The sequence below is a fragment of the Bidens hawaiensis genome, unplaced genomic scaffold (genome assembly GCF_021521415.1).
Source record: "Bidens hawaiensis isolate Kalapana, Puna unplaced genomic scaffold, B.hawaiensis_p1.1 tig00014518_1, whole genome shotgun sequence".
Classification (NCBI taxonomy): domain Eukaryota; kingdom Viridiplantae; phylum Streptophyta; class Magnoliopsida; order Asterales; family Asteraceae; genus Bidens; species Bidens hawaiensis.
In genome coordinates, this window is record NW_027492263.1 from 265,692 (window position 1) to 337,780 (window position 72,089).

General features: G+C 37.5%; 3 protein-coding genes and 1 pseudogene across 4 annotated transcripts; all 4 read left to right on the top strand.

Moving 5' to 3' along the window:
* The first annotated feature begins 15,511 nt into the window (after nt 1–15,511).
* Nucleotides 15,512–16,593, top strand: LOC143546924 (AT-hook motif nuclear-localized protein 23 pseudogene; annotated as a pseudogene).
* A 13,319-nt stretch (nt 16,594–29,912) lies between these two features.
* Nucleotides 29,913–32,073, top strand: LOC143546925 (uncharacterized). Of its 2 annotated transcripts, XM_077038470.1 has the most exons (4): nt 29,924–30,371; nt 30,476–31,058; nt 31,262–31,459; nt 31,546–32,073. In XM_077038470.1, the coding sequence occupies exons 2-4, from the start codon at nt 30,807–30,809 to the stop codon at nt 31,774–31,776; spliced, it is 681 nt and encodes a 226-aa protein (XP_076894585.1). In that variant the 5' UTR covers nt 29,924–30,371; nt 30,476–30,806; the 3' UTR covers nt 31,777–32,073. The 2 variants fall into 2 exon arrangements, 1 of the variants encoding a protein (XP_076894585.1); XR_013137678.1 differs by having other exon boundaries at nt 29,913–31,005; nt 31,262–32,073.
* A 6,195-nt stretch (nt 32,074–38,268) lies between these two features.
* Nucleotides 38,269–44,325, top strand: LOC143546926 (3-hydroxyisobutyryl-CoA hydrolase 1-like). The gene is made up of 13 exons (XM_077038472.1): nt 38,269–38,404; nt 39,792–39,872; nt 39,975–40,043; nt 40,122–40,185; nt 40,289–40,368; nt 40,488–40,571; nt 41,152–41,236; nt 41,399–41,484; nt 41,570–41,755; nt 41,852–41,950; nt 42,044–42,145; nt 42,755–42,796; nt 44,081–44,325. Exons 1-13 carry the CDS (start codon nt 38,387–38,389, stop codon nt 44,222–44,224), a joined length of 1,140 nt encoding a protein of 379 aa, XP_076894587.1. The 5' UTR covers nt 38,269–38,386; the 3' UTR covers nt 44,225–44,325.
* Nucleotides 44,326–62,029: 17,704 nt separating this feature from the next.
* Nucleotides 62,030–63,332, top strand: LOC143546927 (E3 ubiquitin-protein ligase PUB23-like). Its single transcript, XM_077038473.1, has one exon. It carries the CDS (start codon nt 62,030–62,032, stop codon nt 63,329–63,331), a length of 1,302 nt encoding a protein of 433 aa, XP_076894588.1. The 3' UTR covers nt 63,332.
* The last annotated feature ends 8,757 nt before the right edge of the window (nt 63,333–72,089 follow it).

Consider the following 72,089-nt stretch of genomic DNA (forward strand, 5'->3'; position numbering starts at 1 on the left):
TATATTTTTATTGTAATTCTATGTATAAAATAATATATATTATTTAGTTTATTTTTTCATAACATTAAATATATATTTTTAAAATATATAAATGAGAAGCTCATTAGGCTTGCGGGCATTTAGTTTCAGCGACACTAAGGTGATGATGGGAGACTAGGCGAGAAGGTGGCATTCATTAGTTTGATCTTGAGCTGAACATGTTTTATCTCACTGCAGTGTCGTGCATTCGGACGAGTGTTCATGGGCATTGCCCTTAGGTGAGGGTTTTAACCAGATCGAAATGCGAGTGTATCCCGATTTGGTGAGTTTAGCCAGCAATTCATTTGGAAGATTCTTTGGCCGCTAAAAAAAAGGCTCGCGAGCCGGCTCGAGCTCAATAAGTGAAGCTCATGCTCGGGCTCTATCGAACTTCTTAACGAGCCAATCTCAAGTAGCTCAGGAGCAGCTCGGCTCGCTTGCACCTGGACGTATGGTTCGGATGTTTGATCCCGCGCCTTGACCTTTATTTTATCTATTTGTACTTTGTTAGAATTCAATTGCAATGTTCAAACTATGTATGTATATTATGTGCATATTAATATTAATAAATTCATAATATTGTCATCAATAGTTTTTTTTTGAAAAAAAGACAAAATTCAAACTATTAAATATGAACATAACCAACAACAATATAATAATAATAATTTATATATATAACAAAAGGTTGTAATTAACCGTTTCTTAAAATTGAGTTGGATAGTTCCTACGCAATTCCAACGAAATCTATTACTTATATTTTTTTTGTTTTCTTTGTTACTTTTCTCACGAAAATGTTACATAAAAGCGTACAACTAATTTTTTGGTTGGAAATGTGTTGGAATATTTGCTACGCATTTCTAACACAATTTTTTTTGTCACTATCTTCTAAAATTCTAAAATAGCGTTTGTAAGAATTTTTGTAACACAATTTTTGGTTGGAAATGTGTTGAAATTCTAAAATGTGTAAGAATTTCGTTGGAAAGTGTTGGAAATAGCGTTTGTAAGAAATGTGTTACGAATTTTTTGTAGGAAACATTACTTTTTTCTAGTAGTACATCGAAATAATAAGTTAGATTTCATAACAGATTGTGAAGTAAGCAAAATGGAATGCCTGCCGGCTGAGCGCAATGTAACATGAAGAAATTGGAAGAAGATAGATGTATTGAACTCACCTTTTAAAGCTCAAAAACACGTCGTCATACGTTGATAGCTCCTTAGATGACGTTGAATAAGACGCCATTGAAGATTAGCTCGACATATCCTTATAAACCGCATTTTTAATTGAATCCGACTATAAAAAACAACAAACAACTATAGATCAGATTCATTTATTACTAGTAAAAACAGCTTATAACTTTTATATCTAAACTAGTCCGGTTTGAGGCCTTTAATTTAAATGTAAAGTACCCTAACATAATTAAAATAACCAATAAATTAAGTTGGAGGATTTTGGTGTAAATTAACAAAGTGTTTGTACTTTGTACCCTTATTGTTCATCAAAATTTGGTACGATGTTGACTCATTCTATCCGGATCTAGACCAGATTTTGTCCACTTAGGTCCGATTTTGACAGCTTTGACATATACATGTATGTATATTGTATACATATATATACATGTAGAATGATATATAGATACAAGATGGTTGAAATGAGAGAGAGTGACTTACAAGGTGTTGTTAATTTGTTGAGGACTTGAGGAAGTAGAGATTCAACAAGTAGCGAGTAAACGGATCAAGGTTAAAGAGATTCAACAAAGTACTTATGGTTCTTGTGCCGCTGAAAGCTTTAAAGAGTTTGTTTTTTTTTTCTTTTAACAAAAAATGCTTAAGATAATTGGAAGTGTTAGGACTTAAGATGGATGGATGGGTGAATTGCAAAGAGAGAAGATGGAGGGTGCAATGTTAGATGAAGATGTAGAGTGATAACAAAAATATTGTTAGGTGAAAATAATTCAGTAAGGCTTGAAAACGTATGGATGAAAGTGACTCCAGATATAAAAAGAATTTTTTTTTTTTTTAATATTCTAACACCTTAACTTAAACTAGAGAATATAAATCAAATACTCCAACTTTATTAGATGCAATGCATGTGTAAGATTTGAAACCAATTACTGTCCCATGCATTATTTGCAATTTAAAGTTTGATAGATAACAAACAAGTACAACAGGAAATAATGAAACTCCAATAGTTGAGTAATCAATATGAGATTAGAAATACAAATTAACTGTAGTATTTAACCATTTAAAGAACTAACTGAATTTAAGAACCTACTTAGCTATGAGTAAAATGCTTCTTAAATATTTAATGATTTGTTTTTGAAACTCACATCACATAGAATATACATAAATATGTACTAGCAACAACGCCAATAAACGAACATGCGAGTAAGATCGCCTGACTTTCGGCCGCACACATTGCAATAGGTCAATCAGAGTTGACTACAAAGATATATAGTTAATTATCATAAGATTATTTATAGGACTTGGTATTTCCACTGTTACAATATAACACTTTGCTATGTATATAAAAAAATATAGTCTTCAAGTATACATATATATGCACATGATCCGGATGTAGAAGGTAAAGTCTCATGAAGAAATATAACTACCTCCTCTGAATCCAAATTTGTTTATGCATCAATATTTGTTTTAAAGCCAAATTTGAAGAGGGCATAGATCAGTTATGTAAATTTGGTTACTCCGATACTAGCGTCACATGATATTATACACAATACTAAAAATGCCTTGAATATAAAATTCTAATGAACAATACAATACACATTCATGTGTATGAGCTTCATCTCATTCTAATTAGGTTTTGGGTTTAATATGGGTAATCAGTCAACATTCTAACCAATGTTTTAAAAATCGTTTTTTTAACCGTATCATGTCAGGCTTATACATGGTATAACCAGTTTTACCGGATGGTTCAACTTGGCTGACTAATTAACCTTATTATTTCATAAAAACACAAATCGAAACTAAACAAATGCCTTGTTAATGATCGACCAAAATAATTTATATTAACTCCTTCGACTTTAAAGATCAAACTTTGACCCTAGCTAGTTTGGGCCGGTATCACAGTTCATTAATTGAGGTGCGTGTGTACCCACAGCCCACAGATCCCACAGGCCCAATACGTTTATTATACTTAAGCAACTTAACCCACAACATGATTTTTCTTTTATTAGCAGCCCGCTAGTGAACAATAAATATTCAATTGTAATCAACTATCAAAAACATCAACATCGGATTAATTTTTTGTTGCTAAAAAAACATGTTTTAAACCAGCTTCAATCCTATTTTTTATTATATCCTTTAATTCTTAATTTTTAATTAAAAAAAGTAAGTGGAATTGATAGAATGTGTAGTATTGGGTGGCAGTACTCCCCTCCAAACTTTTAGTAGGTTTAGTCATCGCTATAGTATAAAATCAAATAAGTTTCAGAAACTTGTTATCTGTATCTGCCTATCGATATAGAAAGTAGGGACGAGCTTGATATCCAGACCCCTCTTTGAAGATATTGGTGAAATGGAGGCCTAGACACGGAAATAGAGTACCATGCGAAGAAATGGAGGCCTGGACGTAGAAATGAGGCCAAAACCCATAAATGGAATCCAAATGAAGAAATAGAGTCCAAAAATTAAGAAATGGAGGCCCAAACACAGAATTGAAGCCAAAACGCATAAATGGAATCCAAAATGAAGAAACGGAGTCCAAAAATGAAGAAATGGAGGCCCGGACGAAGAATTGGAGTTCCAAATGTAGAAACAAGGCCAAAACGCATAAAAATGAAGAAATGGAGTCCAAAAATGAAGAAATGTAGGCCCATGCGAAGAATTGAAGTTCCAGATATAGAAATGAGACCAAAACGCGTAAATGAATGTCAAAACACATAAATGAAAACCAAAATAAAAAAATGGAGTCCAAAAATGAAGAAATTGATGCCCAAATGGAATCCATATATATCATCACAACACATGAGGTCTTCTACTAGTTAATGTTGATATTCGGTATACTAGGATTAAAAAAAACATTAAATTTTTACATCTAAGCATGTGGAAACTTTGCAAGTGTTTATAACAAACTACTCATACTTGTGAAGAAATATACTAAATCTCCACACTTAACATAAGTATATGCCTAATTACTTATAAATTCAGATTTGATCATTTTATAGTTTTCATATGCATTTCATTTACTTTATTTATTTTTTCTTTAGGGGTGATCTGAATTTACTAAAACCCAACAAACTATTATAAAGCTATAAAATAATATTTTCAGCATTTTAATTAATGTTTGTCCAAGAATATGGCTCCAAGTCTCAAAAGAATTTATTCATCCTTCGTTAGAATGCTCACAACATTCAATAGCAAAAAAAAGAGGTGATTGCACTTTAGTCTTTATTCACATGTATGTATGTGATCTTGGAATACTTTTACCCAAAATCTACTATTGTCTCCTAAGTGAAAGTTGGCTTGATTTTGTTGTAAATCTTCAACTTACTTGGTGAATAACATAAACATCATTGTTACAAAATCCTAACATGACTCGTTGACAAGAATTACTACTTATCTATGCTTGATCATAAGCATCATTGTTTACGAAAACCTAACAGACAAGAATTACTACTGATCTATGCTTGATTAAACTGCTCTAACTCTAGGCATAAAACCAGTGGTGAAGTTTTGACTAAATCCATAAGAGTGGTAAAAAGTCATGGGCCTAATATTCAAGGATGACCGAACTCAATACCTATAAATATTTTCAGACGAAATCGTGAAATGTACACTACCAATCGAATAGTAGTGGTTTTAAAAAAGAAAAGCTTATATGTTTCATAATATGTATATACACATACGTACAAACATGTTGAGGTGCACAAAAAACCAAAAATAAAAACCCGGAACCGGTTTTTTTAATACTCGAATCCGTACCTGACCCTACCCGTAGGGTACGGATAGGGTATGCATTTCGGTAGAAAAACTCGAACCCGAACCGAACCCGATTTGTACCCGGTAATACCCGAAAACCCGTACCGGTTTCATACCCGGAACCGGGTTTTTCCGATACACGAAATCGGGTATTTCAAATACCCGTAAAATACCTCTTAAAAGTGCAACTTTTAAAAAATCCAATTTATACCCGGAAAAAAGCCCCCAAAAACCGGAAAATAAGGTTTTTTTCAATACCCGAATATAGGGTATTCAAATACCCGATTCTATACACGACCCGAACCCCAATGCATAGGGTATGGTTTTTAGAGACAATACCCGGACCCGAACCCGACCCGGGTTTACCAATACCTGATTTTCCAATACACGTCATACCCAAACCTGGTTCCATACCTGAACCCGAGTATTTGAAAAACCCTACAAGCATGTATGCTTGACCCGTTTTTTACCTCTACAAGCATGTATGCATACATATATATGCATGCATATATTGACATGGACATAGTAGGTTGTTGCCATACTTTGACCAACATCTTTTTTACTAATAAATAACTAACTCGAGTGTCTTATGGGATCTTACTAGGATATCACCTATTCCATATTGTGCATAATCAATTTCTTATTTCATTTAGGTACAATGCTTTTGTGCTTTGTTTTTTTTTCTCTTCTGTTATTGTTTGTTTAAATAAGTCAAATTAGATACATAGCCACATGATAGGTGTAACCAAATCTCTTTTATTTAAAGTTTTCGGTTCATGTTGACATCTCTTTTGACTTATTATATAAAATATTCCTATTATAATTCGTACTTTCAACTAGTTGGAACAATACCTTCTTCTAGCAAGGTTAAAACAAAAATATTATAGTAAAACCATCTAAAATAATAAATTTTAACAATAGTATAAAGTACTGATTAATATAAATTAAACTAGAAATAGTAATTCCATGAGAATGTCGATCATGTATAGCTAATGAGCTTTATCTCAACTGGTATTGGAGGAAAAGTGAATAATTGAGCTGGTAAGGTCTCAAGTTTGAATCCGATCACACTCGGGTTTTACGGCCGTGGGTTTTCCCGGAACAGGAGATGATAGGATTGGGCTATACAGCAATGTCTATGATTATGATCGTATTTGATCATTATATGTCATAATAGATTACACAAGATAACGGACTTTATTTGCTGCTCTTTATAAAAATATATATATCGTTTTCATAAAAATAACCACTCGCCCCAATATTTAATAGCAAGCATTGCCACATGCCCACATGTAGTTATAGGTGGGGACACCACTTTGCACTTTGAATTATTGTTTGTTTGTATATTTGGCTATTGTAATATTGATATCTCGTAATTTGTTGCATTGTATCTAGCCCATCTTGTTGTAAGTTAGTGTTCTAGATGTATGTGACACACGGGAACGTGTCTCCCGAGTATGGTTGTAAGTTAGATTCTCGACGAACTCTTTTATCTGGGTGAAGAACGGGGCGATATTTAATCTTTTAGAATGAATGGACAGTTGGTTTTCAATTTTTACTCTCTTGTACATAAAAAGTCTAGCTACTTGCTAGTGCATGTAGTATAACTTCAGGGTATATATAGGTTAAAAATCTTATAAAGTACGTTTTTTAGTAAGTTGCATCGTATTTTCAATTATACAAGCTATATAACCGAAATATATTATTTTTTTCGTGGCAATACCAAGTAACATTAGCATTGGTGTCCTTGTAGATTTATTTAAGGTTTGGAGAATAGATTGGCTTTAAAATGGGAAAAGTCTACACGTGTAGGGTAACACATAATGTGTGGAACTACTTGTACGTTTCGCACTTATGTGGAGAGTTAAGGACATACTAGACGAAAGATGTTTCAATGCTAAGTAATGTGTAGGCCATTATCCCCATTGTTGCGTTGAGAGGGCAAAAGAATAAAATGGCGTGATTTAAATGTGTAGACATGTGTCACGCGTGTTAAACCTACATAAATTTAGAACAAGTTTGTTTGGTGTAACAAATATTCAAATAGACTTGATGTCGCACGTGTCACGATCAAAACTTATGATTGTGCTTTGTGTCACTTTGAAGCTTATGCAAATATAATTATGCATGACAATTAAGATATTTTAAACATAAATAAGTTGAAATAATTTTGATCATTCAAACATAGTATTTGAGTAAAGTTGATACTGAATTGGTACCGACAATACCTAATTCAATAATAGTTCAGCACATATATATGCCCATTTGCTCATCCCCAAGCTAGGGTATTGTTAAAAGTTTAAATAACACATTGTAATGCATTGGAAGTTATATTTTCCCAAAATAAATAAAAATCTTTAAAGAAATGCATATAAATTAACTGATTATCTAACTAATAAAGTTTCTATGAAGTTAGACAAAATAAAAGTAACTAAATAATATAAGAAAAATGGAAAAGAAAAGAACAGTGACCAAACTACAGTTTATCGTTTAATGATAAGCGTAAAAGAGTCATTTTTACAAACTTTTAATTGAAAATCTAAAGTCAGAGAGTGATAAAGACCAAGCGCATGATAAATCTTAAACGTAATGTTGATTCGTAAAACTAATAAAGGTTAAAGAAAAATACTTACTATAGGTTTTTTATATACCTAAAAGACGAAAACTAATTTTATTTGAAAATGACAAAAGGTTTATCGAGTCGTTGTATTCGTTGGGATGCCTCACAAGTCACAAAGAGTACAATATATGAAATCAGTCAACATTCTAACACTAAAAAGTTTCACTGCTTATATTCTCGAGAGAATAAAACAAATGTAATAAACAAATTAGTTCCTAAGTGTGACCACCTATTTCTTTAGCACAGTATTCAAGGGACCAATTTTATGTTTGAGGATTAAGGTTAATATTTTTATATATGAGCCCCTAGTTTTTATCCCTCGTATTATGAGGAAAATGGAAAAGAAAAGAACAGTGACCAAACTACAGTTTATCGTTTAATGATAAGCGTAAAAGAGTCATTTTTACAAACTTTTAATTGAAAATCTAAAGTCAGAGAGTGATAAAGACCAAGCGCATGATAAATCTTAAACGTAATGTTGATTCGTAAAACTAATAAAGGTTAAAGAAAAATACTTACTATAGGTTTTTTATATACCTAAAAGACGAAAACTAATTTTATTTGAAAATGACAAAAGGTTTATCGAGTCGTTGTATTCGTTGGGATGCCTCACAAGTCACAAAGAGTACAATATATGAAATCAGTCAACATTCTAACACTAAAAAGTTTCACTGCTTATATTCTCGAGAGAATAAAACAAATGTAATAAACAAATTAGTTCCTAAGTGTGACCACCTATTTCTTTAGTACAGTATTCAAGGGACCAATTTTATGTTTGAGGATTAAGGTTAATATTTTTATATATGAGCCACTAGTTTTTATCCCTCGTATTATGAGGGCTGTTTTATATTGTTTGTTCTAATATTTATTTATTTATTGAATTTATATTTTTTTAATTGTACAAAAGTTAATAATATACTTATGGTTTGATGATAAATTGTTTCACAAATAAATGAGATGTTATAACCCGATTTAAAAGTTATATGGTTTTGATGAGACCCAAGACCCGTTTATTGTTTTTACTATAAAATTGGTTTTTTAATTATAAATAATATTTATGAAAATTAATAATATACTTATGGTTTGATGAGACACGAGACCCGTTATATTTTTTTTACTATCAAATTGGTTTTTTAATTTAAATAATATCTATATCTTTTTTAAAATAAATAAGATATTAATTGTTATTATATCATATTTTATAGGATTTTTACATCAATAATTTGGTGAGAATAATTTTTAATTTAATGAGATGTTATAACCCGTTTAAGGAATATTTGGGTTTGGTAAGACCCATACTCATGAATTCGGGTCAAATGCATGAGAAGCCACAATTTAAAAATCAAGCAAATCTGGTGAATCCAAAAAAATGGGGAGCGACCACATCGCGACACGTAGAATTTTTATATCTTCGTTTATATATATTATAGATATTCATGTTAAACATTTTAAATTTAATTAATACATGAATCTAATACGATTAACACTCTTAATCCTATATTTTAACTTGTTGTCAACATGGTATGATTAACACTCCTAATACTGTCTAATATCACGCTCACGATTGCATGCGGTCAAGAAAAAGCTATCTCTAATCAACCCGTGAAGATTTTAGAGTTTATACTCAAGTCCAACACTTTCGTGACATATATGGTATATCAAGCTTTCTGATCAATGGTTTTTGATGATTGTAAAATTCTCCAGACGTACCCGGTACCCTAATTAGTTCAAGTCCCAGTCGATATATACACAAAACACGAACAAAACGAATAAGTATCATTTATTAATCTAGAAGATTTTGATTAGGTTATATAAACGATCACTCGGTACAAACATTAGAGATTGACTCGAACTCCTAATTATTAAATAATAAATAAAACCTCCATGTTTATCTGCTAATCTAATTAACAATCATAAATTTAAATATAACTCATGTAATTTATCCCTAATTCGCCTTAACAAATTAACCCAATTCCATAACTCGAAACCAACGCAACTAGGACCACCCCATTACTCGAGATCGGCCCCCAACACCCGCCTGATCATTGACTCGAGGACGAAAATAAATCCAACATTAGTTACTTCTTAAATTCAAGCTTGTAAGGTTAAACCAACGACACAATCCAACAAATATTTCTCTATTCTTTGAGTTAATGGCAAAAAGAGTCTAAGATCAATGATCTTTTTTTTTGTTGTTTTAAGGCTGTCGTTTATTAATTCAATTAGATAAGAGTCATAGAGATTCGTTTTGGTATTTAGTTCTTCATGTTTGTTTGTTTTTGTTTTATCATTTTCCAGATTCATAGTTGCAGGGGCAAAGCTACGTGGGGACCGGGGTGGTCCCGGCCGCTGCCGTTTTCTCCGTTGGTATGGTAAATTTCGCTATTTTTCTCGAAAATTTTTATAGGTATTAAGCGCGGTCACCCCGATGTATTTTTCCAAAATGCTACCGGTCACTGTTGATTTTGTTTTTTAAATATAACACCCCATTGTTTGGTTTTTTATCTAAAACCCCGCAATATTTATAAACAAAAGTTACAAAATAGTAGTCGAATAGTAAAAGATTTGTTTTTATAAATATTTTAGGTCTTTGCAATTCTTCTTCTAGGTATTCACCCTTTGGGATGAGATTCGTACCAGTGCCAGTGCCGATAACAAAATATTCAGTTCGATACCGGTATTGAATGTAAAATTTGAGATATACCGGTACGAAAACTCAAAACTTTGTATCTATTCGGTACCGACGGTACCAAATCTGTATCGATTTCGGTACCGGTATCAATACCGAATATTCTTATCCCTACTCACCCTTCCTCTTGCATCATAAATATTTTAGGTCTTTGTTGGTTAAAGAATTATTTTGTTTTTTTAATGTAAGAACAGTTGTTTGAATAAATAAAGAAAAATTATACATATAGATGTCATATTGTTTGATCCGACCCGACCCGAATCGAATCACTGACCCAACCCGAATCACTAACACGAACTAAATCGTCTACCAGAAAATTTTTTAGTCTGTGACTTCGGTCACCCCCGTGACTAAGCCCAAGCTTCGTCACTACATGGTTGGTTGTTTTATGTCTTTGTTGCTCTCGTTTTAGGTTTGCTTTGCTTTGTTCCTCCTGTTTTGCTTTTGTTGTCACTATATATGCTCCTAACCGCATGATGGTTTGAATTTCTATGTAATTATTGAAATTATGTCCAATAATGGACTCTTTATTATAATGTATTGTTATGTATAAGTTATTTTGTAACGTCCTAAATTTCGTATTTAATAAAAGAAAGTCGCGTTTAGTTATTGGGCCTGAATAATAAATTAGTATTTATAAAGATCATGGACTTGGACTAATTAAGATGGATTTAAGGGAATGGGCCTTAGATCCATGGGCTTTAAGGGATATAAGTACCCCTTAAACCATCCTAAAACCCTAACTATCATTTCCATCTTTCATAAATCTCTACACACTCAAAATACACACACACCCTACACCACTATATTCGGCCGTGAGCTAGGGGAGAGGAACGAAGCCAAGCGAGCACTAGTTGGTGATTAGATCTTTAGCATACAAGATAAACACAAGGTCTAGAGTTCATAATCAAGCCAAACGAAACCAAACGAACCCGTTAAGGTATGTTTTGATCCTAAAGATTACGTTTTTATAGACGTTTAGTCTTGAAACTTAGAACGATTATAGATCGGATATAAATGAAACGTAAAGTTGCGAACTTGATGCTAAAAACGAACTCGTTAGACCTGTGAATATGTGCGGCTCGTGTAAAATGAATCCTAGATCTAGTATTAAACGTTTAAGCCTTAAAGTTTCATGCTTTATGCTATTACGGGTCAAGTTTTATCCGAAAATGAACATGAGAATGTTTACGGGTTTGGTTAAACTCGCATTCAAGGATTTCGCGATGAAACAATTATGATTAAGGGGTTTTAGAGCGAATAGTAACCCCTGCTGAGCAACTTCGCCTTCAAGCTAAGTTCGCCACTGCTAAACTTCGCCACCTTAAGTTCGCTAAGGTATAAGTTCGTCTGTTACCAAGTTCGCCCATGATAACTTCGCCTGGCATATGTTCGCTTAGGGTTAACTTCGCTGATCACTAATTTCGCCTATGCTTAAGTTCGCTAACGATATATTCGTTTAAAATTAAGTTTGCCAAAAGTCAAGTTCGCTGGCTAACTTCGCTTGATGTTAAGTTCGCTACAAACAAGTTCGCCTACCTTATCAACTTCGCTGAACCATATGTTCGCTGGACTCTAAGTTCGCCGAGTCTTAAGTTCGCCGAACCTTAAGTTCGCTTAAGTTAAGTTCGCTTAACATGCATTTTAAGGTAACGAATCGGGCTAACGAATGAGTAGGTGAATAAAATAGTAACTTAAAATCTTAATAGGAAATGCGTTAAGACAGTTAATGAAAATAAAATTTTTCCAAGCTGACCTGGCAGCTCGACCCCAGCCAGGGGCTCTGACCCTTGGACCCTGCTAGGGGCTACCGCCCCTAGACCCCGCTGCCCCCGGACCCCCGTTCGTTGTGGGTAGTAGCTAAGACTAGAAAGATGATATGAGTAGTGATAGTTAATTGATACGTGTACTTATTATACAGTCAGCCGTGCACAACTGAAGAAAGGGATTACGATTAACGGTGAACGTAACCGCATTCAAGTGAGTTTTTATCCCCATTTCTTTGTTATGTTTTCGGGGCTGTGTGCATACTCGATGTGATAGTTAATACACTTACCTTAACTGGTAAGTGTATGCCTTATATGGTTTATATGTTATGTATATATATCTTAAATGTGAATGAAAGCTTGTCGGCATATGAACGATCTTCGGATATTGCACGTGCTAACAAGGGATGTATGTTTATGATAAAGGAATGTGTACGATAGATATATGTACAGTATATGAATATGTATGAATGATTAAAGAAAGTATGCATGTTATGGTTATGTAAAGACAGTATGTACGAAGATGAAGAAAGAGGGACCAGACCCTAATAATATTTGAGATAGAGAAGGAGGGACCAGACCCTTTATAATATCTGAGATAGAGAAGTAAAAAGGGACCAGACCCTAATAATATCTGAGATAGACAAGAAAGAGACCAGACCCTAAAATATCTGAGATAGACAAAGGAAAGAGGGACCAGACCCTAATAATATCTGAGATAGAATGGACAGTAACTATATAGTATGAAAGTAATAAAGTATGAATGTACGTATGAAATAATGTAATGAAAGTAGTTATTAAAGTAATTATTATGTATCTTCGGATGCATGATTGAAGGTAAGTGTATGTAATGTATTATGCTTGATTAACTAGGACTCACTCAGCGTAGCTGACTTTTAGTATGCACGCAGGTGAGTAGGATGAGGCAGCTCGCTTGAGGGGACACGTGGCAGAAGAATAAGAGTCTGGCATCTGAAGACTTATGATGTTTTAATTTTAATTACTTTGCTTTCGAAAGACAAGTTGTTTGTAAGACAAGTTTTGGATTGTTATGAAATGTTTTATGAAAGCTTTTATGTTCCGCGTAAAGTTTTAATTAACTCAGATATTTGAACTGTGTTTATGAGTAAATCCAACATCCAAAGTAGGACTACCGGTAACGGGGTCTTACATATTTAAATGAATAAGTATCTAGTTACACAAAATATATACATTCGTTTACAACAAAAATATGTGCAAGTGCTGTTTAAAAATCACTCAATTGTTTAAATAAAGAATCTAGTTACGTATGTATCTATTTGCTTACAATTAAAATATGTGCAAGTATGAAAGTAAACCACTCAATTATTTTAATAAATAAGTTTCTAACTGCATAAGTCTCTATTAGCTAGTTACAACTAAAGTATGTGTAAGTATTGTTTAAATCACTCAATTATTTAATAAATATGTAATTTACTTTATCAACTGAAATGTGTTGGAATTAATTACTAAACTGTCTTTTAATTATATATGGCTTGTGGTGTAAAAAGGATCTTTAGACCACAAGTAAAGTAAGTTAAAGGGTTATATAGATAATTATCAAGTTTGGATTGATAATGATCTTAATTGATTTATTACAGTCATAGTTGAAATCTAAACGGATTTATGTTTAGGGTTAAAATAGTTAAATTTTTAAATGAGTTTATTTGATTATGATCTGATTTGTGGGTAAATAAGCATAATTATGTATTGAGTAATTGAATTTAAATATTAAAAACATATAAATTTACTTGAAAAAATACATATATATTTATTTTGTTTTAAACTTTGGCCAATTGGGGTGATTAGTCACTTTTAGATTCACTCAAGTATATAAACAAATATCTAAGTATACAAGTATCAAGTAAAATATGTGTTAACTATTGTTCAAAATCAGTGAACTATTTAAATAACCAAGTGTATATATAATGTGTATGGATTAGATATAAATGGCTTTTATCGTGAAAAGTGTACAAATAACTAAAGTAATTATGTTAACACTAGTGTAAGACTGTGTGCTGTCAATGAATTCATTATCTGAATTCATCCAATAATATTGTACTATGCAGTGTTGACTGGATACTGATTAGAAACTCGTTGAAGCCACTGCTGAAGCCACCTAAGCCTGTTGTGGTTCAGGTGAATGGTGGCTTCAGCGAATTTTATGATTTTTTTTTTAAATTTGTAAACTAACTAATATTACATTAGAATAAAAATATTAAAAGCAACAAATAACACTAGTCTAGTACAAGATCATATGGAAGCCTAGCCCACAAATACTCGACCAACTCATGACGAAGGTTACCAAGGACTTCACGCCTCTTGATATATATGACGTTTTGGAGTTTTTCATCATTAGTGATTGTCGATTCGGGTCGTAAACCCAACTCGATCATGAAGAATAGGTGATTATCTTGTTAGCCTTTGTTGCCCTTGAAACCGTTCAACCAACAAATTAACTGTTATCCTCTCTGCTTCAAAAATAAGATCGCCTTACTTCGAAGAGTCGTATGAAGAAAATGAATTTTATTGTATTTTTTGGTCAATAATTGGGTGTATTGAAGAAAAAATAGTAAAACTGGTGAGGTTTTTTTGGTAATTTTGTTGATACGTAAAGTATGTGTATTTTTTTTATTAATATAGGAAGTTAATTTTTTTTTAATTAAAGCCCAAACGGTCAAATTGCACGCCCCCGTGCAATACCGACTCTTTAGCTAGATATCCAGCTCGCGACCTCCACTTGCGATGAGAAGTGGTGGTGGTGCGTTGTGGTGTGCGCCAGCCACTTGGTTCGTGGCCTCGGCTCGCACCAGCCGTTAGATGGCCACATCACTTAGCCTAAGTATTATTACTCTATAACTTCTGAACTAGAGTAATTATTATTACAATATGTTATTTTTATAACATAATTAGAGCAAGCATAGTGAGCACTTTCTCATCCCATATAGCACTCATAACACCCTGGACATCCATCCGTCGGGCCTCCATGTTGATTTGAGGTAGGGGCGCTTCCCACATAGCACCGGATAGGAGGAAGAATCTGGTCAATAATTAGTGGGATGACTTTAATTATGTTTTATTCAATGTATTTTATCTGCTCTACTTTTGTTAAAAAAAATTAATAATAATAATCAGGTGATGATTATAAGAGTTTCATCCACTACATACACCCTTTAGTTGTATAAATCCCTTTTGCATACTCTATCCACTACATGCGATCTTAATCTAGTTCAAATTATAGTTATCCTAGTTATTATATGTTTAGAATTTTAATTTTATTTCTAACGAATCCCACCACATATTTATTTATCGAAGTATTATTTGTTTAAAACAAACATATGAAATCACTCAATTATTTTAAAAAAATAATAATAAGCATCCAATCACATAAGCTCAACTAAAATATAAGCAAGTATTGTTTAATCAAAATCACTCAATTATTAAACAAATATTTAAACAAAAAAAATATGGTATAATTTTCATGTAGGGTTACCCTCTCCTTTTCATGTAATAGAAAACAACCTTATCTTGTGTTCATGTGTTCTTTTTTAAAACCTAAATTTCCTCCACTCCATCATACTTTATTATTCTTCTTTGTACCATTACTTCCACTCATGGCTACCAACCCTAATTCATTCCAAGATCTCCACCTCCAAATCCCACAACACTCTGATGACCATGATCAAGACACCACCACCACACCTGGCTCCGGTGACACCTCCGGCCGCCGTCCACGTGGCCGCCCTCCCGGTTCCAAGAACAAGCCAAAACCACCGGTTATTATTACTAGAGAAAGTGCCAACACTTTACGAGCTCATATTTTGGAAATAAGCAATGGATGTGATGTGTTTGAGTCAGTTGCTGATTATGCTAGGAAAAGACAACGTGGGATTTGTATAGTTAGTGGTACTGGGACAGTTAATAATGTTAGTTTAAGACAACCTGCGTCTTCTGGCTCTGTGTTGACACTTCATGGGCGGTTTGAGATATTATCTTTGTCGGGTTCGTTTTTACCGCCCCCTGCGCCGCCTGGGGCGACTAGTTTAACTATTTATTTAGCGGGTGGTCAAGGGCAAGTTGTAGGTGGAAATGTTATTGGTGCACTTGTGGCTTCGGGTCCGGTTATTGTTATCGCGGCTTCGTTTACGAATGTTGCGTATGAGAGGTTGCCGTTGGATGAGGACGAAGCGGCGGGTAGTGGTGGTGGGGATGGGGATGGTGGGGGGCATGCGTTTCCTGACCCGAGTTCTATGGGGTTGCCTTTTTTTAATTTACCGCTTAATATGCCAAATGTTCAGTTGCCAGTGGACGGTAGTGGTGGTTGGTCTGGTAACGCAATTACCAGACCGCCTTTCTGATAAGGGTGGATGCAGTGGGTGTGGGATGGAATTTAGTCATTGGCTATGCTGATCGTATTGAGATTATCGTAACCCTAATAAAAAGGTAAGATAAAACCTATGGATATCGTCATTCAACAATTGTCATTTACCAATATTTATGATCAAGACATGATCAACTTATTGGCATTTTATTAGGGTTTTCATTTGTTGAATTACCAATTTGTAGCTTTTAGTTTTTTTATATTTTGTGAATTATGATTTAAGATTAGATAAATTATCTTTGTTTGTGTATTTGTGAAACTATTATGAACTTTTTAAAAAGCAAAGATTAGCAAATTGCAACAAGTGGTAGGGTGAAATGGTGAATACTAAATTAATTAATCATCTTTATTGGGTTTGATGAGTCTTTTGATTATAATATAAAATAAAATGTTTAAAGATGGTCACATATTCATAACACGACAATATTTTATTCTAAATCAACGTGAATATTAAAGTATTTAATCTTCTTTATCGGTTGTTGGCATCAAACATAATATATTGTATTGATTGATTAGAGTTTAATCAATCAATTTTGACTTTTAACGTTAACAACAATATAGTTTTAGTATCTATAATCTATGCATACAATACCAAAATTCAAAGAATTAGTATATTATTATATTATTTTTACATAATTATGACAACCGTTATAGATTTGATGTTTGATTAGTGATTTTATGTACCGTTGGTTAAAAATATTATATCTAACATTTTGGACTATATAAATGCAAACCCCATTAACTAATGATGTCCTGACTAACTAGTCGGAGGTGGAAAGGTTTACTAACTTATGTGTGGTTCTTGTCCGAGAGGTCCCAATTCGATTCCCGACTCATGTGCATGTTCTAGAATATGAGCAACACCTTTGTAAAAGGGATTCGAATTTGGTTTATACGGATTGTATGCTGGTGGTAAGTCTTTCAAAATCCCGACATCTAGTTGCACTTAGCCTCAAAATAATATATATATATATATATATATATATATATATATATATATATGTATATATGCCAACCCCATTCTAGGTTAGTAATTAGTTTGTTGCTGAATTCAATGGATAAACATGTTTATTTTGGGGATAATAATATTCTGGGCATGTGTAGATCTAGTCTTTTCCTGAATAGATACTCTGTCTTTTTATTTTTATATTTTAAAGGCTGAGTAAAGGTTAAATGCTTACAGTTTCCATTAAATGTGGTGAGTATATACATCACTATCTCCAATATCCGTTATGATTATAGGTGTAAACAAACCAAAAGTTGATCAACTTATTCATGAATAGTTTGATGGGAAACTCGTTTATATTCCTTCTTTAAATAAATAAATAAACAAGAAAAAGAAATTTTGTTTTATTAGTTAAACGAATAAACATGAACAAATGTCTCGTCCTTTAAATTGCGTTTGTGAACGTTCAGTAATATGTTCATGAACGTTCATTCATTTTCGTATGTCCTAGAACAAAATGAGAAGTAGCTAACCAACTTCTAGGAGACACATAATTGACTGCATTGATCTCGGTAACTACTTCACTCACGTAATTTAAAGAACCTAAAGGATTATAAGTCATATATTCTGCGGAACAATGTTCTTGCCAAGGTTGTATGTTTTTTTTCAGCCGACTCAAGTCCACCCCATTTGGACCCCTTAGAGGTTCTAACCAAGGAGCACGCAAATCCCAAAAACGCATAGTTTCTCCTCCAAAAATGACTTTTCGGTCGGGGAACGCATTAAATATTTACCTAAACCGGTAGGCCCTTGAGCGGATCCCACGTTAGCTCCAAGACGTTGGTCTTTAACTAGAAAAGTAAATGCTTGAGCTTGAGAAGCTTGTATATGTTGTTCATTAAAGTTTTGTGTACATTTATTTATTTTATCTAAACATTTTATATTATTAAATATATTACCCTCGAACATAAAATATGAGGTTATATTCTCACCTTGTTTTTGCAATGTTTCCATTTTCTTCCTCATTATATACATTGATGGATACATCGACTTCAATATCTAGGCTCCGTCAATTTTATTTGTGTTTGTAAACCGTTCGTGAACACGTTCATTTTCTTAATGAACGAACACGAACATAAAATATTGTTCGGTAAGAATTTTGAACAGTTCGTAACCACATTATTTCCTTAATGAATGGACATGAAATAGGCCTTATTCGTATTCGTTTGGCTAATAGCTCGACATAATTTTTAATTTTATGTGATGTTAACTCAAGCTCGGCTCAAAAGCTAGAAAGAGAGTCAAGATGGTCACCGGTTATGCTTGAAAAGATTGAATGTTATATAAACATAAGCTGGAAAAGCTTGAATATTATATATTTTTCACTGAACGGCTTGAGTATAATTATATACATAAAGTATTATTGCTAAGTGTACTAATATTAAAAATATGTACAAAATATTTATGATAAGAAGACAAAATATAAGTAGCACACTAGCACTACTAAATGAATGGTTATTACTTACTAGTTATTAGCAACAGCTAGTTATTGATGGTTAAATCTCGTCAGTAATTACCAACAAATCAGTTATTTTTGTTTGTTTTGTTCGGAACCCGATAATCCTTCGGTAATCCGTCAGTAACCGAGGCTTGAAATTCTAATAAGATTACTACTCATGCTTGTAACTATTTGTTAGAGTGAGACGTACTCATTGTTGGTAAACCGTCAGTAATAGTGTGATTTTCACTAGAGAAGAATTCTTGGGCATCGGAGGATACTTGCTGGCCACTAGTGAGATCCATTGTATGTGCGTGGTCTGTGCGATGCACAAAAGATGTCAAGAATTTCTTTTATGAAAAAACAAACATCACCTTAGCCATTACTAATTCCCATAATAATGTTCCTTGGTAAGTCACGTGGCATGGAAGTATTACTGACGGAGTATCACCGATAGATTCACTACTACACAAACAGGCATTTGCCACGGATTTTTGCTATGGGAAAAAATGGTAGCAATTTTGCTACGAACTAGCTACGGTTTTGCTAGAGAAAAATTTTGCTACAATTTTGCTACGAATAATCCATAGCAAAAAACAATTCGTAGTGAAATCCGTAGCAAACTAGGGAAAATAATAGCAAACTTGAGATAAAACGTATCATAAACATAATTTTAGAAATTGGTAGCAAAATCCGTAGCAAAACAAGTAGCGAAAAAAAATAATTTTATACTAATTTTCCAAAATCTATAGCAAGTTTGTAGCAAATAATATAGAGCTTTGTAAACAACGCTATTGGCAAACTTGTTTTAATTTGGCTTATCTTCAAATAAGATCTTCAGATACCATATTAAACACATAGGACTGGAAAATTCAAAATATGTATATCACTAGAGGTGGCAAATGGGTTGGGTTGGATCGAACGAGTCATGAGTTGAAACGAATAATGGGTCAAAACGAGTTTGAGTCAGAATGAGTTTGGGTCAGAACATGTCAATTAAAAAAAAGGTTGTTTTGGTTTGGGTTGGAGTAGGTTAGGGTTGGACCGGGTTTTGAGTTTTTTTTTTTATTTTTTATTTTTTTAATGAGAATAACGCAGAAACATTTTAGTTTTTTTGTTTTTTTATTTATATTTTAAGTTATGATTTTTTTATTATTATTTTTTTGAATTTTTTAGGGGTTTTCTATTAAGATAACCCTCTAAAAAATATTCAAAAATAACAATAAAAAATTATAACTCAAAATATAAATCATAAACAAAACCAGTAAAAACACAAAAATATTCTACGATGTCCCCGTTCCATAAAAAAAATAAAAAAACTCACCGAGAATCGACGAAAATGAAACAAAAAGTTAAAACCGGACCACATCAATCGAAATCGAAAAAATCAATTAAAACGAAATTAAAAGAATTCAAATCGAAAAAAACGAAACTGAAAAATCAGACAAAAACGAGCCGGGAATCGACCAAAAAGAAACCAAAACTCAACTCGTTAATACATTTTTTTATGAATGTAGGTTATCAATTGCCCGTGAAAAGAAAATTTGAGAGATATAGCACAAGGGCCTCTCGCTTATGTTCAATCACACAAGGGCTATTTGGTTAATGGTTATAAGTTTCACACACAAATATCTTATAATAGGCGGGTCACCCAAAATTCTGGTGTGTATGTGAAAAGGGCTTCTTATGACGAAAATGAAAGTGACTACTACGGTTTGTTAGATGAAATCCTAGAGGTGGAGTACCACAATAAGCTAGGAAGTTGTGTTGTTGTTTTATTTAAATGCACATGGTTTGATCCCGTGAAGGGTGTAAGGGTGGACCCAAAGACTAATATGGTTGATGTTAAACCCAAAGCAGTAGGATGTGTTGGCGATCCATTTATCCTAGCATCACAAGCACGACAAGTGTATTATACACCATATCCTTCAAAGGAAAAGGAGACTGGTGGGCTGTTGTGAAGAGGACGCCAGGGGGTTTATGCACTAGCCGAAGATGCTAGTGAAGTAGGTGATGAGGATGATGAAGACGAAGACAATTTCTTTCAAGAAAATGAAAGGTTAGTATGTATATCAACTGATGATTTGCTCCCTATTAATCATGTACAACGAAATACAATAGAAAAAGTTTGAGGATATAAGTGATAATAATAATAATATATGTGTTTATGTTGCAGAAATATGGCTCATGACTCAACATTAGGCGTCAGGATTAAAGGAAAGCATGGCAAATTTGAACGAGATAAAGTAGAGAAGCATTTAACGTTTTATAAAATGATTAAGATATGGGTATATGTTGGTATAAAAACCAGATTTGAATATTAATTATGTTAGCGTTTGATATTTTGGATGTTTATTGTGCTACATTTGATAGCTTGGATCTTTATTATGTTACATTTAATGTACCTATCATAGAACCAGATGTTCAACTTGTAAAACTTATAATAATTAAAATGAAATATTTTATATTAGCGTGAGCTTATTTTCAAAACAATAATAGTTAAATATTAAAGATAACCTCAAAATGAATTATGGTGGGTACTGGCTCTACGGGTCTAATATATTTTCTAATATTAAATAACTTATTTTTTTTCAAAACATAAACATTAAATTGAATATTTTAATTCAAAAGGATAACCATCAAACAAGATAGGAATTTCTTTATGAGCTTTTCCAATAACGGTGAGTCTGGTGACCGCCAAACAAAAAATATTTACTAGTGGTAAAAGCCGCTCAAATTGTATTTAGCCCGCTCATTTCTTCCCTAATAAAAGACCTAACCGCCCATTCTTCCTCTTGAATCACTCCTTAATCCTCCCACCACACACACAATCAATGATGATGAAGCTCTAACCTAGCCATAGTCGAACAAAGCAGATTCTTCTCCTCGATTGGACTTATTGGACCCTAATCGGACTCCCCATTTAAAGGTAATTTCACTCATCTTTTTATCATTTAATTGTATATGTTTTTAATATATGTTTATTCTAAAGTGGAAGAATCATTTGCGTTTGGAACAATTGCCGACTTCATCTTCATGCTTTTTTGTAGAATTGGAATTATTTTTAGTTGTTATTATGTTTAATAGAATATATGGTTTCATGGTTATGCTCAATAATGTTCCATAGAGATATTAACTATACTAAATCTTTTCATGGTTATGCCATTGGTTATTGATAAAGTTTGGTTTTTTATTATTAGGTGTATTTGTTGTAGCCATATTATTAAATTGATTATTGAAGAAACACCAGTCGAACCCCGACAGATTACGAGTAACCTGAGGGTTAGATAGACGTTTCCCACGAGGGGTTAATTCCGGCAAGATGGTTCTTCCGATAACCTGCAAAACAGACACCGTGAGCTCGTCACTAAGAAAGGGGGGGGTTCCTCCTTGTGACCACCCTCCGGCGTGAGAATCAGTCTATATTACTCTTTGAATATAAAAGTATATTATTAATACTAGAGCAGTTATCAGGTAAATTATACAAGATATTAGATGATGAAATGATAATACCATTTGATGTCTTTTATAGCCGAAGGTGGGTTTCCAAGGAGGTTTAGCCGGCCTACTACTCTGCCAACTGTGGCCTACACACGTGCTCTGCTGGTAATTGGTGGATAGGCAGCGGCTGACAGTGACCAGGCGTGCTGTTCATTTTTCCTTTTCCACCAACTACAGGCTAGGCACGTGACGATGCTCCTATTTGCTCTTTCCACCTCACCATTACCCTGCGGGTGTGCCACTGAGGTAAAGGTATGGGTGATTTGAAGTTCTTTAAGCCACCGTTGTAGGTTCTTGTCAGCAAAGTTGGTGCCGTTATCGCTCACCAAGTTTTGTGGAAGCCCGAAACGACAGATGATAAACTCCCAAATAAATTTTTTGATATGTTTCGCCGTCGTTTGGGCTAAGGGTTTTGCCTCTATCCACTTGGTGAAGTAATCGATGGCCACCACTAGGAATTGAACGTTTCCTGCTGCTGTAGGGAATGGGCATGTCACATCGATGGCCCACTTCTGAAATGGCCATGAAGAGGTGACTGGAACAAGATCATTCTTCGGGCGATGCGTGTTAGGTGCGTAGAGCTGACAAGATCTGCACCTTCTGATGTATGCCAGCGCATCCGTATGCATCCCCGGCCAAAAGTATCCCGCGTTGTTCAGTTTGGCTACAACTGCGCGTGGACCTGCATGTATCCCGCAGATGCCTTCGTGTACCTCCCTTAGGAGGTAGTTAGCATCTTGGTCGTCAACACATCTTAGGAGGGGGCCAAGAAAGTTACGTCTGTAAAGTATGTCATCGATGAGTTGATAATTCAGTGCTTTACAGCGTAGTTTTCTCGCCTGTGCTTTTGACTCTGGCAGTATACCCGCCGCAAGGTAATTTATTATTGGTGTCATCCATGTTTCTGTGCCGGTTTGGATGACACATACCTCTTTGTGCGGGACTAATGGTGCGCCAAGGAGTTCGATGCGGATATCTTTTCCCAGATGGGTGAAAGCCAGTGATGCGAGCTTACTTAACGCGTCTGCAGACTTGGATGACACATACCTGTTTCTGTGCCGGTTTGGATGACACATACCTCTTTGTGCGGGACTGATGGTGCGCCAAGGAGTTCGATGCGGATATCTTTTCCCAGATGGGTGAAAGCCAGTGATGCGAGCTTACTTAACGCGTCTGCAGACTTGTTTTCGCTACACTTGACGTGTATGACTTTACAACTGTTAAAATCGCGCATGAGGGTTTTTGCTTGAGCGAGGTACAGGGCCATTGTGTCGTTCACTGCCGTATACGTCCCGTTAATCTGATTGGCGACTAGCATGGAATCTACATGGGCTTCCAAGTTTTTCACTCCCATCTTACGCGCAATCCTTAACCCGGCCAAAAATGCCTCATATTCAGCTTCATTATACGGGCTTGGGAAGTCTAACCGAATAGCATAAGTGTACTCTTGGCCTGTTGAGTTGGTCAGCTTTAACCCTGCGCCTGAGCCCTCGCTGCTGGACGCTCCATCAGTGTAAAGTCGCCAGACCTCGTCGATGTCTTGTGCTGGAGAGGGCTGAGCCTCGTCCTGGCACTCCTTCTCTCGCGATGCGGGGACCTCGGCAATAAAGTCTGCCAAGACCTGGCCTTTTATGGCTGGTCGTGGCTTGTATTTTATTGCATATTCCCCCAATTCTATTGCCCACTTGGCTAGGCGTCCCGACAGTTCGGGTTTGCCCAAAACGTTTGCAAGTTTATAGTTGGTGAGAATAGTAATTGGGTGACCTTGGAAATATCGTCTTAGCCTGCGTGAAGCCTGCACCAGCGCTAAGACTAATTTCTCCAGGGTAGAATACCGAGTTTCAGCGTCCGTTAGGAGGCGGCTAACATAGTAGATTGGCATCTGGATGCCTTTTCGCTCGACTAACAGGACGGCTCCGGTCGCTCTGTCTGTTGCGGAGAGGTATAGGATTAACTCCTCTCCCGCTTCCGGTGCTGTGAGCGTTGGAAGTTCGATCAAGCGTGACCGAATTTCCTGAAAAGCTGCTTCCGCTTCTGGTGTCCAGCGGAAGTGCATTTTCTTTAAACAGTTTCTCAGGGTCGACACGAACGGGAACGCCCTTTCCGCATGATTTGCCAAGAAGCGGTTAAGCGCAACTAGGCGTCCGTTCAGTGTCTGAGCTTGCTTGATGGTAGTAGGTGATTCCATTTTGACAATGGCCTCGACCTTTTCAGGGTTCGCTCTGAAGCCATCTTTTGTAACGATGACTCCTAAGAACTTCCCTTCTTCCATCCCGAAAGAACATTTGCTCGGGTTAAGCTTCATGTTTATCCTCCTAAGAGTGTTGAATGTTTCTTCGATGTCTTTCAACATCGCTTCCGGGTCAAGACTTTTGATGACCAGATCATCCATGTATACTTCCAGGTTCCTTCCGATTTGGGCGTGAAACTCTTTGTCCATTAGGCGTTGATATGTGGACCCGGCATTCTTAAGTCCGAATGGCATCATTTGATAACAGAATGTGCCATCGGGCGTCCGAAATGCGGTCTTATCTTGATCGTCAACGGCCATGTGGATTTGATGGTATCCTTTATACGCATCAAGGAAGCATTTAAGGCGAAAAGGTGCTAACGAATCTACCTTGAGATCAATTTCGGGTAATGGGTAACAATCTTTGGGGCATGCTTTGTTCAGATCTTTGAAATCTATACACATGCGCCATTGTTTGTTAGCCTTCGGTACCATAACGGGATTTGCAACCCAAGTTTGATATCTGCTAACGCGTACGATGCCTGCGTCAAGGAGTTCCTTGACTTGGGTTCTACACGCGTTAGCTTGCTCTGCCCCCATTACTCTACGCTTTTGTATGACCGGCGTAAAAGCCGGGTCACATTTGAGCTTATGCTCCGCTTTATCTCGAGGTACACCAGTCATATCTGCTGGTTTCCATGCGAAGATATCAGCGTTCTTCTGTAGTAAGCGCTTGAGTAATGTGCGTGCGGGGTCAGTGATTGTTGGGCCAATGGTGACCGCCTGATCGGGGTATTTGCCATTGAAAGCCCATTCTTCTGGTTCGGTGAATGTGCGTTTGGCCATTTTTGGTTTGGGGTTGGAAGAAACAGATGCGATACATACCTGGGGAACGCCGGTGATCATTGCTACACCTGCCGCTGTTGGCCATCCCATCATGCCATGGACCGAAGATACAACGGCATTGAACCTTGCCATCCCATCTCTTCCGAAGAGGATGTCATATGTGTGATGTGGCTTTCTCATGACAACGAAATCCACATCTTCTGTGCGTGAGCGGTTCCCATCCGTAAGAGTGACGGGGAAAGATAAGATACCCAGGGGGTGTTCGTGCTGCCATCGAATCCTTCCATCGAGGCGTAGACCGTTTCTAACCGCCCCTTGTCTTCCTCATCTAGCTTGTCAAAGAACTGTCTGTACATAACCGTTGATGAAGCGCCGTTGTCAACGAGAGTGCGGGAAGTGATGTAATGCCCCAGCTGGGTTTTGATGATGATAGGGCCCTCTTTGCTGGGTCCTCCTGGCACTCGTGGGAAACGTACCTCGGCCTCTTTCCATGCACACGGTTCTGTCGCTCGTCTCTTCCTACCCATGATGTTACCCTGGACCATGTGGATACTGATGTCAACTGCCTTTCGCCCGTTGTTTCTGTATCGGTTGTCATTCTTCCCTCCGTTCTTGATTGATGCCACCAGGTGTCGGAGTCTGCCATTCTTGACAAATGTTTCGATAACATCTTTCAAGGAGGAACACGTTTCAGTATTGTGGCCTTTTATGCCGTGGAAGTCACAATACTTGCTTTGATCTGCATCCGGATGTTGTCGGATCTTCGGAGCTCTTGGCCATGGGAGAGTCTCCGTGGTGAATACCTCCGTGACACTTTTAGTGAGCGGCGTCCACCTGGGGTGTTGATCCAACAGCTGTGTATTACCTCTTTCGCCTGCGAAGGAGCGAGAGCTAGATGAGGTGTCAAAGTTTACCCTTGACTGCCACATGTGTAGCTTCCTCCTTTTGTTCCGCTGGGCGGTTTGGACATTTTCTCTAGTTCTTTGCGTATAGAAGTCTGTAGTCTTGGGCAGATCTCTACCCAGTTGCTTCTCTGTTTCGGCAAAGCGCTTGGCTGCCGTCATGATGGCATCCCATGTGGATGGCATGCCATCTTTACCCGTCAACGTGCGGATAAGCTCTGGGTAATCCGCGCCTTGAATGAAAGCTGCGCGAACAAGGTCTTCGCTTATAACACCCAGACTCAGCTTCTTTGAGTTAAAGCGAGTAATAAAATCTAGCAAAGGCTCGTTTTTATCTCTAACGCAGTTGAGTATTGTCCATTGTTCTTCAGTATATTTCCTCTGTTGACTGAAGTGTTGGCTGAACTTGTGTTGAAAGTCCGCCCAATCAAAGATGTGGTGGACCGGTAGACGGTCAAACCACGCTCTTGCTGCTCCAACCAGTGTCATCTAGAACATGTAATACCACGTGGGCTCCGTCCAGTTACTGACGGTTGCCCCCGCTATGAATCTGTTCAGATGATCATCCGGGTCGGATATGCCGTCGTAGGTGCCAATGTTGGGCATCTGTTTGGCGCCTTTTGTGGCGATTGCTTCCGCAATGTCCCTTGCAAACTTGGAAGTTCCTGCGTTTGCAACCGTAGGTCTAAAGGTTTTGGAAAAGTCACGAGACTTTGCCTCCGCGTTCCTTTGTTCGAAAGGCTCTACGAAATTTCTTGTTTGGAGGTCTGTTCTCTTACGCTTCCCTTTCACCCTAAGGCGAGGGTTTGCGTCGGAATCAGATTCCTCCCAATCTTCATCCGAGGATTCGCATTCACTGCTCATGTTGAGCTGGTGTGTGCCTCCGAATTCGTAAGCCCGTTGGACGGAACGTAGGCGTTCGTCCAGCTCGGCTTGGAACTTTTTCTGACGTGCCTCCGCCCACGCCTTAACTTCAAGAGTTTGGTAGGGGAGCCTCGTTCGTTGTTTCTCTATCTGGGTATCAGTGAATCCCAGTGAACGATTATTTACTCCACTTGCCCCGGCTTGGGTAGCCGGGGTAGTGTTCGTAAAGTTTGTGTACTCGGTATCTCCCCCAGTAGCTGGGGTTGTGATAACCGGAGTCTCTTGGTTACTCGGTTTCGGGACCGGAGTATCCTTAACCATCTTTCCAGAAGTTTTGAAAAAACTGGAGAAAAATAAAGTTCTAGCTTTATGCACGGATGGCGCCAATGAAGAAACACCAGTCGAACCCCGACAGATTACGAGTAACCTGAGGGTTAGATAGACGTTTCCCACGAGGGGTTAATTCCGGCAAGATGGTTCTTCCGATAACCTGCAAAATAGACACCGTGAGCTCGTCACTAAGAAAGGGGGGGGTTCCTCCTTGTGACCACCCTCCGGCGTGAGAATCAGTCTATATTACTCTTTGAATATAAAAGTATATTATTAATACTAGAGCAGTTATCAGGTAAATTATACAAGATATTAGATGATGAAATGATAATACCATTTGATGTCTTTTATAGCCGAAGGTGGGTTTCCAAGGAGGTTTAGCCGGCCTACTACTCTGCCAACTGTGGCCTACACACGTGCTCTGCTGGTAATTGGTGGATAGGCAACGGCTGACAGTGACCAGGCATGCTGTTCACTTTTCCTTTTCCACCAACTACAGGCTAGGCACGTGGTATGGCAGGAGTTGGTGAGCAGGCGGCGGCTATTGGTCACAGTGCTGTGGCGTGTTGTCTGCCATGCTGCTGTCAGTGAGCTGTCGTATCGTTGGTCAGATCTTTTGTCCATACCTCGTCAGGTATCACACAAAAGATCCTCCATTATTATACGGACTAGCTCATTTAGGCGGGAGTTTTCCCCCTCCCGCCTTTATGCGGGAATGTTCCCGGCTTTGCTCATTCCTTCTTCAGGTGACTACTGAATTATTACGAGTCTGAGCCTTATGCGTGTAGCCATGCTGCGCGGGTGGCCAGTCCCTAATGGCGGGTATCCGTACCTGCGGGAACAGGCGGATACTTGGAAACCATAGGGAGGCATTTCCTGCGGGACCAGCTTGCGTACCGCATGTGAGGTCGTCACAACTCTGAGCGTGGTGGGTCCTGCGGGTTTGGTAGGTCGCGGCGCAGACGTCCCTATGGTGAAGTCTGCGGGTTCAACTGCGCAGACGTCCGTTTAAGGAGTCTTGCGTGTTCAACTGCGCAGACGTCTCCTTTTAAGGAAGTCTTGCGGGTCCTAACCACCTCTGCTGGGACCTACCTCTTCAATTATAGATAATTGATTTTTAAGTTTTAGATAAGTGATACCCAATATTCTAACTTTAAATTTGAAAGCAACCATATTTTTTAATCTTTTGAAGTTAAGATATAATTATTTGGAATGGTGGATGTAAAAAGACTTGATTTTTATGTGGAAATTTGTAAAGTTTGAATGATATGTTGTCTGATTGATAATGTTTGGTTTTTTAAGAAAGTAATGGTGTGTGTGTTGTAACTAGTATTGAATTGAGTAAGATAGTTGATTATTATGTCTTAGATAAATGATATTCATGAGCAGAAGCATATCCAAATTGAGTACTCGGCACTTTTTATGAGGTTACAGTAGTTTTCTTGTCAAAGATCCAAAATACGCTCCCAACTTTAAATTTGAAAGCAACTATTTTTTTTTATCTTTTGAAGCTGACCATGTTTAATTATATTTGTATGTAGGTTGTATACATAATGAATGGCAGTAAAAATAATTCCGGTAGTGGTGGTGCTCGTGGTTCTGGTAGTGGTCTTCGTGGTGGAAAGGCCAAACAAGTTGCACGGAGACGTAATGATCGTGACATTGAGTCTCAGGAGCCTGATCCCAATAGAGGTGCACATGATAAACCTACCGTTTGGAGTCATGGGCCGTATGTGATGATACGGCTTGCAAGAGGTCCTGGAGTCGCATTGCGTAGTCGGAACCAGTAGTCGTAGCCGTGTGTATGGTGGTGATCTGATGACTAATTTAGCTAGGTCGTCAGATACCACTACGACAATACAAGACGTGTCAAAGAATATCCTTGATGACAATGATGATGATTTCAATGAGGATTTTGATGACGATGATGATGTTGTTGATGGAGACGGTAGGGAGTTGATAAAACGCCAAGAAAAAAGGTATGCTTTTTAATTTTAAAATTTTAAGTTATGTTATTTATTAATCCTATACATAAGAGTACTTGTGAGTATTAATACTTTTGTTTTGTTGTAAGAATTGTGACACACAATGCATCAGGAGGTGGTAGAGGTAGAGGTAGAGGTCGAGGTAGCAGGCGAGGTAACGGTCACGGTAATAACACTATAACCTTAAGTTTATTATATATTTATAAATAATATAAATCTGATTTGTATTCTTATTATAAGTTTATAACATGAAATCTAAAGTATAGCTGTTGTGGGTATTAATAAATCAGTTAATAATTACTTTTGTGTGTAAAAATAGTTATTGCCATATGCTTTTAATATATTTGAACTTCACCTGTAGCATAAATTAGAATAGACTTACTATTAGTTTCTCACACTTTTACATAGTGTTTGTCATAAATCTTAAATATAAATGTAAGTTTAAAATGAAATGGTCAGGCAGTTTGGATAACAACTCAAAGTTATAAGCTTTTATACAAGTATGAGTAGGGTTTAATTGATGAGTAATTCTATAAAAATTGTTTAATTTGAGAAAAGTATTAAAAAGGTGAATTCTTTTAGCAAGGCCTTTAACTAGTTCATAATTTAGTTTTACGTTTCTTTAATTTTAATAGACTTGTTTTTTTAGAAATTATGGCACGCAATTCAACAGGAGATGATGGTCGAGGTAGCGAGCAAGTTAACAATCATGGTAGTACAGAGCCTCTCCATGAACCTAGTGATGATGAGGATGAGCCAGTTGCTATAGGCCAGGGACCAGTTGTTCCACCTCCGATACCTGCACCTGAAAATCGCATTTGGATTTGGGTTGAAAATGACGAGTAAGTGTGAGATATATGTGTGTGTGTATATATTAATATTCTCTTTTAGGTGGCTACAAAAGTATTATTATTGTTGATTGGGGTGCATTGTTTCCATTTTCTAGATTTAATATTCAAAATCCGGTTTCCCGAATTATTGGTTGCATTTTAAAGTTGATGTGGTCGGGCGGATGGCAAGGATGGAAAGATGTTCCTATCTTTCATCGCAAGCGCATGTTTGAGCGTTTTCAGGTATGCCTATGACACATTTGTACATATTATAATGATGTGTATTTTATTATTTATATTATAATAATACATATAACCTTATAAAGATATAAACATTATTGATTACTGTTTCTCTCTTTTTAGAAATACTATTAGTGGGAAGCTGAGGAAAAAGACTCAGTTCACTCTTGTTGGGAGAGGTGCATTAAGGGAAAGTTTCCTAATTTGATGAGTAAGGCTCTGATATTTGCCAAGACCGGTGCGCTTCAGAAGGGTATAAAAGTTGGGAAAGATTGGAGTGTCACTATTCCGTTTAAGCCACAATGGATTAGTCAAGATTCTTGGGAAGAACTAATTAAGGTTTGGAATACCAGCTCATGGCAAGACAAGTCTTCTCAAAACAGCAAAAATAGAGAGAACGCAACAGGTGGTAGACATACTGTTGGCTTAAAGAGCTTTGTTACGGTTAGAAAAGAGATGGTAAGAAATATTAATTATAAATCTTTAATACTAGGTATGTTCATGGTTTATTAGTAACAGTTTTTAAACATCAAAAACAGAAATCAAACTGTTACTAATAGTTTGGTTTAACATGTTATAATTTGAAATACACACACACACACGCTTATTTAATACATCACCAATATTATTTTCTTACTAACTTATAAAAACATACTTCGTAGGGCAACACATTGAAGCGACGTGCTAAGTTTGGTGAATTTTGGTTACAAACACATGCAAAGAAAGGGTCAAGACCTCTGGATAAGTTACCGGTTTGTAGCGAGTTAGTAGATGTGGATTTGGAAGAAGCCAATGATGTGGAAGATATTATTCAAGACAAAAATGTGGATTGGGTTGACCCAAGGGCTGGTGAAGCTTATGTAAGTCTCATTACACTGTAAATGTATGCTTTAAGTGCTTGATTTTTATAATGTGAATGTACTAATTGCTAAAGTTCTTATTGTAGGAATCATATAAGAAACTGGTTGTAAAGAAGTATGGAGAAGACAGTAGCTTACACCCAGAATTTGATATGGAATTATGGTCAAGAACTGCGGAGGGAAAGAAAAAACTTCGGCTATACGGGACTAGCAACATCACCGACCCATATGTTGTGTTGACGGGCGCGCCATCATTGCCGAGTAACGGTAGTTCTTTTCCATCGGGGAGAAATAATAAGGTTTGTATTCTCTATTAAAACAATACATAGATTTTGGTTTTCTTTTTGCTATAATGAGGAGCATGCACCTGGTACAATCCTAAACTGGACCAATTACACTTGTTGGTCCAGGTTTTGAAACACATTTTATGGGATGAGTTCATGGGTTTCACTTGGTTGTTAAAAACTTCAAACCGTGATGAATTATTTTGTTTGCGGTTTATATTGGAAACTGGTCGTAAAATTGGACCATCACATAGAGGATTATATAACTTATATTAGGTTTAATATTAAACAAAATTGCTTACTTAAAAATTGTACATAAAGATTTTTTTATTTGTATAAAACATTAAATGTTTGTGTGTTCATAAAAATAATCTATGGATTTAATACAATTACAGGTGCAACAATTGGAGGAAAAAATAACCGAGTTTGAACGGGAAAAAATAGCGGAGCTAGAACAAGGAAAAGTAGAAAAGCAAGCAATGTTGGAGAAAATTGAAGAAAATGCGAGATTTTTTGCTGAAATGAATGAGAACTTAAGCTATTGTCAGGAAATCAACAACAAAACATTCCACCAAGTTAAGATATGGGAATTTCAGTTTTTATTATATGTTATTTTTTGGTTGATTTAGATTGTTCTTGTAGTACATTTGGAAATTTTTTGTTATTTGGTTTGCATATTTAACTTTGTTTTGATATTTTATAATTTTTGAATCTAATGTTTATATAGAAAACGTAGAAAAAAAACAGGATATATTTTAGAAAAATATACAAAACGTATAGCTAAATTATATAAGCCGTAGCAAAATTTACGAATTTTTGTAGCTACATTTGTAGCAAAAAACATTTAAAATTTGTAGCAAAATTTCATAGCAAAAACCATAGCAAATTTCTGTAGCTAGATCGTGACAAATCTTTAGATGAAACTCGTAGCTAAAGTTGTAGCTAAAACCGGTAGCAAACTTCGTAACTAAAAAGCACTAGCAAAGCAGTTATAAAATCATAGCAAAATTCCGTACCTAATAATTTGTAGCTAAAAATTCGTAGCCAACAATTCTGTAGCAAAATCTGTGGCTAATGCAGCTAAAATAGCGACCACTCTTTTGGTAGCTAAAATCGTAGCAAACTTCAGATTTCGTAGCAAATATCCATAGCAAATAAGTTAGCTACGGGACTTGTACCTACGGACCTAATCCGTAGCAAACACCCGTTAGCTATGGATTTGCTACGGATTTGACCGTAACAAATGCCTGTTTTTGTAGTAGTGATTCCTCAATAACCACTTTAATCTACGGATTGTCTACGAAACATAAGTCAAAAAGTATAAAAAATAATAAAGTGAAACTAGTTTGCACTCGATCGTACTATTACCTAGTTCCATGGCTTTTTTATATATCTAAGTGAAAAGTAATGTTTAGTGTATACTATATATTTACCACGATTTGTGGATAAAATTTAGATAAGCATTTAGGAAAACAAACTGTGGGTACATATGTTAGCAAATGTCTTTAGTGTAGTACTAATGTTGATCAATTAAGCCAGCATGAGACGATTACAAATACCAAATGTCTAATCAATGATACATTCTTGCCATTCTTATATATGTTGAAACTTTAAGAGGTGTTTCTATAAATGTTATTTAGTTACACGAAGGTTTGGATAAGTTCTGATGTTTATAAAAGTATAGGGATCATTCTTGCCAAATTAGAATTACGGTTGTTAGTAGTCATTGAAACTCAACAAAAGGGGCGAGAATGTGTAATTAGGGTTTACTTTTCGTTTATTTCATTTACGTTGTAATTCCTTTATGCAATCGTTTGTATTTCGAATTTATTTAGATAAGAGTGAATATAATTAGTTTGTTCATCTTGATATCGATTCATTGTTGTTCACTTTCATAATAGCCAACGACCAACATAAAAGACATATCTTGTTCATCTTTGTTTCCCTGTTGGAATAGCATGTACCTTTTTATTTTCTTTTTATTTTCTTTTCTTTATCAATGGCAAATTACGTTACTCTTAAACTTTGTAAGCTCCATAGTCATATATTGAACATGGGACTTCCCACCAAAAGATATGCGACTCTACCACTTTGGCCAACTACCATTTGGCAAGAAGCATGTGCCTATCGTATCGTTATTATGAGAATCTCTTTCTTTTTCCCTCCCTACACTTCTCACTCTTGTTCTTTTTAAAAATATTAAATTTCAAGTTACGAATCTTCAAGAAATTCAAGCTGAAATTGCAATACCATGTCAAAGACAAACTACTATGGTTACAAGTTAATTTCATGTTAAAGTGTATTCCCCTAAACTCCTAAAGTATGGCACTAAAGTAATGTAAGCTAGTAGATAAATGCAGTTGAACCCTGTGACTATGTGGAAACTTGCTTGAGTATATAAGCTTGGCATATGATCTTTTGAAGGATCGATCTTTTTAACTTTTCTCACACTTTCACTACGGTGTGGTATTTTCATTTCACAAATATATCTGTACAATCTTAGGATTGAGTGATAATAGTACAACATTTTATCGTCTATATGCTTGTTAATCTAGTTCATATTTATCGCTTACATGAATCATGTATTCCAAATTGTATATTAGGTGCTTAAAAATCCTCCATAGTTTTGACATGCCATTAGTGTTTGAAATTAAAAATGATAAATAGGTTTCCAATCTCGTGATATTTAACATAATCTAGCTAGATGTGTCATTGTCCTCATAGTGACCATAAGTCTAGACGTGTTAGAGAACTTAGAACTTGATCATCTAGATCAACATTTTTCAATAATCGAATTGGACGTAACAATATCCGGGCCTAGACACATTGGTTAAATCTTTATAAGGGTTAAAGCAATCTAGTAGAAAGCGAAACAAAAAGTTTACTAGTACACGAAATTGAGGTTCTTCGTGATTATTCATATTTCAATGTTTTTCACCAAGTCGAAAGTTCTAATTATATTGTTTTGTTAGATCACCCGTAGTGGGTGCGTTGTGGTTTGCATTTTGGTGGATAACGCGGGGGGTACACCGCCCCCCCTGCGTTTTGTAATTTTTTACGCGTTTTATATAAAACGCTAGAAAAGGCACAAATATCAAAAAAGTGACCGTTGCATGTTACCGTTGGAGAATAAAAAAAATAAAAATTTATTTCTTTATATATTAAACCACTTAATTCCTAATCAAAACTCATCAAATTTATAAAAATTCTCTTTCAACTCTATAATTCCTTACACAAAATTCACTATATATGGATCCTCCATCTATATATAAACAGTTTTTCGGGCCCGACCAACAAGCCGAGGACGTGGAGGAGGAACAGTCGGTTACGAGTGCGATTATGCTCGCGACAAGGTATATGACTTATGTTACGAGTGCGATTAGCTCTCCACCCCCCGTTTCAAAAAGAGCTTATATCGAACGAGATCGTACCGAAGCCAACAACCGGTTGATGACGGATTACTTCTGTGACTCGCCGAGATACAAGAACCCGAAGACCTTTAGGCGTCGTTTTCGGATGTCTAAAAATTTATTTATGCGCATTACCAATGATTTGGAGCGTGAGTTTGATTACTTTCAGCAAAAGCCTGATGCTCGAGGGACGCTAGGATTCACGGCTATTCAGAAAGTTACGTCAGCCGTACGCGTGCTCGCCTACAGAAACACGACCGACATCAACGACGAGTAGGCCGAAAAAACAACTCGGGACACCTTGGAGTATTTTTGTTACGGTACGTTTTGTTTTTTTTTTAAATAGTTGTATCACTTGTTTACTGTGATCATTTATTTTATAAAAGTTTTGTAAAATATAGGAATATTGAAACTATATGGACCACATTATCTGAGAGAGCCCAACTTTAACGATCTACAACATCTTTACGAGGCACATACAAGGGTGCATGGTTTCCCCGGCATGATAGGGAGTGTAGATTGCATGCATTGGGAATGGGCTAAGTGTCCAACTGAATGGCGAGGTCAATTCACACGAGGTGACCAAAAGGGACCAACGGTCAGCCTTCAAGCGATCGCTTCATACGACCTTTGGATTTGGTCGGCATACTTTGGTGTTCCCGGTTCCAACAATGACATAACCGTCTTAGAGCAGTCTCCTGTGATGGAGAGTTACATATCTGGGACCGTTCCCGTCGCTTCGTTTTGGGCTAACGATAACTTTCTACCATCATGGGTACTATCTGGGTGATGAAATATATCCAGAGTTCGCGATAATCGTTAAAACATTCAGAGACCCGATGAATGAAAAAAGACAATATTTTAAGAAAGTGCAAGAGTCTGCGAGAAAGGATATCGAGAGGTGTTTTGGTGTTCTTCAACAACGATGACATTATGTTAAAAATCCTTGTCGTCTGTGGTCTTTAGAAAGAATGAGATGTGCTATGTATGCGTGTATCATAATGCATAACATGATCATCGAGGACGAGGGAATAGCAACATGTCCAACTTTCATACCGGACCCCGATCTACCACGGACTCCGGCAAGTATGGAACAACGACTGGAAAACTCGGATTCTGTGCGGTCAAGAGAGATACATAACGCAATAAAGGAGGATTTGGTCAAACATCTTTGGATGTATCGGCCTCTGCCTGGTGAAAACGATGATCAAAACGAGGGCAACAATGAAGACGATGATGAAGACAACGACGACGATGGCGAAGACGATGAAGACGACGAGGACGTCGTCGTCGTCGTCGTCGAAGAGGGCGAAGACGACGACGTCAACAACGACGAATAGTTTTTTTTTTTTAATTTTCATGTAATATTTAATAAAATATTATTGTTATTTGATTATTCTTATTAAAAAATTAAAAAATTAAAAAAAAAGTGTAAAAGTGACTGGGCGCCACGTGGCGCATAATGTCTGGGGGTGGAGAGTTATGATTACAGCCTGTTTTTGTAAAAAACCATAACTCTGACTGGGCACCACGTGACGCATAATGTCTGGATGTGGAGAGTTATGACTACACATAGTTAGGATATGTTTATCAAAATTCTTTTTTAAAGTATGTTAATCTAAAAGTTTGGTGATCACGTGGCGACATTGAAGTTATAAGTTGATAGATATATATTTCTTTTCCCTTTTAAATTTTCATATAACATGTAGTTTACTTTTCCACTATAACGTGTAATATTTAACATTTTATAAAAAATTAAATATTTGTTTTATTTTTTCCATCTATGTTTCGATATAAATGTTACTGAAAACAAATTAGTATTAAAAAATAACTTACTTTCTCATATTACCAGTGGATGCCCAATCATTTTAGGGGCCTAAAGCGAAGGAAAAGCTTGGGGCCCTTAGTAGAGGTGCACAAAAAACTTGTACTCGGAACCGGACCCGAAAAAAATACCCTGAAACAGTTTTTTATACCCGAGTATTCTATACCCGAAACCGGAACCGACCCTACCCGTAGGGTATGGATAGGGTATGCATTTTAAGGTCAATACCCGTACCCGGAACCGTACCCGATTTATAACCATAAATACCCGGACCCGGTCATACCCTATACCTGATACTCGGTTATACCCGATACCCGATACCAGTTTTCTAATACCCGAAATAATACATGAGTTTTTATAGTATATTTTTATATTTACTTCACAACTTTTATGTTTAAGTTTTTGTAAAATGCATATTACTAAGTAAATAATTTGTAATTAAGTGGATTTATGGTTTTGTAATATAGTTTAATTATTTTTATAAATTACAAAGTAAATTTAAATTTTAAGCAAATTAAAAAATGTATAAAAAAATTACAAATTCAAAACCAGGTATTAATACCTGGTCGTACCCGGTTCCAATACCCGAACCCGATCATACCCTACCCGGGTACATAGGGTTGAGTTTTTCTCCTCAATACCCTATCCGAACCCTACCCGATTTCTCTCAATACCCGATCACACCCGAAACCGGTTCATACCCGAACCCGGGTATTAGAAAAAACCTGATTTGTGCACCTCTAGCCCTTAGGGGTGTTCACGGGTCAGATCGGTTCAATTCGGTTTTACGGTAAAACCAAACCAAAACTGAAATATCTGTTTTTGAGTTTCCAATGTTGTGAAAATCGATTCTAGGCGGCGATTAGTTACTGGTCTCGCTAGGCCTCCGATGCAATTTAAACTAATTGGCTCTTAAAATCCATATTCGGTCAAATCTAGTCAAAATTGGTCAAATAAAGCTAGCAAAAAACCTCGACTTGAAACGACATGAACCGAGATGGCTCATTTTTGTAATCTAGCCGAACTCGACCCAAGCTCGGATCGAGCCATCGCTCGGCTTGTTGACTCGATCTTAAGCTTGCTTAACTTTACGATCGAACTCGAGCCTAACCTAGCTGCCTCGTTTAATTTCAAGCTCGAATCCACCCTGGCTCGACTCGTGAAGAGGCCTAGGCTCTGTTTCATGTTTACTTATTTAACTAATCGAACAAAATTTTTTGTTTATATCCGTTCAGTTATTAAACAAACGAATATAAACCAATTTCTCAATGTTTGGTTCGTTTACAGCCTTACTCAAAACCGATCCAAACCGACCCGTGCACGCACCTAAATTAATTAGGTCTCTACAACGAGTTCCTCAAAACCGATCATCATCATCATCGATCAGCTTACAAATAATTTGATATTCATGGCGCCAACGAATCAGGTACTCTTTCTATATATTATTAACTATTATCCGATTGATTTATAATGAAATTGCGAACTGTTAATTACTTAATTATACTTTATACATGTTAATTGTGCTTAGGTTATCATTTTCATCGCATTAGAGTGTTTAAGTTGAATTATAAGTTGTAACTTATTGTGACTTGTAACTATTGTCAGAACTAAGCCCTAATTAATATATCGTTCTTTTAGCTAATGAGTAAAGGATTGAGTACTGTAGTTGGGGTTTTAAAGGTTCCGCAAACTGTTCGTGAACTGATCGGTGGAAGTTTGTTTATGTTCATTCGGTTAATAAATGAATGAACACGAACATAGGTCATTTCCGTTCAGTCGTGCTCATGAACATTCGATAATTTGTTCGTTTATTTTTGTGAATGTTTGTTCATTAAATATTTTTAATACTTTTTTGGTAGGGGTGAACCATGCTCACTAGCCGTAAAAAAAAGGTGAACTGTTTGGCGGTTATTATTTGGTTGAGTGCATTTTTGTTTGTTCGTTTAATAAAGGAACGAACTTGAACAGGGAATTTCGTCTGATTAATTAAATGAACGAACACGAACAGAGGCTGTGTTTGTTCTGTTGTGTTCGTGAACATTTGATATCGTGTGTGTGTTTGTGTGTACGTCTGTTTATGTTCGTTAGTGTTTGTTTGATAATGTTTGTTCGTTAAAGGTTCTGAATACCTTTTAAACTAATCTTATCATAAAACGAAGTTATACACAAGTATTATGTGATTTATTATGTGTAAAGTTAACATATGAATATGAGCGTTAGAAATCAACAACAAAAACTTGGTAGCTGGACCGAAACATTGATGGTAAGTGGTGACTATTTTCGGCTAGCAAAATCAAATAAAACATTGTGTTTGTTCATCTGTGTTCTTTCTTTTGTATCCATGAACCGTTCACGAACAAGGTCATTTCTTAATGAACGAACACGAACAAAAACTTTTGTTTTCGATAAAAGCTTAATGGACGAACATGAACGAGACCTTGTTCGGTCGGTTCGTTTACAGCTCTAACTGTAGTTCATACCAAATGCAGTTATGTATGCATACTGACATGGACACAGTGTTGTTTGTGGGGACTAGTGCGAACTGTTTGGTCTGATATGCACAATTTTAATTTGTTTCTATATATTTACGGATGCTTTTTATGCATAAGCTCTTTGTAACTACCTTTCAACACAAAGTCTGCTATTTAGCAACCAAATAGACTAAACAGCCGATTACTCAATTCACACAAATAGGCAATCCTTACAGTTTCACCAAATAACAACTATTTAACTAGGTGTTGTTTAATTAGCTATAACATTTTGTGGAAAGATTAGTTAGTATTTAAATATTAAGTTTTTTTTTCATTTGGCAGGTACTGATAACAGAGAGCTCAAATGTGAGGATCATTATATTGAACAGGCCTAAGCAACTAAATGCGCTTTCATCAGAAATGGTAAAACGAGAAATATATATCGTTTCCGTCAAATGTCACATACCCTTGAAATATTGTAACTGAAAGGAAAAGTTGATGTGTCATTTGTATTTATCTTTCCAGGTATACCGGCTCTTGGAAGTTTTTCATGCATATGAGGAGGATCCAAATGTCAAACTGATTATTATGAAGGTACCGTGATATGAAAGCCAAGTTAAATATTCTTTCATTTTTTTTTCTGAGGACTTATAAGGGAATATGTGTGTGTAGGGTGAAGGAAGGGCTTTCTGTGCTGGTGGTGATGTTGCAGGTGTCGTTAACGATATTAAGAAAGGTTAATGTCGTTGTTGATATTCTCAATTGTAGTACCTGCAAATTGTTCTCATGTTTTTGAGTTTTTAATGGTGCTTTGTTGTTACTTGATATTTTTGTATCAGGTAGCTGGAAAGTAGGAGCAGATTTTTTCTCAAAAGAGTTTACATTGAACTATTTGTTGGCAACTTACAGCAAACCACAGGTAACAGCTCTCAGAATTGATGATGAATTTATACCAAGACATTAGTTTATTAACTGCAAATTTCATATTTATGCATTGTTGGTTACAATATGTATGATTATCTTTTTGTTAACTTGAAGGTATCACTCCTTAGAGGGATTGTAATGGGAGGTGGTGCAGGCGTTTCAATACATGGTAGATTTCGAGTTGCTACTGATAATACGGTAATAAACTCTTAAACTCCTAAGCATCAATTTCACATTATATATACGTGTGTTTATTTTGAGGTTTATTACAGAACACTAAATTATTGCGAGTACACCTAAAACGTTTAATATTTATATTACTTGTTCATGTTTTTAGTTTTTACTTCCTGCATATAAATATATATGTGAGTTATGTAAATAAACCATTAAACTAATATGTTCATATGCTTTTACTTTATTTTTAAACGTTTATCCACACACATGTAGGTTATGTGTAGGTAATATTATGTTCTATAAATAAACAAAATTTGTTCATTTTTTCCTTTAATTTCTGGAGTGATGAATAAACATTGCAACTCTAAAAAATTTAAGAACTTAAGATCTTAAATGATTCCGAGATATATATATAGGGTCAGGATAACGTACAATAATCCTTAACGTACCTTAACGTACGCGAATCACGCTCAAAGGCAAAAATACTAAAACCCTCAGCCAAAAAACTAATACACTCAGCCAAAATAGTGATATTTTTTTCTGAAAAAAAACACATTTTTAAATGTTTATTGTTTTAACAAATTTGATGGTATAATTTTTGCAGGTTTTTGCAATGCCAGAGACTGCACTAGGGTTATTCCCAGATGTAGGTGCCTCTTGTTACTTATCAAGACTACCTGGTTTCTTTGGTAATTCCAATTTAATCTTTTATTTCTCTTATTGTGTCTTAATTATACAGATAAATATTATCTTAATGAAAGGACTTTTTTAGGTCCATGAATGATATTATTAAGCAATTTAAGTTTTAATGTTGTGTGCTACTTTTGAACTTTATGCTCATATTCTGGCAGGAGAATATGTTGGCCTTACGGGTGCTAGATTGGACGGTGCTGAAATGCTTGCATGTGGTCTTGCAAGCCACTTCGTCCCGTTAGAGGTACATTCCATTTTGATTTTCAAGATTTAGAAAAATCATTTACTTAATATCTAGACTTGAATATATGTATTCTATCTTTGAACAGAAATTATCATTATTGGAAGACGCGTTATGCGAAGCGAATACGGACGATACAAATATTATCAACAATATTATAGACAAATTCTCAAATAATAATCCGAAGTTGAAAGAAAATAGTCAATATTTTCGGTTGAAAACAATTGATAGGTGTTTCTCTCGGAGAACTGTTGAAGATATTATCTCTGCGCTTGTAAATCCCATCAACATAAAATGCACTAGTTTTCCTGCGTTTTTTTGCGTGAAATTACGTTTTTGCCCTTTTGTAAAATTTAATGTGTTTTTGTAGGAGAAAGAGGCTGATAAAAACATGGATGATTGGATCTCATGGACTATCAAATCCTTAAAGACAGCGTCGCCAACGAGTCTCAAAATTTCTCTTCGCTCTGTAAATATTCACCGTGTTCATGATATTAAATGTTTTTTATTAACTTATTTCCAACACAAAGCAAATATCATACAATTTTCTTGATTTGTGCAGATTCGAGAAGGGAGACTTGAAGGTGTTGGTCAATGTCTTATCCATGAATACCGTTTGGTTTGTACTGTCATGCAAGGAAAATATAGCAGGGACTTCTTTGAGGTACCAATTTCAATCAATCAATCATACCCAGTAAAATCCCACCGACAGCAAAGCTATAAGTAGGGTCTGGGGAGGGTGGGATGTAGGCACACCGTACCTCTATCCAAAGGAATAAAGAGGTGGCTTCCAGAGAGACCCTCGGCTCTAAGTACATGTGTATGAAGCAAAATAAAGGAAATCAAAGTTTAACAGTTATATAAAAACTACTACTAATTATAATAATATTAATAATAAGATCACAGTTTAACAGCTATATAAAAGCTAATAATAATTATAATAATAATAATAATAATATATGTAAGGGAAATACCATTATGGTATGTGACCTAAATAAGTTAAGTCTAAGCCCTAAGGTATTCAATTCTCTCTAAAAATCCTTAACTTTAATTCTACTTCTCCACGAATTCCTATCCTCAACCATGTCCTCGGAGAGGTTTAGGTCTATCAAATCATGCCTAATCCTCTCATCCCAAGTCAATTTCGGTCGTCCTCTACCCCTCCTCCCCTCTATAGGTTGAGGTACCAATTTATTACTACTTTTTTTAAATGTCAATTGTTGACTAACTTGAAAAGAAATATTTAACTATTAACCATATTTTCTTAATGCAGGGATGTAGAGCTTTGCTGATTGACAAGGATAAAAATCCAAAGGTAAAAGATAGTTTTTTTGGAAATCGGGCTGGTTGGGTAAATGGTCGAAACTGGTACGGGTCAAACGGTTAAGGGAGTTGGATGAGGTTGGACACTTGGACCTACCTGCAAACAGTTTCTGTTTTCCTTATTCTAGAAGTAAACTTTTTTTATTTGATTACAAAACTATATTATTGTGATAACAATCTAGCCTTTCTTATTCAAGTGAATTAGAAGGTAGGGGTGTGCATTGGTCGGTTTGGGCTCAAACCGAATATTAAGTTTTTGAATTTTTGTAAACAGTTTGATTTCGGTTTTTTTGCTTTTCTAGTCGGGTTTGATTTGGTTCCGGTTCTACCATTTGGGCTTAAAATATTTGAGCTGAAAGATCCAAAATAATGAATTCGGACTTAAACTTTTTTCTTAAAATTCACGATTAATTGAATATTATAAAGCTGAACTGAAAAAATATTGAGTCACACTAGTTATTAAATTCATATAAATTACTTTACATTCAAATTAAAAATGAAAATCCATATATTCGTTTTTTTTTTCAGTTTAATCACATGCAAAAGCGAATCCTAACCAAAAATTTGTTTTTTACCAAAACATAAAACCAAGCTGTCGGTTTTTTGTTTGGATTCATTTATTTTGGCTTTTTTGGTCACTGGTCGGCTTTTTCGATTTCATGTACACCTATTAGAATGTTTTATGTAGGGGTGCAAACGAAACGAGCCGAGCCGAGCCCGAGCTCGACCAGGCTCGAGGTCGGCTCGTTTAACTTATACGGAGCTCGGGCTCGAGCTCGGCTCGTTTTGATCTTTATTTATAAAGCTCGAGCTCGGCTCGTATAATATTTATTAATTAATTTTTATATATTTATAATTTTATTTGTGTATTTATTTTCATTATAACTTTATATATAAAATAATATATGTTATTTAGTTTTTTTTTCATAAAATTATATATATCAATTAATAATTATTAAATATATATGTATATATTAATATATAAATTTATAAAAGATATATAAATGACAGGCTCGTTTAGGCTCGCGAGCCGGCTCGAGCTCGATAAGTGAAGCTTGGGCTCGGACTCGTTTATTAAACGAGCTTTCTTTTAGGCTTGAGCTCGGGCTCGGGCTCGTTTAAGCTCGGCTCGATCGAGCTTTTTCTCGAGTAGCTCGCAAGCAGCTCGGCTCGTTTGCACCCCTAGTTTTATGCAACCCAAACCAACCCATTTACATAAAAACAGGTTGAAATTCATGATATATATTGATGATTTCTTTCGATTTTTATATTTCAGTGGAATCCTTCAAAACTGGAGTTTGTGAGCAAGGATATGGTTGACCATTACTTTGAGCCATTAGATGATAAAGATTGGCAAGATCTTAAGCTCCCTGCTAGGTCAAAGTCAAACTTACCTTCATATGCCATTTCTAAGCTCTGAACCATTAAAATTGTGATCATGTCAAAATAATAATAAGTCACACTACATTGTTTGTAGCTATGTTGTTTGTTAAAGATGTATTCTATGTTCCAATGAATTTAAATCATTATATTTGCTGCTCTTTAATGACCAAAACATGTGGCTTATATATAGGGGTGTGTAAACTAGGTGAGCCGAGTCTGAGCGGACTCAAGCTCGGCTCGTTTCAAGCTCTTATTTTAAAGCCCAAGCTCGGCTTGTGAGTTGTTTTTCCAAGCTCGGGATCTTCTCGTTTATAATTTATTAATTAGTTTATATACATTTTTTTTATTATTTTGAAATTTTAATATATTTTAAGAAAAACCTTAAGCGAGTTTAAGTTTGTCTCTAGCCGGTTTCGTTCCTTAAACGAGCTAAAGCTTGTCTCGAGCTCGGCTGTGACGTGTTTACTTGATACATAGAAAGTCCAAAAGAGGTAAAATTTAAATACACAAGGCTTGGCGAGTCTAAACGAGCTTCTCATACAAGGTCCGAGCTTGATAACAAAATCTATTATATTTGAGGCCTCGAGCTTACAAAAGCTTGCCTTGTTTCACACTTTTTTTTATTAATCCGAGCTTGAGCAACTCAGCCCATTTGCAACCCCCATTTATATATTACAGTTTGGACAAGCAATATAGATTAATTTAGATCTTAGTTGCATTATAAAAGCTACAAGCATAGATTAGTCTAGATTAATCATTAGCACCTTTTTGCCTCACAATTTTTCAAATTAATAATATTTAATAATCTTAAAATATATATGATTCCATTTGTATGATCGTTATGATTTATGTTCACATTATATATGATATAAACGTATGCGTGTGGGAGCACATTCTTCATAAACTAGTAATCCGTGGTCTCCATATTGATATATTTATAATAATTTTTTGGTATTTTATTTGTAAATCAAACTTCTTGTCTAGTTTGTATCTTAGAATATAAAATATGTATTAATGAGGTTACATGACAAGGTACATATATACGACTGTTGAGACATAGGTTTGATTTGGATTTTATATGCCTCGTGGTTGCGATATTCTACTTAAAATGGCATGCTACTCGTGTCTACACATGAGAATGCTTTTATATTGGCATTGCTTAAATTTGTAGTGCTGGGATTGATGTGCTTAGTAAGCTAAAGGGTGCTAAATCTTGTTTATTTATATATTTTGTTTTAATTCTTTTTTTTTCTTTTGAACAACATTTTTGTTTAACTTTTGGAAACTGGTGAGAAGTGTGAGAATTAAATGTGGACGATTAATCAGGACAAATTTAGAGATCACTTTGTAATCAGTTGGGAAAAGTAGCAAATAGAAAAAGGCAGAATCGTATAATTTGGTTTAAATTTGAGGGTTAAAGGTTAAAGACATAAATACCCTCACGGAGAGAAAGAGGGGGGGGGGGGGGGGGGTAAACGGGAAAATGGACGGTGTTAGGCAGGTGGGGTGAAATGATAACAAAATAGAAAGCATAAAGATAAAAGAGAGTGATGGGATTTGAGTTTTCAATTTTTTTCATTTCAAAATCAATCTGTTAGTTATGTTCATATATGATATATCAGCAATACACATCAAAGGCATACATGTTCTTCATTTTATCAGTCTTTGTTCGATAATAATTCCAACAATCATCTCTGTGACACATAATGGAATGAGTTAAGGAAACTTTGCTTAAATCTTCTACTCATTATACTCTTTAGGGGCAAACATGAGTGTCTAATTCATAATTTTTTCCTTAAGTTCGCTATAAGACATGCTATAAAACCAGTTTAGCTAAAGCTTATTGGCATAAAACCGTTCCAATTAATTATTACTTTACTACTAAGTTATAGATATAAATATATTCATAAATGAATTATTATTATTATTATTATTATTATTATTATATACAGGAAAAAGGGATCATACGAGTAGTGTTATAAGTTTAACTAATACATGATAAATAGTCTAACCTAACTAGCAAATGCATATTTTTTATTTATCATAAAACTTATATATATTTTTTGTTAGTGTCATCATATTGATTTTTGGGCTGATTAGCACATAGTAGTTAAACCAAAAACTATATTTGTTATTTTGAACTTTGAATATATTGACCTACTAGCTCATTGCAAGTTTGAGTTGTTAATTCGAATATTCAAGATTTGGAAGGTATACATCTAGTTTGCTCCATAACTCAAGCAATAAAGTTGACCAAATAATTTTATTGATATTGATATTTAATTCCAAGAAAAATAAAAATGTAAGTTACGTATTATGATGTTTGAATGATGGTCTAGAATTGTGATGTTCTTTTATACGTATATACAAAGCTAAATAAAATTTTAAAAATACTAATATAAATAAATAAAAAATAAATTTTGAATTTCTATATTATAAATAACTGAATTCTCATTTTTTTTTCTATTTAAGATGATCAAACATCAATTTTTCCTCGATGTGTTACTCAATACTTGTATCGTGTTTACGAAGAACTTAAAATAAGTTATTAGTCAATAAAAAACACAATGTATGAGATCAGGTAACCATTGAGGAAAATGCTAACATTATCATTGTGCAATATTAATTTTATATAAGTGGTGAATCAATGAATTTTATAGTATTAATTAGTTGTTTTGAACCCGGTGCGTTGCGAGAGAAGTATGGTGAAAACTCGGTCAGTATTGATTTCATTTGTTACAGCATCGTCATTCCATATAATAAACATAATAAACGATGTTTGTGCTTTCCTGCCAGTTATAATACTATATTTTCATGTCAAACATATGAGGTGTTTAAATGGGCATTAAGTTTATTTATTTATTTTTTTAATAGAAAAAGGCCATGTTATTTCAAAGGCTATAACGTTATAACTGGTAAACTATACATAATGTCATTATCAAAAGGTTTACTTTGTGCAAAAATATGTAATAAATACATCATCTTGCCATGTTTTATTGCCACCTTATGTGGGTTGACATTTATCTTTGATGGGTAGCAAAGTTAATATTATATGTCACATGAGTAATATGTCACAGTTAAACAAATAGATCTTACAGATAATTTTTGAAATGTTTTTTTTACCTTTTTATATGGTGGCACAAAGTATTGAATACTTTCGCTATTAAAACCAAAAGTGCTATAATGTTCAACTCTTTGTATTTAATGTTCACCAGAAAATCTTCAAAACGTGTTGTGCCAACCAAAAAAACACAATTGATTGTCAGTTAGACGAACGGTGTTGTGTATAACAATGGATAAACCGGTAAGGAACTAATATTCAATGCGAATAACGAATCATGAATCACAAATAACTGACAATGGATAACTGATAACAAATCACTGAATCAAATCAAGTGATAATATCATGAATCACAAATTTAAATTACATAAAACGTATCAGATACCACCAATAAATAAATAAATCGTATCATAATTCCTGCGTATTAGGTATAAGTTTTTTTTTTGTTTTTTTGGGGGGGAGAGGGGGGGGGGGGGGGGGGGGGTTCACCTTAAATTTTTTTCCTGTTATTTGTATGTGAAAATCACGACCGCCCCTTAAAGTTAGTGTTAAGTTTCAATGTAGCCAGCCGAAGTAAACCATCACCCAAAAAGGTTTTTATATATAAACTCAGATAAGAACTAATAATATTTAGAAATCGTTAAAAATTTACAAGTTAATGCACAACAAGTTTAAAAGGATGTATTAAATGACTATTAATGACTAGTAAATATATATTATAGTTTTTAATGATTTAAGAAATAAGGTATTCAATTATGCAATTATGATCAATACATATGTATATTTGGCGTTGGATAAATGTGCTTACATATTCCCATCCCATGTTTAGCAAACTTCAAATCTAAACTCGTAGGTCAACGAACCAAGACTAAGTTACAGTTGGATATAATTCCAACCTTTCACCAGTTGTCGACATTAGTGTTCACCATATACTTTCTTCAATAGTTATATGCAAAATAATAATAATAATAATAATAATAATAATAATAATAATAATAATAATAAATACATTAATAACAAAGAGAACTCTAAAACAATAATATGTGATCACGAATCACGATCCTGCTAGTTTTTCTATAACAGGTTCTCATATAACTTTTTTTTAAATACAGTCTAAAATACATATATAATTTATGAAAATAATATTGTGAACTAATAAAGATATATTTAAGTTGTAACTTCTTGAAGCACCCTAATTTGCTATATATTTTCCTTCAAATGTCTTATCTTTTAGTCATATTCCCACAAAAAAAAAACAGCTAAATATATAGATGTGCTTACATATTCCCATCCCATGTTTAGCAAACTTCAAATCTAAACTCGTAGGTCAACGAACCAAGACTAAGTTACAGTTGGATATAATTCCAACCTTTCACCAGTTGTCGACATTAGTGTTTGAAGAAACGTGGATCTACTCACTGGTAGCAGATCTACTTTCCTCGGGTATGATTAAACTGTTTCACCGATGGTTCCTTTGAATCCGTGTTCTTCCACCTACAAAAATGAACAGCGCCGTTACTTACCCCTCAGAAAGGGACAGAGGGGTCCTCTTTGGGGTAACCCTCCGGCGTGAGAATCAGTATCTTTGTGGGGAAGATAATAAAGTGTGAGTCAGTGAAATCTCAAGAGTATTGCTGAATCGCTGAATACTCTTGATTGTGTGACTGTGTGTTTTTCTGTAACTGACTGTGAGTGAATATAATTCAATATGATTGAATGTGATATCACTGCTTGTAACTGTCAATGATTGAGTGTGAATGAATGTGTCATCAAAGTGGAGTTGATGCTGTATTTATAGTGCTAGGGTTTCCACTGGCTGGGCTCAGCCTCGTTGGCCTCCTCCAATCGCACTGCGCCACGTGTCCTCTGGGACACCTGGCGCTTTCTCGTTGGTTGAAATCATATGGTAGCACATGTGTCATGCTGAGTTGTCGACCTTTTATTTGGCAGCTGTCAACATCAGCATATTCTTACTCCTTAAAAAGATGCCTTCTAGAAGAGTGTCTGACGTGCACAATCAAGGTTGCCCTGATCCTGATTTGGATAAGGACGAGGTTGATTATGTGCACGTGTGATATGCGCCCATCCTGAGGATGCGCGAAGTCTTCTTTTTATTCTCACGCGCAGATATTTCATGCGCAGGTGTGATATGCACGAGCGTGTGATATGCGCCGCGCGCTGGTGCGCCACGCGCATATGTGACATGCGAGCATATGTGATGTGCAAGAGCATGCGATATGCGCGATGCGCCTGGGTTTTGGCTTTGTGCCTTCATAATGTCTTTATCTTGTGGGTTGACCCGCCTTGCTTGGTGTTGAGGCGGGCACATACCTCTTCAAGCCCCCCCAGTCTAATGTGTGTCTTATCTTGCGCGAGCGTGGTAAGATAGATATTAGACTCACTGAATTGTCCTTTTATAGGGGGTTTTGTCGTTTTCTTTGTTGTTTCCACCGTCGCGCGAAGTTCTATCCATTTGGTTGAAAACGAAAGGTCCAAACACGTGGTTGGTTGGTGATGACGTGCGCCGTAAACGTGTCAGATGTTTCGTGTGCTCGAGGTGCTACAGTTGCCTTTCACGTCCCCTCACACAGCTGTCTTGAACACGTGTCGCACTCGCATTGGTTAGTACCTGCGAGTGGGGGCGCGTCTCTGTTCCGTGGCAGGTCGGTTACATCTTTTTGTCCCCTCACACAGCTGTTAGGGACACGTGTCGCGCCGTCGTTGGGTTGCCCCTGCGAGTGGGGGCGCGTGAAACCCGATCAGCTGCCACATTTCTCTCTCCTGGGCCTATAAAAGCAGGCCCTTAGGAAATTTTTATCTTCATCTTCATTGTTGCTAAAATTCAAATTTCTGCTTTCACATTCTGATTTGAGTGTTTACATCGATTCGAATCCTCGATTATCGACTATTACAGTTGTATGTCTGATAGTTCATACTCGTCTAGCCCTTCAATCACCTCCGTTGCCTCTCGAAGACGCCGTGTGAAATCTGTGGTGATGTCGACATTGAAGCAAAAGGGGAAGGGGAAGAAGGTTGTTGAGACCACATCGGAGGAAGTAGGGAGGACCAAGGCCACCAAAAGGTGGAATGAAATCCCCTGCAAATTGAAGCAGGCAGATCTCGACAACCTGATCACCTCTCAGGGCTTTCCCACCCTGTTTGGCTGCATGTTGCCTAGGTCCGGGCAAACGGCGGCGGACCCGCCTGCCGGCTATATATCCCTATATAGCCACTTTTTCTCCCACTGCAACCTTCGTCTCCCGATGACAAGGTTTGTGGGTGCACTGTTGAAGTTCTATGGGATTCACATATCCCAAGTCCATCCGTTTGGACTCGTGCGCGTGACTCACTTTGAGTTCATGTGCAAATCCCAGCGCGAGGAACCCACTCCTCGGCGCTTTCAATATTTTTATAAGGCCAAGATCCAAGACAATTGGATCTCTTTTATTCCTCGCAGTCAGAAAGTGAAGTGCTCCACTGTTTCATTCAAGAGCCTTCATGACTGGTCTGAGAGGTTTTTTTACATTAAGGCCGGTGTGATCCCCATCCGTATGACCATGCGCTCTATTACTTCTGCGCCTGCGGATGAGGGTGTCCTCAAGAACCCAACTGGCGCATGGGTTAAGAAACTGACCGCCGAACCATCCCCCGTGAAGAAAATTTGCGAGGAGGCGCTGGTTGGGGTCGGCATGAGCAGGCTCTGGGCCGACAGCGCGCTTGAGCCCGTTATCCAAGTCGACGGGTTGTGTAAGTTTTTTTTTTTTTTTTTTTTTTTTTTTATATTTGCGCGAGCATCGTTCTTTTGCTGATATCATTTAACTTGGCTTTGCGCAGTCACCAAGGATTACATCCTTGCCGCTTATGATGAACATGTGGAGGGCGGCTCCGTCGAACTTGGCGCTGGGGAGGTTGGTTTCCCGGATCGCTTCGATGACCTGTTCATCCCAGTAGATCTGGATTTTGACTTTGACGGTGACGCGCCTGGTAAGTCTTCGCACTGCTGCTCATTCCTTTAGAAAACCCAAGTTTATTAACATTTCTGTCGCTTGTTTTTGTAGATGCGCTTGAAAACTACGAGCTAGAGCTCGCGGAAGAGGAGGAGGAGGAAGAGGAGGCGCCTTTACTAAAGCGCAAAGCTAAGGGGAAATCTGGCGCAGGGGCCAGTAAGAAACAGAAGAAAGAGGACACCCCTGTCGCTCATCCCCATGCTCAAACGAAGGGACCTAAGGAAACCCAGGTGTTTACCACAAAGGTTTCTTTAGCTTCTCTGCCTGTGAGAGTGGGCAGACCTCCTGTCCACTTGAGGTATGGTGGCGTCGCCTCCTCCTTTCGCGCGGCTGAAGAGAGAAGCAGTGCCGCGCCTGCAACAGGTATACTTTATTTATCTTCATCTGGCTGAATTGTTATTAAACCTTTGCTCCTTTAAATGTTTGCAGAGGCAGCGACGGTAACAGATCAGCCGCAGGCGCCACAAGGTGCCACGGCTGCGCCGGGGACTCCATCGAAGTCCCCTGTTCTACCCTCTGAAAAGGGTAGAATGGATTTTATGGCGATGTTCGATGCGCGAACAGAATTGCGCCAAGGTAAGTTTTGCACATATGTCTTCTAAATTTTTCCCTTTGGAGTCAGTCATAAACAATTTTTCCTTGTTTATTTGTTCATAGGAGTTGTAGCTGGCGCAACAGTTGCTGGTGATACTCCCGGCGGCACTTCCGGCGCCGCTGGTTCTGGTCCTGCTCCTGCTAGTGCTGAATCTCCCCTTATTGGGATTACCAAGGAGCAGGAAACCGTATTGCGCGCCGAACTGGCGGCGTCGAGACCTCCCTCGCCTCCTCCTGCACGCAGCCCTCCCCGCGAGGCTGGTTTGGAGCCTTCCAGGTCGCAGGAGAAGAGGCCTGTTGAAGAAGACGAGGAGGACGAGGGGGTTCAAGTTGAAGACTCCTTGGGAGACCGCGCCAGCCCTGCGATGCCGCAAGTGTTCGCAGCGCAGACCTCTGGTGGGGCTGGCGCTGACTTTCCTGCTTCATCCCCGCAGGTATGTATTGATTTGTTGGTCCGCTGCGCGTATCTCCATATAAGTATGTTTTATGACTTAGAACTTTTCTTGTGTTTTGCAGGAAGGTGTCCCCGTTTACCGCCCGAGATGGAATATTAATGAAGAGAGTTCCTTTCAATCCATGGGCGTATGCGAGGACTTCTGGGCTCATGCCGTGCCTCCTACTGAAAGGAGGTATCAGGAGGAGCGCACCCGCGCGGACTTGCTGAACGACCATGTTTTCGCTGGGTCGGCTTTCTTCGCTGCTTCCCAAGAGCTTCGTCGTGATTATGTTAAAGTACGCGACGCTCTTGTGGAAGCCCAGCGAGAGGCTAAGGTGGCCGCCTGGAACCTGTCTGATGCTCGCGCGCGAGCTGAGAAACTCCAGGCGGAGCTCAGTGAAAACAGAGCAAGTGCCAACACCGCATACATCAAGCGCGGGCATGAGCTCCAAGCTGCGCGGGAGAAGCAGCAGTTGGCGGAGGCCGAAGTTGCCAAGTACGCGCGCAGAGTGCGTGTCTTGGAACAGCAGGCCGAGGCGCGTGACCAAGCTATCGTCCAGAGTATCACTGAGAAATCATCACTGGAGAGCGAGGTTGCGCGCCTGAAAAGGGATTTGGCGGCCGCGCAGGCCGATAGAGATGAGGCCTTAGCGACGGCGGCGTCTAGCCAGGAAGCACTTGGTGCTGCGCAGGCGGAGAAAGAAAAAATTTTGGCGGCAGCAGCGTCTGATAAGGAGGAACTAAAAAAGACTAAGGAAACTGTTGAGTTATTAAACTCTCAGGTTCCTGCCCTCGAGACGTCTGTTGCTGGCCTCGCGCAGGATCGCCAATGGCTGGTGTCACAGGGCATGGCTCGCTGCGCTTTGGCGATGAAATATTCCGCCGAGTTTCAAGCCCTTGTGATGGACTGCAATGCCGCCGCGCGTTTGGTGGGCCGAGCTGAAGGGTTTACGGATGGGTATGAATATGGCATGTTGAGGAAGAACCCATCCGAGTACCCTTACAAGAGCGATGCGGCCTGCGCGGACATGGCCGCGGTGGGGGAAAAGTATATGAATACTCCCATCCCCATCCTTATGCAGGTACCTTGATCATAATGAGTTTTTCTTGACTAACTTTTCTAAGTGTTTTGTACTCATTACTTTTCTAATGATTTACAGATAGCTGCGCTTGCTGACCAGCCCGACCTCGGCGCGCTAAAGAAGTTGCTTGATGATTGCGAGAGGGCTGGTGGCGATGATGGTGGCGCGGGGGATGTTGCCCCTGCCAGCGGCTCTGGTGGGGCGAAAGAATCTGCTCGTGACACCGTTGTGATCGAAGACTCCAATGAGGAGGAAGAACTTGACTATGGTCAGTTCGGGGATGAGGAGCAGACCGCGCCAGATGCTGCGGGAGATGATGAGGATGATGAAGCGGCTGACGTCGACGTGGAGACTTGAGAAGCCCTTCATCAAATTTTGTATATTTATTTTTTATACTTGTAATTTGTAACTCATCATACTTGTAAATTTCGATCCAATGGAATGAAACTTGTTCTCTCGTTTTCATATCTTGCGCATTTCCATTCATCTCTTCATGTTTGGTTTTATAGATATAAGATATGCTTGCACGTTAAAATAAGAACAAGGTTGTATGGAAATTATTCACTTAACCTCTGTTCTATTTTGTTTGTGGTTTTCGCAGTATCTTGCTCATGCTGACATGCGCGCTAACTTGTCGTTATTTTCCTTTTCGCGCGTCGTTGTCGCGCGGGCTGGAAGTATGAGTTTAGCCATTACATGTCAGCTTGTGTTACTCAGATATCCACTATGATTCCGCGCGCGGCCTCGACCTGAGACCTTAACATGATATGGCATGTACTTTGCCTTAGTTATGTTTAAGGATTCTTATGATCAGGCTGCGCGGGATGTAAGATGGATGTTTGTGAGTGTTTTGAGCTAAGGCTCTTTGTTTTGGGCTAAGGCCCTGACGTTTTTAGAGTTAAGACTCATTAACGTGTTTGAGCTAAGGCTCATAAGTTTGGGCTAAGGCCCTGACGTTTTAGAGTTGAGACTCGTTAACGAGTTTGAGCTAAGGCTCGCGCATGTATGTTTTACTTCACTTTATTTTGTTTTGAAGTCAATATAGTGTTGTCATATTGTTCCAATTTAATAAAGGAAGTGTGAAACATGTATGCAAAGGTAATAGAACAAATATTGAAAGATAGCGCGAATCATCATTCATGATGGCTTAAAAGCCTTCATTACAAATTTGAACTTTTACATGAAGCATTTTCTAAGTTGTGCCGCGTTCCACGAGCGCGGTATCTTTTTTCCATTCAAATCTTTTAAAGCGTACGCGCCTTTCCCCAAATCTTCTGAAATTTGATAAGGTCCCTCCCAATTGGGGGACATTTTTCCTGGGGGTATTGCGCGACTAGCTTCATTGTTTCGAAGGACAAAATCATTTTTCTTGAAGTGGCATTCTTTAACGCGCTGATTATAATATTTTTCCAGCTTTTTCTTGTATCTGGCTTCACTAATGATAGCCGCTTCTCTGCGCCCTTCAAGCAAGTTAAGGTCCAATCTTCTTTCGCGTTCGTTATCAGTTTTGCTCATCATGAGTACCCTATGGGATGGGCATCCAATTTCTGCTGGGATCATAGCCTCTGTCCCATAGGTTAGGCTGAACGGGGATTCGCCATTGCTAGTTTTGCTTAATGTCCTGTGCGCCCACAGGACATTAGGTAACTCTTCGACCCAAGAATGGGATTCTCCCTCCAACCTTTTCTTCAGCCCATTTAGCAAACTTTGATTCGCGCGCTCCACTTGACCATTCCCCTGAGGGTGGTAGACGGATGTGAAGATTTGGTTGATGTGCAATTCTCTGAGCCAGCTTGATATCTTCCTGTCAGTGAATTGTTTGCCATTGTCGCTCACAATTTCCATGGGAAGGCCAAAACGGCAAATGATGTGGCTCCAGATAAATTGCTTCATCGCCTCAGCTGTGATTTTTGCTAGTGGCTTGGCCTCAACCCATTTTGTGAAATAGTCTATCGCCACTACCAAAAATTTCACTCGCCCTTGCGCTTGCGGCAGGGGCCCTACAATATCAATGGCCCATTTGTGGAAAGGCCATGCGGAGGTGACTGGAATCAAGTTGTTCTTTGGACGCATGGTGTTTGGCGCGTAGCTCTGACATGCCTTGCATTTTTGGATTTCTTTTAGCGCATCCAAGTACATGCCTGGCCAATAGTAGCCTGAGCTCATCGCCTTGGCAACCACCATGCGCGGGCCAGCGTGAATTCCACAGATTCCTTCATGAATCTCCCTAATCACATAGGTTGCTTCTTCAGCATCCAGGCACTTCATGAGCGGTCCAAGATAAGAGCGCCGATATAATGTACCATCAAGTAATTCATAGTTCTGTGCCTTGTGTCTTATCTTTCTCGCCTGTGCGCGATCGTCCGGTAACTTCCCCTTCATCAGGAATTCTGTTATTGGAGTTATCCAGGATGAAGGGGTTGTATGAATTACAAGGACCGATTGCGTTTGCACTGACGGGCTGCTCATTACCTCCACCCTGACATCTTTGCCAAAGTGATCAAAATTAGTTGATGCCATTTTACTCAACGCGTCAGCGGACTTGTTTTCGCTGCGCGAGATGTGTATTATTCTGAAGAAGTCAAACTGCTCAACGAGCTTTTTTGCCTGGTCTAGATACAGAGGCATTGTGTTCTCCTTGGCGTCATATAGGCCGTTGACCTGAGCAGCTACCAAGTAAGAATCAACATGCGCCTCTAGTCTTTTAACCCCAAACTTGCGCGCGATGCGCAGACCAGCCAGCAGGGCTTCATACTCAGCCTCATTGTTGGTACTCTTGAAGTCCAACCTGATAGCATAAGTATATTCACGATTATCAGGGTCCATCAGTTTGAGGCTTGCGCCGGACCCTTCGCTGTTGGAGGCTCCATCAGTGAATAGCCTCCAAACATCTTCTTCATCATTTGCTCGCGGAGGATCTACCTCGCGCTGAGCTTCTTCAATCTTTCCGTCTGGGATTTCCGTGATGAAATCCGCCAAAACTTGACCCTTTATCGCTGGACGGGGCTTATAAGTGATCGTGTGTTCACCTAATTCCAGCGCCCACTTTGTCAGCCTTCCGGAGAGCGCGGGGCGTCGCAAAACTTGCTGGATGTTGTAACCAGTCAGAACTTCAATAGGATGACCATTGAAGTATCTATGGAGCTTGCGCGACGCGTGTGTTAGTGACAAAACTAACTTTTCCATTATGGAATAGCGCGTCTCAGGGTCTGTGAGCACCCGACTCACATAGTATATCGGCGTTTGTATCCCCTTGCGATCCACCAATAATACTGCGCCGATCGCGCGGTCTCCAGCTGACAGGTACAATGTAAGGGTCTCGCCAGGAAGTGGAGCTGTGAGCGCTGGCAATTTAATGAGACATTCTTTTATCTCAGTGAAAGCTTGCTCAGCCTCAGGCGTCCACTTGAATTGGCTCTTCTTCAAACAGTTCCTCAAGGTGTTAACGAATGGAGTAGATTTGCTGGCGTGGTTCGCTAGGAACCTGTTGATTGACACCAATCTACCATTCAGCTTCTGAACCTCTTTCATGGTGGATGGTGAAGGCATGTCAAGGATGGCTTCCACCTTTTCAGGGTTCACCTTGAAACCATCCTTAGTGACCATTACACCAAGAAATTTCCCCTCTTCTGCGCCGAAAGTACATTTGCTCGGGTTGAGCTTCATGTTAACCTCCGTTAGGCGCTGAAGGGTTTCCTCGATGTCTTTGAGCATTTGTCTCTCCTCCCTGCTCTTGATCACCAAATCATCGACGTAGACTTCTAGATTTCTTCCGATTTGTTCACTGAAAACCGAATCCATAAGTCTCTGATAGGTTGCGCCCGCATTTTTTAAACCAAAGGGCATTTTTGTGTAACAAAAAACACCCTTGTCGGTTCTGAAGGCCGTCTTGTCTTCATCCTGTGGTGCCATTTGAATCTGGTGATAGCCTTTATAGGCATCCAGGAAACATTTGAGCTTGAATGGCGCCACGGAGTCCACCTTTGCGTCGATGTTTGGGAGGGGGTAACAATCTTTCGGACATGCTTTGTTGAGGTCCTTGAAGTCAATACACATTCTCCATGACCCGTTGCTTTTCTTTACCATCACAGGATTGGCTACCCATGTCTGGTATCGAATTGGGCGGATGATGTTTGCGCGCAACAGGTCCTCCACTTGCTCATTCATGGCCTTCGCCTTTTCATCCCCCATGATTCTCTTTTTCTGTGCAATTGGCTCCACCGACTTAAACGTGTTAAGAGAATGTTGCGCCAAGTCTCGCGGGACCCCCGTCATATCGGAGTGTTGCCACGCGAAAACCGACGTGTATTTTGTAAGCAACTTTTTCATTCTCAATCTCGTTTCGTCTGAAATGGTAGCGCCAATTGTGACCGTTTGCTCTGGGAATTTTGGGTTTAAAATCCACTTCTCTGGCGCATTGTCAGCCATTGTAAGTTTCATTCTCCCTTCCCGCGGCGTGCTTGTCACTGCGCACAAATGATCGCGGTAAACAAATGCTACGCCTGTTGGTGTAGGGATCCCCAATGCGCCGTGCGCTGGCGACGGTACAGCATTAAATTGGGCAATCGTTCCCCTACCCAGGATCATATTGTGGCATGACGTGGTGGGCAAGACCAAGAAGTTGACAACTTCGGCTCGCTTGTGCTCATCATCCCCCATAGTTAGTTCAAACTGAATCTGGCCTAGGGGATGTATGATTTCATTTGAGACACCACAGATCGGTGCGTTCACAATTTCGAGCCGCGCTTGGTCTGCCGGGTCTAACTTTCTGAAACACTGCTCATACATAATGTCAGATTCGCTTCCAGTGTCCACCAGGACCTTTGACACCTCGTAATGAGCAATGTGTGTGGTAATGACTAGAGGACTGCTTATTGAAGGGCCTCCCCTGATTCTTGGGAAGATGACTTGCTGCTCGCGCCAATCTCCGTGAATTTGCGCGCTTCTCTTTCTTGACGTCTGCCCTTGTCGTCCCCCCTCAGCCACACAGATTCTTTTGTACTTCTTGCTGGCAGAGACTCCCTCCGGTTGCTCATCTTCTATTCTTTGGTTTTTTACCAAGTGAGCCAGCCTGCCCGACTTTACATCCTTCTCGATCGCATCCTTTAAATGATGGCATGCGTCGGTGTTGTGGCCCGGGGACCTGTGAAATTCACAATATTTGCCACTGTTTTGCGGTCCCTTGTAGTGTAGTTGTTTGGGAGGCTTGAATTGGACATTCTCAGTACTTAACACCTGTGAAGGTGTTTTAGTGAGGGGAGTCCATATTCTTGGCAGAGGTCTGCTGGGATCTCTGCCGCCCTCCCTCTTGTCACCCTCCCCGTGTTTACGAGCATCCTTTTGGGGCTGGGGTGAGCTTGGTTGCGCTTGTTTTTCCGCGGAAGAAAAACTTGTTGGCTGCAACCTGGACCATACAGAGTTCTGTTTGGCCCTCTTCTCTTTGCTGCGCGGTGATTCAGCCTGATGCGCTCTTTCTCTTGCCCTATCTTGGGCAATCTGTTTCTCATTTCTCGCGAAAACTCGCGATTCCTCCATTAACTTGGCCCACGTGGTGGGCATACCATCTTTGCTTACGAGAGCTCGTCGTAACTGATCACTGCGCGCGCCTTGTATAAAGGCCACGCGCAGGAGCTGCTCAGTTATGCCCCCGATTGCCAGGGACTCCTGATTGAAACGAGTGATGTAATCTTCAATCGTTTCATCATTCCTGCGTATGCAGTGCATGATGTCATCAGGATCGCGCGTGTGCCTGCGCTGCTGTACGAAGTGGGCTTGGAACTTTTCTAATAGTTCCTCGAACCCATCAATTTGCCCTGTCGGCAAGCTTTCGAACCATACCCGCGCAGCGCCCGTGAGGCAGCGAGCAAACATATGACACCATGTTGGCATCGTCCAGCTCTCTAGGTTTCCCGTGTTATAGAAACCCTGCAAAAAGTCATCTGGATCTGTTGTGCCATCATATTTGCCCAGACCACTTGGCATCTTGGTCTTGTGCTGGATGGGAGCCTGCGCGATGCGCGCAGTAAACTTTGAGTGTTTTACCAGGATGGCTGGTCTGTAGGGTGTGGTTACGTCAACTTGCCCTCTGACCGGTGGGCTGTATGGCATGTGCAGATCCAGATCTGCTCTGGCCCCAGGCGCCATGTTCACAGGCGCGCGTAGCTGCGAGCCTCCTGCATGAGTATCCCTTGTCTTCCTCATGCTATGCACTTCTTCATCACTGAACTCAGTGTGTGCAGTGTGAACAGAATGCCCTTCTTCCGGCACGCGCGGCCTTTTTGTAGGCTGCTTATCAATCGCTTGCCTTTGTGTTTGGTCGGCTAGCTTCTTCTGTTTGATCATTTCAGTGTACTTTTCCATCAGACGCCGCTGCTCATTTATGAGCCATTCATTCGGATCGTTTGCTTCATCTTCTGGACCCATTGGTCCTTTCAGCTTCGCGCCGGCCATATTTTGTAACGTGTGATCGTCTGGAGGAGTTTCAGTCTGGCCGTGAGGGGTTGTGACGAAGGGACGGTTGCTGGTGGTACGCGTAGAATCACGCGGAACCCTCAGAACCTGCTGTCCGTCGTTAACACCCTCACGTTCAATATCCTCCAGAGCTTGATCAACGTTACGAACTCCAGAAACCATGGTGATTGATTTTTTTTTTCGTAGATCTGGATGAGATCTGATTGCCGTTTGTAACAGTGGATGGCGCCAATGAAGAAACGTGGATCTACTCACTGGTAGCAGATCTACTTTCCTCGGGTATGATTAAACTGTTTCACCGATGGTTCCTTTGAATCCGTGTTCTTCCACCTACAAAAATGAACAGCGCCGTTACTTACCCCTCAGAAAGGGACAGAGGGGTCCTCTTTGGGGTAACCCTCCGGCGTGAGAATCAGTATCTTTGTGGGGAAGATAATAAAGTGTGAGTCAGTGAAATCTCAAGAGTATTGCTGAATCGCTGAATACTCTTGATTGTGTGACTGTGTGTTTTTCTGTAACTGACTGTGAGTGAATATAATTCAATATGATTGAATGTGATATCACTGCTTGTAACTGTCAATGATTGAGTGTGAATGAATGTGTCATCAAAGTGGAGTTGATGCTGTATTTATAGTGCTAGGGTTTCCACTGGCTGGGCTCAGCCTCGTTGGCCTCCTCCAATCGCACTGCGCCACGTGTCCTCTGGGACACCTGGCGCTTTCTCGTTGGTTGAAATCATATGGTAGCACATGTGTCATGCTGAGTTGTCGACCTTTTATTTGGCAGCTGTCAACATCAGCATATTCTTACTCCTTAAAAAGATGCCTTCTAGAAGAGTGTCTGACGTGCACAATCAAGGTTGCCCTGATCCTGATTTGGATAAGGACGAGGTTGATTATGTGCACGTGTGATATGCGCCCATCCTGAGGATGCGCGAAGTCTTCTTTTTATTCTCACGCACAGATATTTCATGCGCAGGTGTGATATGCACGAGCGTGTGATATGCGCCGCGCGCTGGTGCGCCACGCGCATATGTGACATGCGAGCATATGTGATGTGCAAGAGCATGCGATATGCGCGATGCGCCTGGGTTTTGGCTTTGTGCCTTCATAATGTCTTTATCTTGTGGGTTGACCCGCCTTGCTTGGTGTTGAGGCGGGCACATACCTCTTCAGTGTTCACCATATACTTTCTTCAATAGTTATATGCAAAATAATAATAATAATAATAATAATAATAATAATAAATACATTAATAACAAAGAGAACTCTAAAACAATAATATGTGATCACGAATCACGATCCTGCTAGTTTTTCTATAACAGGTTCTCATATAACTTTTTTTTAAATACAGTCTAAAATACATATATAATTTATGAAAATAATATTGTGAACTAATAAAGATATATTTAAGTTGTAACTTCTTGAAGCACCCTAATTTGCTATATATTTTCCTTCAAATGTCTTATCTTTTAGTCATATTCCAACAAAAAAAAACAGCTAAATATATAGATTTTGTCAAAATAGTTTAACTACATATATAAAATGCTCCTTGTGTTTATTAAAGTTTAAATCTAATATTTGTTATGTGAAATTATAAGTCGGTTTTGTTGACGAACGTGGTGGGGAAAATTAACGCCCTCGATTGGGTTTTTATTGGTGAAGAAACAATCAAACAGGACTCGGGAGGAACGCAGAGATTTCAAGTCGTAGGTTTTTTTTCCTGTGTTTTGGTTCTCTCGTTAATTTTTGGCGGTTGTATTTGTTGTAACTCGATATAGACGAGCCTTGCCTCGCCTATGTTTATATATATACACTTTAGTTGGTTGTTCAAAAAAAATGTGAAAATATTTATATAAGTGAGAATGATGTAACTAATGTTATTAGATTAGGAACAAGACTTATACAACCATACAATTTAATTTTTATAATTTCCAAGTAAAAATCAACCCTAGCATGTTCTTGTTGCTTACATGTTGTGCACTGTTATACGCATCTTTAATTATTCATTCACAATATTTGTATTTATAATTTGTATTTATATTTGACTTTGATTTTTCCTCTAGTGGACTTTTCACAACTATCCCACTTGTATTTCTGTATAACCATAAATATTAATATTATACATATATATTAATATTATACACACACACAAATATTATATATATATACACACACAAATAGCAAATTGTATGTTACTAATGTCAAACTCTCACCTAGCTACAATGGACATAGAGAGATCAAATATTCTTGATTTAGAAATGGAGTGTCCACAAGATTTTAGATGCCCTATATCCATGGAGCTAATGAAAGAGCCAGTGATCATCTCAACCGGTGTAACATACGAGCGAAAAAACATCGAAAAATGGTTATTTAGCTACAAAAAGAAGACATGTCCAGCCACAATGCAAAGCATACAAAACTTTGGTCTTACACCTAATCATACCCTCAAGAGACTCATTCTTGGATGGCAAAATAGTCATTCTACATCTACATCTACATCTACATCTTCTTCGTCCTCGCCTTCGCCTTCGTACAAGCGCGATGAAATGGTGGCATTGCTCAAGACCCTTGGGTCGAGTCCTTTTAAGGTAAATTGTTTAAAGAAAATTAAAGAAATTGTTGAGTTAGGAGATGAGATGAAGCTTGATTTTATATTATTAGGAGGGTTAGATGTGATTTTTCATTTAATTGTGCAAATATTAGTCGATTGTTCGGATTTCATGGTGTTTAGAGCGTGCGAGGAGGCGTTGGGTGTGGTTCAACATCTTCATATAACCGAAGAGCATGGTAAAGTAATCGAATTATTGTCGAAACCCGAATGCATGAAGTCCATGTCTATTATTCTTCAAAGGGGAAGTAAAGATGCTAGGGTTTACACAATAACAATATTTAAAAAGCTAGCAAAAGCCAATTTTGATTGGAGTTATGTTGTGAATGAACAAGGGATTGGTATGTTTAAATCCATGTTGGAACTCGCATCCGACGAGATTTCGATGAAGGCGAGTTCATCGGCTTTGCAAGTCTTGATAAAGATTTTGGATTCTTCGAAAAAAAGCCGGTCTAGGGCCATAGAGGCGGGTGCAATGTGTACCCTAATCGAGCTACTACCAGACTCGAACCGGTCCAAGTGTGAGAAAATATTGCATATAATTAAATTATTATGTGAATGCCCCGAAGGGCGTGTGGCATTCATCGAACACCGCCTAGGGATCGGTGCAGTATCGAAAAAAATGTTTAATGTGTCGGAGATGGCTTCAAAGATATGCGTGAAGATTTTTTCGTTAATATGTTGCTTCCACCCGACCGAGAGGGTTTTGGAGGAGATGATGGTCTATGGGGCGGTCAAGAAACTCGTCGTGTTGTTGCATATGAGTGGACCGTCGTCGATGAAGAACAAGGTGTTGGATATGTTCAAAAAACATGGTAATTCATGGAGTCGTTACCCTTGTTTTCCTAGTGAGTTGAAGGAATATTTGTGCTTGAATCGTTAATAATAATAGTAATAATAATAATAATAACTTTAGTAATTTACACAACATGTAAAAGTCCTATGGAAAGAAGTTATGAAAACTTAATAGTGTACAAAACATTAATTTACCACTACATGATGAGTTAATACACTATACTAATGGGGGATGGTGGATGTGGTGGCATCACTCATTACACATCCCACCCAATCAAATGGTGTCACATCATCAACCTCAAATCCATCATATGTGATGATTTTTTATTAGGGGTTGTGGTGGTGTGTGATGAAATTTTTTTGTTCTTGTTTTTTTTTTTTTTTTGCAAGATTAAAAGTTACAGAGATAAATAAATAAATAAAAACCGACAAAGAAATGGTTGATATAGGCCTCGTCACGTTTCCGCCAACTTAGCCGACTTTTATATCATTTTTATAGCATTCAAAAGTTCAAGGTTTAATTCGTAAATTATTCTAAATTCTGTTTAAAAGAAATGTAAAAGTTAAGAGGTTAAATGTGTAAATTGTATTTAAAATATAATAATAATAATAATAATAATAATAATAATAATACTAACAAAACCCACAGCACAACTCCTTCCCTGTTAATTTTCCGGCAATCCATCACCTTCGGTGACGGCTGCCCCCAACGGTCATAACCACCCCCCTCCCAACGGCTCTTTTTCATGGAATCAACCCTTCATCACGTGTGACACCCATCACGCAAACTCCCTTTTTTCAGCGTGACAAGGGGTGGCGGCGGTGTTGAAAAGCCCATCACGCGTGATGGGGAGGCCACCATACACCGCCCCATCCGCCCTAAGGTTTCGTTTGATATCAGTTACTTGTTTTAAATATTTGATGTTTAATTTCCTGTTGGTTTGAACTTTGAAACCATCTAATATTGTAATGTATGATTTGTTGATAGAAATATATTTATATAATTAGAATTACATGCAATGTATGATATAAAAATATATAAGGGTTTTGCTAGATTTTTGTTGTTTTGTGTAGTTGAGTCTTGAAAAATCTAGCGGTTGTCGGTTAAACAGTTAAAGCAATACAAATTTTCAGGATCAACATATCTAAGCTTTCACACAATCACTACTAAAACTACACGTTAAAAATTCAGTCATAGACAAAAAAAAATAAATAAATAAAAATTTATAGGACAAGAAATTTTCAAAGCTAACCATCGCTATATATTCATAAGATCTGGTCGGAAATTTATACTATACTGACACTAGTACTAAAAAGAATTTCGCATATGACCCGACCCTATGCCACAAAGGTAGGTCCATCAGTAGTTAAAACACTCGTGAATACTATTTTATGGCAGGTGACGTGACGAAGTTTGGACGAGTTTGGGGGGGCTCAAATTTTGGGCCAAAAACAGGTAAATTTGCACTGCTTATATAAATTTTCGGACGCAAAATAGTCAATTTATACTACTACGAAAAAAAAACAGGGATGTTATCAGTGATGTGTTCCCAAGTTTAATAAATAAAAGAAAATAGGAACAATGAAATTATAAAAAGAATAGAAATATACAATGTAATTTTGTATTTTAAAATTCTAGTAAAAAAAGAAAATTAAGATTTTATATGTTTCCGAGCCAAAATTTTATGTTGTAAAAGCAGAACTTATGATGGTTTGGATAAAAAGTTATGGCAGTGCATGTGTGACGCCATCAGGGGTAAGAAGATATAATATTTTTGTTTTACTATGGTTTTAAATATAATAAAATAATGGAATGAAGGTTCTTAAAAGCATATGGGGTATATATTTTTTTCACATGAAGTGCATGGAGAGTTATTATTCTGATGGGAGTAGTTGGGCTGCAACCCAATATAGGCAGCCAATTGGGACCAATAATCACTAGAGTTGAGAGAGTTGACCAGATAAAATTAAATATCATGTTCAAACTTTGTGCACACAAGTTTTGATGGATATACAATTTATGATGGTGAGATATTAAATAAAATAGTCTAATTGTGACAGTTAAACTCACGCAAGTGTACAACCTAAGATTTATTATCACAAAATAATGTTCATCTACAATATAAGGTGTAATTTATTGTTAATTAGTTATTGGGGGAGGGGGGTTGGTGGTGGTGGTAGACGTGTTACGGAGTGGCTTAGGGCCGAAGAAAAATCATCTTGTATGGAAAAGCCACATCGTTCACCCTGAAGTTCAAAAAAAGAAATTGAATGATGTGGGAAGGAATTTCAAGAAGGAAGTGAGAAATGGAACTATTTTGATCGGAAACGGCACCCCAGATGAATTACGGAATAAGAGGGATGGTTGAGACGGTAAACCACTTCCACCACCCAATAAAGAAACAAGAAGAATGTTACAAGGGTATAAAATGTTACTAGGGTATAAAATGAGTGAAGTTATTTACAATGTTATTAGGGTATAAAGGAGTAAACCCACTTGTTAAACATATTTTATAAGTATACATAATCCTCACATAGTCACATTTATATTCTGGTTTTCTTAAATGAACTTAGAATTTTGTAATAATCATGTAAAGACAAAGGTAAGTCAAATTATTCCCTCAAATAAAAGTTTAGATGAGTAATTACAAATACAAGAATAAGTTTTGGCTCTTTTTCTTAAAAAAAATATAATTCAAATATACAAAAGTTATGATGTATGATTATTTTAAAGTGCTAAAAAACGAATAAATCGAAACTTCTCTTCATAAACTAATTAAAAAATAACGTGTCAAAAGAATAATAGATAAAATAATTCTTTAAAAAATTTTAAAAAGTGATTTAAATTTTTTTGAAATTAATAACAGTAAGTAATAACATGCATTATTCAGTGGATTTGAATTAAAAGCGTGTTGTTTTTCATCGCATGTGGACACAATCCTAACGTGCGACGCAAAACAACCGTTTTTTCTGAGTTGGTCTTTGTAAATAATTAAAAGCTAAGTTAAAACCGAATGTAAAAACTTTATGAAAAAAAGTGACCGGGCTAAATACTAAACTCAAAACAAAATTAACAAATTCAAACTCTAACCGAGTCATAACCATAGGGTGATCTAAATCTAACGGTTTGTACTTAAATTAAAAATTATAAAATTAATATATTCTTAAGACATTCAATCTTAGTTGGGCTTAGTCAGTCACGATCTTTACGTATCCCAACCTTCAAACGAATAAAATATAACCACCTTGATTAGAATTAGTATTAATTAAAAAAAGTTATATAATTGATTAGTTGACTTAATATCCAAAAATAATAAGTTTTATTTTGTTAAAACATTAAAAACTAATATTGATGATGTTCATTTGAGAATAAATAGGCTCACATAGACACATGTAATAACTTAGTTTGTCAACGAAAATATTACTTCTCAACTATTTAGCAGGTCAACAAATTCATCTCTCAATATAATATGTACATTTTTTATTTGTTTATTTGAATTAAAATTTTCATGAAGAACATAATTGTATTTTATTTGTTGGTATATAACTTTCTGACACATAACTAAAAATTTTATGGGTTTATTGTTTTTTGAACGGGTTTGAGTCATTTCAGCTTAAATCAGCGAACACTTTATTGAATGGTCATGGTCGTGTATGCTGGGATTTGGGTTTACAAGAAGACACTTTTAACCCGCTTTTATAGGTTTTAAATATGTGTTTTATCTTTTTTTTAACTTGTGATTTGAGTCTATTAAGTTGCTAAAAGACAAAGCGAGCAATATAGTTAGATTAAGCAACCATGTTTGTATCAATCCATGAAGACACGTGTCACATTCGGGGTTCAAGTGTCTGGTACGGTTTTCAAGTTAGTATAGAATTCCAAGTTCGTGTTGTATTCGATTAGTCAACTCATGGACACGACCCAATGACTCAAAACACCTCTATGTTTAGTTTTATTTAATGATAATCATCATCATCATTATCATCGTACTTAGTATGTCCCATCAATAGTAAAGCTATGGTAGAGTTTGAGGAGGGTACGATGTAGGCAGTCTTACCTCAACCCCATAGGGATAGAGAGGTTGCTTTCGGTGAGACCTCCGACTCGATAGTAGTTTTGCATCAAGCCTTGGACATAAGGCACATAACACTCAATCATCGGGACACCGGCTGATCGGTGTATGTACCATTGTCTTTCGGCTATCAACGCCACCACATGACGCCTGATTAACATTCCGCCACTTTTAACGTTATTTTCACGAGATTAATAAAATGACGTCAAAATTAGTGCAATTTCACTTTGCCCACCCGAGGATTCACACATATATACATTATATGTGTGCACCGCAAGCAGGGCGTATTTATGGACATGTAAGTCAAAATCATTGGACATGTAAGTTTTTCTTTTTGTCTTGAATTGAATATTTACTGATAAAAATATTCAATTCAAGACAAAAGAAAAAACTTAAATGTCCAATGATTTTGACTATTACACGTCTTATTTTCATTGAAACTATGAACAAGTATGAAAACATATGGATTAGAAATAAATATAAATAACTTTATTGCATATCGAAGCGGGTCAAGTTACTATTGGCCACAAAATGTGATTTGAGTTCCATAAATGTTGTTTAAGGCCATGGGGACGCCACCCATGGGCAATGGCTATGTCAACACCTTTCGGGATGCTAAAGGGCGCGGAACACCATAAAGTATGAGTGTGAAGGGTGAAAAGTTGCGACCGATAAAAACAAGCCACATGGTCATGGGTGGCGCCCCATGACCTTTCACAACACTTAGTGTTAGGATAAAGAAAAAAACAAAGTAGCATAATTAAAATCGAAATCACTAATACAATCTAACCCAAAATAAACAAACCATCATCACTTGTTCGATTATTTGTTATTGGATCTATTGCTCAAATTCCTTACTTTGAGCCAAAAGTTTATATCACCAAATTCATTGATAGATTATTAACAAAAAGTTTACACAAAAAAAAAGGAGTAAAACAAACTGTTTCTGGCCCAAACATTTCAACAAAATGTAAAAGTTTGAAGATCATAGCTACTCAAAACACCGTTAAACACATGAATTCCCAGTCACCTACTGAGGGTACCAGTGATCTATAATCATAAGCGGGACAGAATGACTAGTCCATAATATATGGTTAAATTAAAATAGTCCATCTATTGGTATATAAACAAATTACATTGCTCCTTTAAATTTAGAATTAACAAAGCTACAACAAGTCTACTAAATCATTATAGAACACAAAACATGAGTCACCATTATTATTCAACAAAAACCATACTTAACCTTCATCATCTCAAATTCCTTTCAACTAAATCCAGCTTCTTTAGGAGTCTTCGCAACGATCGAAAGCGCATGCAAACCCGACTCAAGCTCCTCCGCAAGCGCGTCATAAACCATACGGTGCCGCTTCACAAGATTCTGCCCATCAAACTTATCAGAAACAACCTTCACATTAAAATGAGTTTCATTTGCATTGTCTTTAACCGCAGCATGGCCAGCGTGCTGATACGACACATCTTCCACTTCCAAAACTCTCGCTTCTAGAACCGTCTGAAGCTTCGACTTGATCCGGCTTGCCCTTGTTAATAATACATTTGCTCCTCTTGAACCCATCATTTGCCAAAGTTAACTGTAGCAATAAAACTGATATTATAGATAAATAGCTAACGAGCCGAGCTCAAGCCCGAGCTCGAGCCGGCTCGCGGGCCTAAACGAGCCTGCCATTTATATAAATTTTTTAACATATATATTAAATAATTATTATTTAATATATATAGTGTTATGAAAAAATAAATAAAAATAACTAAATAATATATATTATTTTAAACATAAAACTAAAATAGAAAAAAACATATTAAAATAATTATAATTATGTAAAAAATAATAGAAAAATAGTAAATGAGCCGAGCTCGAGCTCTGTGTAAGTTAAACGAGCCGAGCTCAAGCCTAGTCGAGCTCGGGCTCGGCTCAGCTCGTTTGCACCCCTACTCAAACAAACCACGTTTCTCAAGCTTGAGCCCGAGCCTCAGATAAAGCCCGTTTAGTGATCAAGCCCGAACTCGAGCCTTGTATGGGAAGCTCGTTTAGGCTCGTTGAGCGTTAACAAGCCGCTCGTGAGCTATTGAGCTCGGAAAAATAAAAAGATCGAAAAGAGCATCCACGCCTTAAAAATAATGTTTTAGTTATTGAGACCGAGCTCGAGCCTTTTATGGGAAACTCATTTAGGATGATCGAGTCTTAACGAGCCTTGTGTATAGATTATTATTACACTGCACATACAAGCTTGAACTGAGCTTTTGCTCGTTTAAGGTATTGCACAAGCTTGAGCCGAGCTTGGTACGTTAAGATTTTTCTCAAAAATATATAAAAATAACTAAAAAGGTATAAAAAATAATTAATAGACAAATACAAACGAGCTGAGCCCGAGCTTGAAAAAACAACTTATGAGTGGAGCTCGAGCTTTATAAAGAACACGGAGCCAAGCTTGAGCACTTGTAAGTCAAAACAAGCTGAGCGTGAGCCTAGTCGAACTCTGGTAAGTCACAACGAGCCTAATCAAGCTCTCGTAAGTCAAAACGCGCCAAGCTCGAGCCCCTAGTCAAGCTCGGGTAAGTCAAAACGAGCCAATCTCGAGCCTAGTCAAGCTCTCGTATGTCAAAACGAGCAAAGCTCGAGCGTAATCAAGCTCTGATAAGTTATTTCACTTACCGAGCTCGGCCTAGTCAAGCTCTCGGAAGTTAAAACGAGCCGAGCTCGAGCCTAGGCAAGCTCTTGTAGTCAAAACGAGCCGAGCTCAAGCCAGTCAAGCTCTGGTAAGTGAAAACGAGCCAAGCTCGATCCTACTCGAGCTCTCGTATGTCAAAACCAGCCGAGTTCAAGCCTAGTCAAGCTAAGATAAGTGAAAACGAGCCGAGCTCAAGCCTAATCAAGCTCTCGTAAGTGAAAAAGAGCCGAGCTCGAGCGGTCGAGCCTAGTCAAGCTCTGGTAATTGAAAACGAGTCAAGCTCTTGTAAGTCAAAACAAGCTGAGCTCGGCTCGTTTACACCTCTACCAGGCTTTGCCATGAATCTTCAAACTATTTTAAAATATTAGTGATGATAATTGTGAATTTATGTGCCCAAAAGATACAATTACAACATCAAATGTTCAGAAAAAAGAAATCAAAAGTTTTAAAAACACTAATTAATAATAGCAAATAACCATAACCCTAAAAACATCAAGCTTATTATACAGATAATAATAATAATAATAATAATAATAATAATAATTAACGATTTATACAATTAACAAACAAAATCAGTGGAATAAACAAAATCGGTGACTATTAACATTATAATAAATAAATTGACAGAATAATAAGAAGAAGAATAAGGGAAAGTTGTTTGGATACCTTTTTTTAGTTCAAATTCTTTCTTTGATTTAGTTGGTGTGTTTATTATGCCTTCTCTGATTAATATCAACAGATTCAAAAGCCCAAATGTTTTTATTTGGGTATTCAGCTTTTTTAATTGGGCTGACCTTATCTTAAATTCTCAATACATTCCAGTTCCGGACCCGACCCATTTCTACCCGTATCTGACCCGGTACGACCTGGCATTGGGTTTCTCCCCAAAACAGGACCCAACCCGACCCAGACTCGTTGGAACCGGTTCCACCTTTATCAGGTCAAACCCGACTTGACTTGAAACTTGAAAAAAACCCGGTCGAATACCCAACTATACTCGGAACAGAACCGGATCCTACCTAACTAGGTTTTGACTTTTTTACCATACCCAGAACCGGTTCCTACCTGGTGTATAGTTGAGGTGGACAAATTGGGTTTTTCAGCCCAAACCAGTGCGGTTATAACACAAAATCGGATTGGTCAACTTTTTTCAAAACTGGTTTGGCTAGAAATTGGTTTGGGTTGGAAACCGGTTTAATGAGGGAAATATTCGAATTCTATAGGAACTGATTAGGATGGGTTGTCGGTTAACCATTTTTTCAAAGTGTTAAAACAAGTCGGGTCCAAACCGGTTTCAATGCGAGAAAATACGAACCGATCTACAAACCGTTGAGTTGGGAACCCGTTTGGATCAAACCAATTTTAGTGTGATATATGATCTACAAACCGTTCGGTATTCATTTTATTTAATACATTAACAAGGTTAGAAGCCATGTGATACACGGGTGGTTAAAAAAGAAAAACAAAACGAATGATTAAGTCTAAGTAATAGTTAAATATGAATTACGTACGAAACCTTAAGGCTTGATTGCTAGGACTTTTAAATGTTAAGTAATTGTGGGACTTAGTTGACAAGTTGCTTGTAACATGTCATGACAATTAGGTTGTACTTAGCTAAGAAGAATGATCGTTAAATATTCAGTAACAAGCTAATGTGAATGTGAGTGGTGTACGTCCTAAGATGTAAATCACGCAAGTACACGTTGTGGTTAAACTAGTTTCAACGTGCTAAAGGAATTGAAAAGACATCACCAAATAAATTCAAAAAATCATACGCTGGTGAAAAATCATACGACGTCTAAAAGAATTAAAAAGACATCACTAAACAAATTAGATAGGAAGAGTTCAACTAAAACTGGTAAAATTTACCCACTCACTCAGTGAGATCAAAGAACAAACAGTTAAAAGATAATTTGTCATTTGTTATGTTGTAATAAGGGCTGATGTATGCATTACTTTTAAAAGTCAAACAATATGTAACATACTTTTTTTGCAGTCAAATAATATCATCATCGTACTCAGTATATTCCACCAACAGCAAAACTATGGTAGGGTCTGATAAGGGTATAATGTAGATAGAGTTACCTCT

Coding starts and splice junctions, on each gene's coding strand:
- LOC143546925 (XM_077038470.1), top strand. CDS start 30,807: ATGAGTAAGGCTCTGATATTTGCCAAGACCGGTGCGCTTCAGAAGGGT. Junction 31,059..31,261: donor TTACGGTTAGAAAAGAGATG/GTAAGAAATATT, acceptor CATACTTCGTAG/GGCAACACATTGAAGCGACG. Junction 31,460..31,545: donor CAAGGGCTGGTGAAGCTTAT/GTAAGTCTCATT, acceptor TTCTTATTGTAG/GAATCATATAAGAAACTGGT.
- LOC143546926 (XM_077038472.1), top strand. Junction 40,044..40,121: donor TCAAACTGATTATTATGAAG/GTACCGTGATAT, acceptor ATGTGTGTGTAG/GGTGAAGGAAGGGCTTTCTG. Junction 41,951..42,043: donor TCAAAATTTCTCTTCGCTCT/GTAAATATTCAC, acceptor TGATTTGTGCAG/ATTCGAGAAGGGAGACTTGA.
- LOC143546927 (XM_077038473.1), top strand. CDS start 62,030: ATGTTACTAATGTCAAACTCTCACCTAGCTACAATGGACATAGAGAGA.